Source organism: Phragmites australis, chromosome 5, assembly GCF_958298935.1.
Source record: "Phragmites australis chromosome 5, lpPhrAust1.1, whole genome shotgun sequence".
Taxonomy (NCBI): domain Eukaryota; kingdom Viridiplantae; phylum Streptophyta; class Magnoliopsida; order Poales; family Poaceae; genus Phragmites; species Phragmites australis.
The window spans coordinates 6,177,724-6,249,556 of NC_084925.1; the positions used below are offsets into that span (position 1 = coordinate 6,177,724).

The window sequence follows — 71,833 nt, forward strand, 5'->3', positions numbered from 1 at the left end:
AATTAAGACACTTAAAATATATTCGGCTCCAAAAACTACACAAGATAAACTTATATATATTTCTGTCTAAATGTGCTATAGGTTGATCTAGTGTGTCTACTCTGCACAACGAGCTGAACTTGGTCAAAAGGACTAGATCCATAACACGTGCCCCATGCTACTCGGGTTAGAGCATAAGCTAGTGATGCTTTCAGCTCCGTTCAAAAGAGATTACAACATATCTAGGAAGGTAAATTACAAAAATGTAAATGCGGAAATGTAAACAAGATAGAGAGAGCAAACTCGGAACAAGGGATTTTTATCCTGTAGTATCGATGGTATGAATGCCACTCATAGTCCATGTTGGAGCTCCACGAAGGATATACTCCCGGTCGGCACCCGATCATGGACCTTAAACCACCTAGGACTCAAGTAGGTTGAGCCATCAAGCCACTAAGGTAAGACCTCACCACAAGCCTCTCTTTCGGTCACTTGTCATCATGATCACTTTGGAACTTGAGCCACCAAGTCAAGGGTCTCCGCATCCCTATACACGTGTCTTGTCGTTTCTCCACACTAAGTCGGAGGGTCAACAAGCTTAATTAACTATGACTCAAGTTGCTAGCGATTCACCAAAACTCGAAGGCACCGGCATACCATCCGGTATAAGCTAGGATCATTCCTTGATCCACTCTCTAGGCAGCAATCACCTAGCAACACTCTCTCTAGGCCTATAAGCACTAATCACTCACTAATCATGTGTTTAACTGTCTTGGATTATCACATTAAGCACTATGGTGGTTTAGATGTCTTTTCAAGTTGTCAGAGGATTAACTCCTGCCGCAGGGATCCCGAGAGACCCCTTTTTAGAGATTCGACCGGGGGGATGATCCTGAATAAGTTCGTCAGAGAAATAAATAGAATGAATGCAATGGCCGGTGGTGGGGGTGATGATCTAGTGCAAAAAGAAGTAAATGCACCGGAATTTAGACAGGTTCAGGCCGCACGGGGGCGTAATACCCTACTCCTGTATGGATGTAATAACTGTCCTGAGGAAGTCCCTCAAGGATGTTGCTGGTTACAAGAATATTGGCCTAACTAAGAGCTTGAGGCTCCTTGTTCTTCGGCAGGGACTGTGCCTTGTTCCTTGTGTTGGTTCTTGTGTTCTTTGGTTGGGTCTATGTCTTCGATTCTCACTGCTTCGATGCTTGCTGTCTTCGTCCATGCTTCTGTGTTGCCAGCCCTTTTAAGTATCCGCCGGCCGAGACATGCCCCGAACGGGAAGGAGGGGGCATAAGTTCCAAGACGTCATGACTGGGAAAGGCGTCATCATTTCTTCTGGGTGAAGTGACCGGGGGTGGAAAAAACGCCGCACGCCCGGTCACCTGTCACCATAAACGCCCTGGCAACGGGTGAAGTGGAGAGGGCCCACCGGCAGCCGCAGAGCAACCCGGCGTGCCCGCCCTGTCTTGTTCCTCTGCCACAGCAGGGCGGCAGACGAAACGCCTTGATCCTCGCGATGTTATCCCGAGACAAGCCGGATGATACGGGACGGGACCCGTGCAATTAATAGCCTCACGCCTCCCTGCCAAAACATGGCAGGAATTGATGCTGCGGCGTTGGAGATGTCAGGCCACATACGCTCATTAAATGTGGCCTCGGACCTCTGACTGGTGGACACCTCATCGGCGGGCCCCTCGGGGGCTTTTCTGGGTCGTCGGGGCACCGAGTGCTCGGGGGTACTGTTCACCTCCCCGAGCACTCTCTCCCGAGAATGCCTATCCTTGTCCTCAGGGTACCGGGTGCTCAGGGGTACTGTTCACCTCCCCGAGCACTCTCTCCCGAGCACTCTTGCACGATCCTTCGGGGAACCGAGTGCTCGGGGGCTGCCACGTGTAGCCCCGAGCTCTCTCTCCCGAGCACTCTTACACGGATCCTCGGGGAACCGAGCGCTCGGGAGCTGCCGCACGTAGTCCCGAGCACTCTCTCCCGGAACTTAGCTCTTCTGATTGTCGGGGGACTAGGGTGCTCGGGGGTGACCGGTCACCTCCCTCGACCACTTTCTTCCCGGTACTTAGACTATGTGGATCATCGGGGAACTGGGGTGCTCGAGAACCACTGACTGTGACCCCGAGCACCTTCTCCCGGGACTTGAGCTTTTCTCATCCTTTAGGAGGGACCTCGCGGGATGGCGCCATGTGGCGGATGGCTGGCCGGGCCTCGGGACTCAGGGACCCCCGGTTCCTGATACACCGACACAAGTGTCTCTAAGTTTCTCTGGACTCCATCAACCTCAAATGATCGAGTGGAGGGGTATTTATAGCCTCAAAACCATCAACTATCATTTTCCCAATGGCTCAGAAAAGCTGTTAACACTGGATGATCCAGTGACAACAGTAGTACTAACACTGGATAATCCTATGAGTACAACCTTAGAAACTAGCAGTTGGAACTCCACTGAAAGTCTTTGTGAACACCGGACATTTTGGTGTACCTTCAACTCTATCACCGAACCATCTGGCATGTTGTCTTAAGCCTGATCGAGTCACTTCATGCTTCTCTGTGTAAAATACTCCGGTGTAAGCCTCTGATGTACATAGTATATATCACCAATCTATCCGATGAGTTGTCTTGAGCCAAACGAGCCACTTAAACTCTCTCTACACAAAATGCTCTGGTGTAAGCCTTCGGTGCACACAGCATTGATCACCAGACCATTCGGTGTATGGCTTCTTCTCTTCCTTTCTTTGAAAATGCTCCGGTGTGTACTACACATTGAGCACCGGACCATCCGGTGAGGTGATCCTCGCCCACTGTCAGAAATGCTCCGGTGAGCACACTTCCTAAGTACCAGACCATCCAGTGGGGTCTTCTGCTTTCTTTTTGCACTATTTATTATCCAGTGTGTTGAACTTGCTTAACACTAGACTATCCAGTGATGTCAACTGCATGTGGACACAAAGCTCTAGCGTGTATAAACTTGTCCAACGTCGGACCATCTAGTGAGGTCATTTTCTCTAGGTCTTCTCCATTTCAACCAAACTTTGTCCCGGCTTCAATGGCTTCTTTTTGTATTGCATCCATAAGACCTACTAAAGCATATACTTGACACACATATTAGTGACATTAACCATGTTGTTATTAATCACTAAAATCGCATACATACCCTAAAGTAAATGCTACAATCTCCATAATGGCATGTTTCTCACATCACCGCAGTCGCTCCGCCACGCATGCTTGCAGAGAAAATACGGTGGCAAGAAGGCCACTGCTACAGATCTGACGCGCCTAGGCTCGACATAGCTGTGCCCCTCGCCTCGCCGTCGCCACGCCCCTCGCCTCCACCGTAGCTGCGCCCCACCGCTCGTCCGTCGCTGCGCCGACCACCATCCCGCCTCCGAGCAGTCGCCTCCACACGAGATCATGTCACCTTCCTCACTATAGCGAACCGACGAGCTTATCGCCGAACCGCCTTCATCGCCTCCGGCCACCAAACGACCGTAGCACCCCTTGGGCACGCGCTCCCACTACATAGAGGTGTTGTCGCCCTAATCTCATGACCCCACCACCACCATTACCCACTCTCACGCGCGGGCCTCTGGCTTCTCTAGGCCGCCGCATGGCCTCATCGACGCCATCTCATACTGTCGGTGTATCAGGAATCGAGGGTCCCCGAATAGCGAGGCCAGGCCAGCCATCCGCCACATGGCGCCATCCCGCGAGGTCTCTCTTGTGGGATGAGAAAAGGCCAAGTCCCGGGAGAAGGTGCTCGGGGCCACGGTCGGTGGCCCCCGAGTACCCCAGTACCCCGATGATCCACGGAATCCAAGTACCGGGAAGAAAGTACTCGGGGAGGTGTCCGGTCACCCCCGAGCATCCTAGTCCCCCGAGGATCAGAAGAGCTAAGTTCCGGGAGAGAGTGCTCGGGGCCGCGAGCGGCGGCCCCCGAGCACTCGGTTCCCCGAGGATCCATACAAGAGTGCTCGGGAGAGAGTGCTCGGGGCTGCACGCGGCAGCCCCCGAGCACTCGGTTCCTCAAGGGTCCATGCAATGATGCTCGGGGAGGTGAACAGTACCTCCGAGCACCCGGCACCCCGAGGACAAGGATGGGCATTCTCAGGAGAGAGTGCTCGGGGATGTGAACAGTACCCCCGAGCACTCGGTACCCCAACGACCCAGAAAGACCCCCGAGGGGCCTGCCGATGAGGTGTCAACCAGCCAGAGGTCCGAGGCCGCATGTAATGAGCGTGCGTGGCCTGACACCTCCAACTGCTCCCGCCGCGCTCAGCATCAATTCCTGCCACGTTTTGGCAGAGGGGCGTGGGGTCATTAATTGCACAGGTCCCGTCCCGTGCCATCCGGCTTGTCTCGGGATAACGTCGTGAGGATCAAGGCGTTCCGTCTGCCGCACTGCTATGGTAGGGGAACAAGACAGGGCGAGCACGTCGGGTTGCTCTGCGGCTGCCCGGTGGGCCCTCTCCACGGTGCCCGTTGCCAGGGCATTTATGGTGACGGGCGACCGGGCGTGCGACATATTTTTCACCCCCGGTCACTTCACCCAGAAGAAATGATGACGCCCTTTCCATTTGTGGCATCTCGGAACTCGAGCCCCCTCCTTTTCGTTCGGGGCATGTCGTGGCCGGCGAGTACTTAAAATAGCTGGCAACACAGAAGCAGAAGACGAGGGAGAACGACAACAAGAGACACACCAACAACGACGAGAGACCGAGAGTTGACACGAAGAACACAGCGCAAGGGAGACACTGTGAGCAAGGTTGAGCACAGTTCCAGCCGAAGAACAAGGAGCCTCAAGCTCTTAGTTAGGCCAACATCCTTATAACCAGCAACATCCTTGAGGGACTTCCTCAGGACAGTTATAGCATCCATACAGGAGTAGGGTATTACGCCCCCGTGCGGCCCGAACCTGTCTAAATTCCGGTGCATTTACTTCTTCCTGCACTAGGTCGTCACCCCCACCACCAGCCGTTGCATTCATTCCCATTTATTTCTCCGACGAACTTATTCAGGATCATCCCCCGGCCGAATCTCTAAAAAGGGGTCTCTAGGGATCCCTGCGACAGGAGTTAATCCTCCGACACATACGCCGCACGATCTCCAATTAAGGTGGCGGCTGCGGATCCGGCCTCCCACGGAATTCTCACTGGATCGCCACGCTCCTCGACCTTCACACGTTGCCGTCATAGAGAAAGAGTGGACGGCGACTGTAAGGAGGGCAGTGAGGGCGGCGATCGTAAGGAGGTTGCCGAGGACGAGGCTGGTGGGGAGACCGAGTAGGAGGAGGATCTCACGAGGGACTGAGTGGCGGCGGGTGGCGATGGGTGGTGGGGTTGGGACCAAGAGGGAGGAGAAGAAGAGAGAGGGCGAGGAGACCAAGAGATAGAGAGAGGATCAAAGAACAACTTTATCTCTTGCATTGGACTTTGAAAAAATCAGTTGGGCCCATAGAGTTACGAGAAAAAAGGTCGATTGAATAGAAACTTTGGGTCCGAGCTTACCTTCAGTGGCGGTTTGTGGCTGGAACTGACGCTGATAGTCGGTTTTAGTGCCGGTTCTTAGCGACTCAATCATTTTTCACGCGCAAAAGGTTAAGAACTGGCAATGATACATTTTCAGTGGTGATTCTTGTGCAATCAGTGCTGATGAGCTGCTATTTATGACATGTTCTGTAGTAGTGAACTCAAAATGTTCTTATAATATGTGACTTCGACATGCGTTTCACATATGTGGGTACAGGCCAACCGGGTCCTATGCATGGCACAAGTGTCTTACACCATGCAATTAAGGTTGATGTACAAGATTTCCCACATCCTCCCCCAAGGTACAACAATTTATATACCTCATGGCAAAAATTCTTCCATAATTAAATACTATGCAACAAATAACTTGTTTTATTTTGTTAGGCAAATATTATGTGGATGTGGGCTATCCTAACCGACCGGGATACCTAGCCTCATATATGGGTGAAAGGTATCATTTATCTGAGTGGCATAAATGTTTGGAACCAAACACCCCAAGGAGAAATTCAACCGAGTACACTCATTTGTGTGTAATGTTATTGAACGATCATTTGGAGTATTAAAGATGAAGTGATAAATTCTTTATAAGATGCCAAGATATTTGATGGAGAAGCAAAAAATGATCGTTGCTGCTATTATGGTTCTTCGTAACTTCATATGTGAGCATGGGAGTGAGGACTTGGACTTTGCCAACTGTGATCGAGATCCAAATTATGTTCCTAACATCCCAGAAAAATATAGCAAATATATTATTTCTCAAGTAGTATCTGATGGGTCAACTTCCCAATTAAGTATAATATCTATGGATACATTTCGTGATAAGATGGCCACAGTTATTGCTCTTGCTTGGGATTAGTATTATTTCATGATGATATATGCAATTTTTCAACTATATTTTGCTATAAGATTGTATTATTCGTAATTTGTTTATTGAAACAATTAGCTTTTTCTATGGGGAGGAGGACCTCAGTACTATCTCTACTGTTGTTGTAGCAGTAGGAACAGTGTGCATCGATCTGTGCATATCTCCGTTTCTTTTCCCTCTTCATTTTCACTTCTGTGAGTAGGCACAAATTTGCTAGGACATGTATAGATGTTTTTGCGCCTTAATGCCATTTCACGAATAGTCATCTAAAAGCAACCCACAAAGAATCATCCAAAGTTATTAATTGAAAACAAGCTCACAAACAAAATAGTACAAGTGAAAACATAAAAAGGTAGCATGAACAATTTACCTTAAACCTTCATATTTCCGGATCTAAAGCTAACCTACTAGTTAAACACCTACACTGACAACTTCAACTTTACTTATAAATCTATGAAGTAAATCTAGAATTAGAGCTCTGCTAAATAACTCCTTAGTTTGCCACATTATCTAAGCGCTCAAGCTTCCAGTGCAAGCATTTCTTCTTAGGTGCGTAGATAGTTTCACAAACTTACAAGAATTAATATCTTATTTTTCTTCATGTGAACAGCTCGCTAAACACGTTGCCCTACATATTCATTAAAAAAATATCAGTGACTAAACTTTACAAAGTTTGACTATATGTATCCCAAGAAGTCATTCTTTTGTGACTGGAGGGATTATTTTATAACAGAGAACATGTATCTGACTATCTGAGGATACAACGAAATTTGTACATCGCAGTGCACAAGGAATGCGGACCAAGATCCACGTAACAAGTCATAGATGTTTCAGTCACCCGCATCAGGTGGGTTCTTGGCAGCAGTGAGTAGCATACTTCACTCAATTCTGCATCTTCTTCAGATGTCATTTGGTTTCGTTAACCATTTCTGAATTCTTGGGTTCTCAGTGCTGAAATCCACATCAGACGAAGATCAATGTCCAATGCCAAAACGATCAAGAAGAATTGTCCAGCGTTGTAAAATTAGCAATGTCGAAAGAAATATCTTAACTGATGAGTCATCCTCTGAATATGCAATTGGCATAAGTAGAATCTGTATGTTCTGGTTGCTGAAATGCGCAGCCAAATGCTACTTCTTTTTCCTGCTACTGCTGGCGCCTTTAGAACCTTCAGCAATGCAGGCCTCCACAGAGGCCACTAGGCTTGCCTCCAGCTTATGACCTCTCACTGCCGATCTCACCTTCCTCAAAATATGTTGCTTCATCACCGATCTCTCAGCAGACTGGACATTCTTGCACATGTTCAATCCTTGGATGTATCTCGACACCGCTCCACTGAAAGACCCACCGGCTTTCTCAAGGGCCACAAACTTCTCAATGACTTGAGAGGAGAGCATTCTTTCAATGCAGGGTTTGGTTCCGACCACCACAATGTCCACCAAAAGTTGCATGGCTAGATCCTTTGTCTTCACAGACTTGCGGTCGAGCAAGTTCACCAATTTTTCTATGGTTCCTAGTTGTAGAAATCTTTGTAAGACAAGCGATCCACCCTTTGCGAAGACAATCTTATGGAGGGCATAATATGCTGAATCCTGGAGCTCATCAATGTTGCATTGCATCATATCAATGAGCTCGTGAACAATATTAAGCTCCAGGTACCTACGGACATACGGCTCTCCTCCAGTGCAGGCTAATTTCATCACCAGAAAGGCAGACTGAGACCTCACTTGATTGCTTTCGACTTCTCTGCATTGCAGGAGAAATGCCAACCTATCAAACAGATTGCTTCCCAAAAGGAGATCTTGCACCCTTGAATCATTAGCCTTCTCAGCAAAAGGTAACAAACCTTGGATAGCTTCAATGACATCTTTGTTGTCCCTTTGTAGGATCTTATGAAGAATCACCTCAAAAGATTGTTGAGGCTTTGGAGATGGAGGCACATTTTGGTCAAATAAAACAAATCTCTCCAAGCTGAGCCGAGCATGCCAGGGCAAATGAATCAACACTGCAGGCCCCATGCACCCTTGAAGTGGTGCACCAAGCTCACAGAAAGTTTTGAGCATAACAATTGCATGATGCTGTGAGATCTCGGAACCGCTGCCTAGAAGTACAAGAAGTTTCTTGTCAATTCCTGATTCGATCATGGTCTCAACAGCCTTTAACTTTCCAACTTTTATCAAAGATGCAAGAGCTGTAAACACGAGTTCATGCCACTGCTCATTTTCTGGAGACAAAAGATCTGCAATTCGGTCCATGGGAATTCTTGACAAAATTTCATCAGCAGTTGAGGAATCAACATGCTCAGATATCTTGGCAAGAACAGTAGAAATGTTAACTAGAGTGGAAGAATCTTCACAGACACCAAGAAGACCAATTAACTTATCCATGGAACCTGCTGTTTCAAGAGACTGGGCAAGATTTACATAGTCTAATTGGAAAAAGATAACCGTAATTGCCCTGGTGACTGCAAAAATGAGAGCTGATGACCCAACAGAAATTATCTCTGCTATTTGAGGGCCAAGTATTTTGCTGAACCCAAGTCTGCTTGCCTCAAAGTCAGATATGGATCTGCATGCCATGAGAGCTTGAGTCGTGCTTTCCAATAAAATCTCAATCTCCACGAACTCTAGCAGAGAAAAGAACGATCTCATCTTCTGTTCAGCTGGCCTTTTCACGCACTCTTTTCCAAAAACAAAAAGCCAAGGAGCCACTAATGCAGCATATTCAGAAAATGATTCAGATAAAAGAGTACGAACAGCATCAGTTGTTTTGTTCTCAAGGTAAAGCGAAACCATGTCATGCATGTGATACAACAGTTGGTCCTCCAGTTTGATAATAAGTGAGCCTTCTACTAGTTTTGAAACTACGAGAGAGAACAAACTGTCCTGCACAAGTGCTGACCAAATGGATTCCAGGCAAGCCTCTGGAACAGGTTCTTCCCAAGAGATAGCTGCAAGAACTACGAAAAAACCTCTTGAATTTTCTGGCATTGCTTCTAAGCTAAACTCAAAAGATCCAAATATGGTCAATGTGGTCTCCACGTCTTTCTCATTGACATATGAAACTGGCCCTGGTGCACAAGTGGCATATGTGGAAAGGTTGGATATGGCTTTCTCCCATTTTTCCACTCTGCTCTCCTTCCTGAGAGCCTTGCCCATGACGGCAACTGTAAGGGGATGGTGACCACAACGATCCAGCAAGATGTTTGCAGCAGGCTGTGAAGTATAGAGAAGTTAAGCATCCAAAAACCATAGTGATTTGGATATTGTACTTCGTAGTAATTCTAGTTTATAGAACATATCTTACATTGCAAGTATTAGCATAACCAATTACAAAAGACTGCATGAATACAGATATCTATGTGAATTATACTGTGTGTATTTGTCAAGTTAAACATGTTGTTACTTGAAAAAAAAGACATATTAATAGAATAAGGTCAATTTCAAAATGCAAACATATAAAGTGGAAATTTTTACTACAGGGATGCCTTCGTGAAATCAGAAGATGAACATATGGAAGTTGTATCAAAGCTAAGAGATGTGATAGTGCAGGTGAAACTAATGAAGTAACCAATAAGGAAAATAGTAAAGCATACCGGAAGCTCTCTGACGGTAAGAAGGCTGTGATAGAGAAGAATTTCCTTGCTGATCTCCTTAATGTCATCTTTGGATATTTCAACTTTTTCCGCTTCTGCTATCTCATAGATCGCTTCATCCCTTGTTGTCACAAGATACCGGCAATCGTTATCATATAATTTTGTGAAGCGATCAACAATGTCTTGCTCCCAGACATCATCAAGTAGGATCAACATGTTCCTTCCAACCAACGCTGTATGGAGCAAGCAACATACATCATCAAGATCTTTTCCCATCTCCCCATTGACAGTCATGGAACCGATCTGCACTAAGAACTTGCAGATCTTCCTAACCAGACGCTTATGGTATTCACTCCTGCTCCCATTGCATGCTGCTCTGCTACACCACCGCCCGAAACTAACCTCAATTGCCCCATCTACAAAGTTACCAGGCGGATCAGAAGCTATTTGTCGAGCAAGACAAGACTTCCCAATACCAGATAACCCGACAATCAGGACGACTCGATGACCGACATCCCTCTCCAGCAGCTCCCTGACATAGCTGCACTTCTTTGACACTGGATAGCCATGCTCTGACTTGACTCTCACCAAAGATGGCGTGCTCTTAGCGGTAGACGCTAGGGCATCACCGACGCTCTGGGTCAACTCCTGCAACTCCAGCCACCAGTTGAGGTCGTCCCTGATCAGCTTGACGTACTTCATGAGCGGGTCCCCGACAACAGAGCTCCGCACCACCCTGGCAAACCCTTTCCCCTTCCCCTTCTTGAGGACCAGCCTCGCCTTGGCGATGTTAGCGTGGAGCTGGTCCATGAGCCTGCTCAGGCTCTGGAACTGGCGCTCGAGCTGTGGCCCGTGCATCTTGTGCGCATGCCTCTGCTTCGCCTGCTGCGTCAGTGCCTCGAGGTCGGACACGAAGTCCTCGAGTACTTGGAGCCGCCTCGGCGCTTCGGCGAAGTCCGAGGCCGCCTGCTCGAGAGCCCCGACCGCGGACACCATCGCCGACACAAGTTGCGTCGCCGAGGCAAGAACTTGCACGACGTCCATGGCTCCGCTTCAAGAACTCGGGGAGAATTCCACCTCAGATCACCGCGCAAAGAGCAGCTCCTTTCTTGAGGGAATCCAGGACTCAGCGCTGGCTGCCACAATTCCGCAAACACATGGCGTGCCTCCTCCTGGTCACCACCGCCACAATCAGCGAAATTCCCACTCCACCAAATCAGAGACGAGCAGACAACCAACCGATCACCTCAACACAGAAACACCCATCCAATCCACAAGCACCCATCTGAATCCAAAAATCCCGCTCGTGTGCAATCTTGACAACACACGTGCTCCACCCACAGCAAAGAAGAGCTCCCGGCCTGGACGGGTTTACCAGAGAATGTTTGGTAGTACCTAGGAACCGGATGCTCCACCAGGAAACGTGAGACCGACAAGAGAATCCGCAGCGGTCTGAGGCCTAGCTACTAGCAGCCATGGCAGAGCGGGACGGCATCACCTCACCGGCGATCGATCGCGGAAGCTTCAGCGGAGGACGCGAGGCGCGTCATGGCCACGCCTTCTTTGTGAGCAAAGTCAACAGGGCAAGTGAGAAAAAAAAGGTGGCGTCGGAGCTGTCCGACCCAATTGTTTTTAAAGCAAATTTAATAGTATGCTGTTTAAAAAGATTTTTATGAGATTTTAGTTTTTATAGAACTAGATCCTATAAAATTTGTTTCTATTTTTATGTAAATAATAAGAAAATGCTATCGACTCCAATATGAATCCTCTGAAATATTATAGAGGATCTTGATTGTGTTAACTCCTCTCTTTTTTTAATGTAACGTTGATGGATGGAATCACAACAAACCGAATTGATTTAGGCACCGATCATAGCGTGAACGTGGGATTATCTGTCCGATTCTGACTCGATCAAGTTAGTTAGACTTAGCGTAGATCACAACTACTCTCTTAGTTTTATAATATTTATCTATAGTCTTAACAGTATCTATCTTAAATTATTTATCTATTACAGTAATTAAAGATGTTTTATGATCTATTTTATTAACTGAGTTCTCTTATTTGGTTGTTGATTGCCGATGTCACTATTCATGAGCGACGACCTTATTTGGCTAGCTAGCAGGTGTCCTGCTTTTATAAACTTGATTAGGAGGAAACAAACAATCAAATTTGATGAAATGTTAGGCTCCAAAAATTATCTTTTAAATTTTATCTCTAACAAGTAGCCTTGAAATTTTGGCTCCAGATAAGTTTGCTAGTAAGAAACTTTGGAGGGAAATATACTCTGAGGTTGCGCTCAGCGACATATTAGCCAAAAGTAAGTGTGCATGCATATATTTACTCTGACCCTAGAGCTTCCAAGGATATAAGTGTTGAGGAAATATACTCTGACGTTGCGTTTAGTATTGAGATCGTGCGGTGAGTTACTTACTTTAATTTTTGTATTAATTAGAGGTAGCATGGATATTTTCGTGCATTTTTTCATTCCATTTCAGTGTTTCTTAGCCTGTACGTAACGATAAATATACACAAATATTATGAAACGGATAAAGTAACAACATCGACCGGTAAATCAATCAATCTAGTTTAATCGATGGCATAAACCCGTTTAATTAGCCAAGTCAGCCGCATACTGAAAACTGATCTAAATAATCACGCTCGAACTCTACTGCATGAATCAATGTAAATCTAAACCTCACGCTCGAACTCTAATGCACGAATCAAGGTGGATCCATTTCAAAATGATTTGAGGTGAAACAATTAGAAAAGCTTTCACAAAAACTCCTTGAGCCCCTCGCGCATTTGGATGGTCACGTATTTGGGATCATATTGTTGGGTTGTTGTCTTTGGTGGTTTCTTAAGCCTCAATTCTTTCAGGAGGTTTATGCTGTGGAGTGGTTGTAGCTTATTGTAGGGTTGTGCAGGGCCAGCTCTAGGCCAGGGTAGGGGTGCGACCGGGGGGGGGGGGGGCAGCCCAAATATTCAATGCAGTAGGCAGTAACCAAGGAGGTCACGGCAATACGCGGACGTGGCGTGCCTGCTCGACGCTCGGTGCCTTGCCTCGGTCTCCCGTCTCCCGTAGTCCCATGGGCCGTGTCCTGTCACCCGTGAGGCCAGCCGACCACTACTACCCTAGTGCCCTGCGTTTGCAACTCTGCGTGCCGTCTCCGTGACCGTGTCACCGCGAGTCAGACTCAGGACTCGTCAAGACGTCGACTCAACGCTTGAGGCTCTACCGCACACCGTAGATGGCACACAGCTGAGACCGCATATCACCTTCACCTCACCTCGCACCGTGCGTGCCGCAGCTCACAGACGTGAGACGACAGACCGCAGCCACAATCGGCCAGTCACCCGTCGGCCATCGCCCATTGCCTAGACGCCTGGTGAGATCGCCTTTTGCCTATTTGCCCATTTCGTTTGCTTGGACGGCTGGTTTGGTTGTGCAAGTTGCAACTTGCTGACTTAATTTGTACGGTTACTATTGATTGCTATCTATTTAGTCCGCAAATTAAGTTGTTCCTCAACTCATAGATGATCCATTGCCCATTGGTTAGGCTGTTAGGGTTCTTGTTGCTTATTTTTCTTCCTAATTTCAGGTGTTAGAATATTACCTAAGAAGTATCTGTCGGGTGCTGAGAAAAGGAAAAAAAGAAAATGAGAAGATCAGTTTATTGAATCGCAAAAGGATGTTATACATAAGTTCTTTTCAGTTTCAAGTAATATTGTTCCCAGTGATAATCCTGAAGAGGTAGATGATTGTAGTACAGAAGATGAAGGGCAAGAACCTAATCATAATTTAAATGCAGAAGTTGATGCCAATGAGGATTCTACAGGGGAACAAAATTTACCACATTTATCTGATACTAAAAATTCAAATGTCGATGAACAAAAAGATTCTCTTTTAGCTATCTATGATCCTAGAACATGGGATAATCTTGACAATAGGGGAAGAGATATCTTAATTGAAAAAGGGCATGTGAGAGAATTGAATTTGTAGTTCCCTTCAGATAGCAGTGGTAGAAATTTTTCATATGCTTAATACTCCAAAAAGTTAAGTAATGACGAGGTTGTTGATAGAAGTGGTTGGTTTACTCTAAGCATGTGGACAAACTTTACTGTTTTTGCTGTCGATTGTTCAAATCAAATCAGACCAAAACTTTGCTGGCATATGATGGATTGAGGGACTGGAAACATCTCAATGGGAGACTCAAATAACATGATAACAGTGTTGAGCATATAACAAACATGAATACTTGGAATGAACTTAGGTTGAGGTTAAGCAAAAATTAGACAATTGATGATGATTTGCAACGGGAGATTGCAAAGGAAAAAGAGCGTTGGAGATATGTTTTGGTAAGAATAGTTTATGTTGTCAAGTTTCTTGCTAAACATAATTTGGCCTTTCGAGGATCAAATGAGAAATTTATCAGGATAATAATGGTAATTTTCTGGGCACAATGAAATGATTGCTGAATTTGATTCTGTGATGCAAGAACACATTAGGCGCATTCAAAATAATAAAATTCATCATCATTATCTTGGCCACAATATTCAGAATGAGTTAATTTCTCTTCTTTCTCATGTCGTGAAAAGTTTTATTTTAAGGATCATCAAGGATTTCTCTATTATTTTGGATTGTACCCCAGATGTGAGCTATGAAGAACAAATGACTCTAATTGTGCGGTGTGTCAATATATCAAGTAACATTCTGAGAGTGGAGGAGTTCTTTTTAGAGTTCTTAAAGATGGATGACACATCACGATTGGGGCTTTTTAACAAATTGATGAATGCATTATTTGAATGTCGCTGATGTGAGAGGTCAAGGTTATGACAGTGGTTCTAATATGAAGGGAAAACACTAAGGTGTTTAGAAGCGTTTGCTTGAAATTAATCCAAGAGCATTATATATGCCATGTGCATGTCATAGTCCAAATCTCACTCTTTGTGATATGACGAAATCTTGTAGCAAAGCTATTTTATTCTTCGGTGTTATACAACGGATATATGCATTGTTTTCATGTTCTACTAAAAGGTGAAAGATTTTGCTTGGCAATATTCCAAAACTAATTGTGAAATATTTGTCTAATACTCGTTGGGAGAGTCGAATAAACAGTGTCCAAGCTATCAAGTACCAAACTCCCCAAATAAGGTCAGCTTTGTTGGAACTGAAGACATCTTCTACTGATGACCCAAAAGCAATGAGTGATGTTCAATCTTTGATAACTGCACTTGAGAATTTTGAATTTTTAGTTGGTATGGTTATTTGGTATGATATTTTATTTTCTATAAATATGGTGAGCAAGAAGTTACAGTCTAAAATTATGTGCATGGATGCTACTCTCAAACAAATAGAAGGGGTCATCTCATTTTTTAAGAGGTACAAAAATGAAGGCTTCACTTCTAGTATTGATATTGCAGAAGCCATTACATCTAAATTGGATATAGAGCCAAAATTTTCTACGAAACGTCAACGTAAAAGAAAGAAGCATTTTGATAAAGAAAATGATGAAAACGAAGAAACACAGACAGTTATAGAATACTTCAGAGTTAATTACTTTCTCGTCATGATTGATGTTGCAATTGCTTCATTGACTATTCGATTTGAGCAGTTGAAGGTATTTGAAAATGTGTTTGGTTTCTTATTCAACTCAAAAAATCTGAAGTCCTTGGATGATACTGATCTACGAAAATGTTGCACTACTTTTGTAAAGATTTTTCTCATGATAACTCATCTGATGTTGAGTTAAATAATTTTTTCTCTAAATTAAAAGTGTTGCAAGTAACTTTGCCAGATGGTTTGATGTTAGTACTTGAGATTCTTCAGTTCCTTATAGCTGCAGATTGCTATCCAAATGTCTCTATTGCCTATCGGATCATCTTAACTGTACATGTGACTGTAGCTTCAGCTGAAAGAAGTTTCTCAAAATTAAAATTACTGAAAAACTATTTAAGGTCAACTATGTCATAGAAAAGATTTAATGGTTTAGCTATATGTTGCATTGAGAAGAATGTCTTGGACAACATTGATCTTGATATTATCTTTAATGATTTTACATCAAGAAATGCCTGAAGGAGTTATTTTTTATGAGAGACATTGGGTATTTACCGTCTCCTCTTTTGTGAAACATTGTCAATAGTCATTTGAGTTTGATTCTCGTTCTTATTTGAGGTAATCATGCTAGTTTCATTTTACTGTTCTTTTAGTTTTTCTATTGTAGTACGATATTATTCATCGAGAATTAAGAATATGTTAGAAGTTAACTCTTACTAGTTACTACTTAGTTTATCATATTAGCAATGTTCATTTGTGTCACTTAAAGGATGAATAGTTTATAAATTATACAAGTGAAAAGAATATTTAGCCTTAAAGGCCTATAGTGCCGAGTTCGTCTTAGGGCCCTCGAAACTGTAGAACCAGCCTTGGGGTTGTGTCGTGTAGTCTTTTTTCTCTTTGGAGGTGATGACTTAACTTTTTTTAATATAATAGATTGATCTTTTGTCTATGCATAAAAAAACAATCATAAGAACAAGTGAAAAATTAGCAAACCTTGCTCTATGTTGGGTTGGATTATGAAAATAAAGAAATGAAGCCAATATAGCGGAGTCACGGGGATTTCAGAGCTTGGAAGCCATGGTAAGGGGGAAATGGAAGAGACAAGCAACGAGATAAAAGTTTGGTCTAGCGGCGGCTGCTCCTAGCACACGTTAAACAGTCGTAGAAATCCCTCTTTTTCTTCATTTCCGCAATTGCCTTAGTGTGTTTAACTTTTTTTTCAGAGAGGACATATGGCTGTGAGTGTAAACTGCACGGTTCATATCTGCACAGTTTGGATCGCTAAAGTCTAAAAATAACATGTATGTTTTAATCTTTGCATAATTATGAGTTTAAATTTAACTAAAACTAGTATTATCATGAGTAAATTTCAAAAACTACAACTATTTTAATCTATGTTGCAAAAAAATTATAACTTATATTGTCTATTTCAAAAACCTACAACTATTTTGATAAATGTTGTAAAAAAAACTACAATTTTTTCATAGTATCTATCATCCTTTATGACATGTAATAGGAGGATTAATCACGAGTCCACCTGTTATTAGAGAATGCCAGGTGGGGTCACGATGAAAAAATTATAGTTTTTTATAATATGTGTTAAAATAATTATAAATTTTTAAAAATAGGTACTAAAAATTATAGTTTTATGCAACATAGTTATAAGTTTTTAAAATTTACTCTATTATCATTGAAAACATACATGAATGCCGAATAACTGTTTAATTCGGATTAATCGTCCGTATCCCGATTAATCGCTCGGCGGTACCTGTCCGTCCGACGACAGTATTCGTTTTTCCACGAAACTCTAACCAGACGCCAACGGCTAGAATCCTGCCTCCTTTTTTTTAAAGGAAGAATCCAAGCCTGCTGCTGATTTTTTTTATATATTTTAAATTAAAAAATTGTAAATATATCTTTTTATTTTAAAAAATTGCAGATGTAGAGTACGTTTGGTTGTTTAGCTGAGCTGGGCAAGCTGGCCCATTCCAGCTACGCCGGCCTTGCCTTGCCTTGCCTTGTCATTTGGCTGTTTTGCTTTGGATGGCAAGTCTTAGTGACCAGTGTTTCCTTTTTAGCACAAACAACCTGCAGTTACGTGGAGAACGAGGTCTTCACCAGCAGTTGCGAACGCGCGCTTGTTTTTGCTGTCGACGGCTAGCCAATTCGGCTCTCTCTCAAGAGCAAGGTTTTTCTCACCCAGCAAGGGTAAGCTTGCCTAGGAAAGCTAGGATTTTTTTCATGATTTTAAACGCCAAGCCTTGCTAAGCTAGACTAGAAAATCTTTTGCCCAGGATCCAAACATACCTGTAGACGTCTGTTTTTAACAGAGGACAAGTTTAAAAATAAAAAATATTATGCTTTGATAATCTTAAAATTAAAATACCATTAAAATAATCATGATTTTTTTCAATTTTTTAAAACAGACATATATTTATATTGTTTTAATTTAAAAAAATACACGCTGCGACAGCCAGAACCCAGAGGCTGGGCCGACGCGAGACGACAACTAAAGATGTCCAAATGGGCCTTGACTACTAGGTCGGCTCGAGACACGACACTGTAGGAACAGCCCAGACACGGCACGACTCAAGCTGAGACGAGCCAGCCGGTACGGCACAAGGCCACGGGTCGTGCCTGGGCCGATCGCGCGGCACAGCGTGCCGGCACGGCCCAGCTAGTCACGATCCGATCTGGTACGCATGGGCCCGGCTATTTTCTATTTTTTTATATTTTTTTTAATTTTGTAGCTATTTTTATCTATTTTCTATATTTGTATCATATTTTTATCTATTTTCTATATATATTTTAATTTTATAGCTATTTTTTATTTTATTAGGTCGACTGTGTCGACGGGTTACCCGTGTGTCGTTGGGTCACTCGTGCTTGTCGTGCCCGTCAGTCCGACCGTGCCGCTAGACCGCAATCATGCCCGGCCAGCTCGACACGGCACAGTGACCGACGGACCATGCCGTGAGCCGAGGTGAGACACGCGAACCAACACGGTACCGTCTGTTACCATAGCCAGGCCGTTCGGACCGTATCATATCCGGATAGTGCCAAATCAGATCCGTACCGAGTCAGCCCAAGTGATCCATTTAGACATCTCTGGCGCCCACTTGCCAGCCGCTGATGAGATTTTGAGGGCTGCTGGGCTCTAACTGCCTTTAATGTTTAAAAAGAATAAACAGCTCCAGGTGCTTTTCCATGATTCCCTATAAAAATTGTTTTCCCATGGAGTAAAAGTCTGCAGAAAATACCATAAAGATACAAAATCGAATTTTCATTTCATAGAAAAGAATTTTTTCCCGTGATATATTGAAGAAACCGCATTTTATAACTCATGCGCACGCGTCAGGTTTGCCACACACAACTCTCCATCACACACGTCAGTACTCTTTTTCGCGTGCCTAGCTGCACCCACAGACAATTCTCCACGAAGCCGTGTGCATACATCAGGTCAAAGAACACACGATACGACGGCCTCTCTGGCTCTGCCCTTTTGGTCACTGAGCTGCTCACGCCACTTGGCTATTCCGGTGTACTGATCTGTGGTCACCGCGCTGCCCGCTTGGGTCGTAACGCCATTGACAAGTGAAGGCGAGCATTCTTGTGGAAAGCAGTTTGAAGCAGGGCATGGCTCCCGTTACCTTGTGTATCTGCAGCCACACTGTTTTCGACTGGACATGGATCGTACCTTACAAGATAGGTGCGCTCGTTCCCAGCGATGATCTGGGCAGGCTTCCTGGGCTGGTTTTTTTTTTTTTGGATGAACAGTGTTTCGTTGAAATTACTGTTTACGGTAATATTTTTCCAACCTACATTCTTTATACAACCCATGCACGATGTTTTTAGCGTATTAGTTTCCCTACGTCTATATCATTTTTCCTCGCTTTAGCTTATCCTTGTCGGCACTTCGCAGATTAGATTGGGTTTCATCAGGGACACAAGATCAGAGTATGATTTGGGTATTGGCTTCACAGGGTTTTTAAGATCTTTCGGTTTCGTACGAAAATAACTCTTTGTAAGGACCTGCCTGGTAAATGGATTGCACATGGAGCAGTTCATTTGCTGCAAGAATCAGGAAAAGTTTTCATGTTCCAAATAAGGCCTTAATACATGACTAGTAGTTACAGTTACAGGATTACAACTGTTACATGACCATATGTTACATATTTGTTCTTTCGTTGCTGGTTCAGACACTACAATTAAAAAAGGATCGCAATTCATTTCCTTTTGGTTAAACTACTTCAGTAGCATACAAGACTAGCTACAGATGACAGGTGCAGACTGTCGTCGTTTTCACAACTGAAATTTTAAATGCTGAAGGTGAAACAATTAGTGTGAAGTTGCCATAGAAGCGGAGCTGAACATCACTCAGCTCAGCTGCTCCTCTTCAGTAGCTTAGCATTGGATGAGCTAGGAGTATCTTGGTCAACATGGGATTGTTCTCGACAAGTTTGAGGGCTTTCCTTTGTTAGGATTGCCATCAAGGCGACTCGACGCATAAGCTTCTCCCATCCTGTCTCTACACTATTTGCTTGCAGTCTCATGATCAACGACTGGAAAACCAAAAGGATGTTAAGTGTGCAGTAAATATCTCTAACCATAGTGGTCGAAATGCCTTTTTTGTACCTCAAGATTGGATCCTTTTTACCTGGTTTTGGGTAGTCTTTGCCAATAATACACTTGGCTTTCTTCTGGATGCTAAGTGGAACAGTCCAAGGCTCGCAAATGTACTCCTTTGGCATGTCTAAATTAATAGAATGTAGCATTGTGCAAAAGAAAAATGGTTACTCCTCTTTCTCAAGAAAAAAATGCTTACTTCTGACTTCAGAAGAGAGTTCATATTGGTGCTGAAATGCTGTTACAGAAGTAAGTACCTTTCAGCACTGGGATAAAATGCCTGATGTAGTTCCCGTTAGGATCATACTTCTTCCTGAATGTGATAGGGGAGTAAATTCGGTGGTACTCTTTTAAAAGATGCCTAAGAAAGGTAAGCAAACTATTAGCCTGAAGAAATATGTCAATAATAAGTGCTATCTGAAGGATATGCATTATCGGTAACCTGATAGAAGAAGGATGAGCAAGAGAGCCACAGCCAATTGCCGTTGTTAATGGCCCAGTCAGAATCTATCAGTAGCCTTTCAAAGACGTCACGGCGACACGGCCTTTCTCCCAGTGGATAAACTTTAATAAATGAAAGAAGTGGATGAGTTCATTAAAAAACAAAGTAAGGTAGATTGGAATTCGACTTTAGAAATTACTTCATATGCATATGTCAATGTCGTCAATTCTTTCGAAAATTGCCAATGTCCTTACTAGATATGGTTATGCTACTAAAATTCTTATTAGGATCAACCAGCACAACATTGACCCAATAAATAGCTCATTAAAACATTCGAATAGCCATATTTTCTCACTGAACAGATTCATCTTGCAAACGGCCAACTCTTATGGCCTCTTCCTCCCTTCTTTACTGAAGTTCCAAAGTTGCCCGGGAGACCATAAAATACAACTACAAACACTCATATTCTGCTAAGAAGGTTTCAGTGAAACTAGGCATACAATTCCCAGCTGGGTTTCGTATTCAAAACTAGCTAATTTACAGAGATTACAGACCATTTCAGATCACCACGCGTCAAGAAACAACAAACAAGCAACTGAATGGCGTGCAAGGTGATGCATCCAACCCCACTTCCTCAGCTGGCAGCCAACCACGTGAAAAGAACATTATCAGATATACTGGTAGTAGTAGGTGATGCAATAAAGTAACAGAAAATCAGAACTAGAAAAAGGAAGCGAGGTGCAGTTTTCTTGTAGATGTTTGTTTGGCAAAACCTGAATCATGATAGCATCAATCCATGGATATCCTGTCCGGCCATCTCTCCATGCAACAAACAGTTCCTCGTTCTCTATCCATGGAATCTAAACTAAAAGGAATTTGAATTATGATTATGATGAGGTTAAACTGCATCACCGTAAAGGATATGGTTTGATCAAATCAAGCGCACCTGCTTACATATTTTGTTTCCTTTCATCTGATCAAAATTAGGAGTTCCAAAAGACACTTTGTAGAAGAAGTCCCGCCACAGCAAGTGTTACAAGAGCATGAGTCATGCACTCAAATCCACTTGAAAAAAAAAACAAGAAGAAGAAGAAGAATTCGTGCACTCAATTATCTGGTTTTTTACTTCAGATCCAACCAATGCAATAATTACAAATCACCTAGCCTGTCAAGGAAACAGGTGGTTTTGTATGATTTTCTGACGCTCCTGTAAAGACCCTGGATGCAGTGGTAAAAATATCTGGACGACAGGCAGCCAAACTGCAACTTGACAATCCGTTTCAACACCGCAATCTATAATAACTCGGGAAGGACCACTATAGCTGCACTGGGTTAGTGACAAAAATCACCTTCAGATACGGTGACAAGACAGTTGTTGCAGGTTTCTGGAAGGCAGAGGGGTCACCCTTAGGTTTCTCAAATTTGGCAACCCATTCCTGCAAACCAAAAGAAAATGAATCAAGTCCATCACAGTAAGATCACTTGTAGAAACAGCTAAAAATTAACAAAATTGATGGACGAAATGAGTTAGAATACGCTATTCAATAAGCACCAAACCATCTGTTGGTGTGATTCTTTCATTCTCCTCAGAGCTTCTGTCTCACAACCTCGGAACGGTGAAATCTCCTCCTACAAATTGACATCCCACGATTAAGGGAATTCGGTCGATTATCAACAACATACTAATTCTTCGAACCAGGTGTGCCACAAAACTTGGCTGATCTCCCCATACCAAGCTCCTCGACCGTGGGCACGGGCAACAGATCGTTCTCCCCTGTACCTCCGACCGGTGGGAGCTCGGAGTACTCGTCCATAGCAGGCTCAGGCGGCTCCCCGGCAATGGAGATGAACAATTGGTACGTCAAAGGCGGCCGACCACCTTTCTGCAAATTGTCGAAACATAAATCAGGTAAGCAGTGCGCTCCAAACATTTGGTCGTGACTTCACTGGTACTACTGACTACCTGGAAAACACAGATACGTGGTGCAACAGGCGTATCCGTATCCGACACCGTATCCGATACGGATACGGAGCGGATACGGCCCCGATACGTATCCTTGGAGTATCGGAAATTAAATAAATCAATCAATTTTGGATACCTGGGCGATACGTAGTCGATACGCGAGTGATATGGCCCGGCCCAAGATGATTCCATGACCTAATCGGCTAATCCACACTCCACAGCCGCCTCTCGAACTCTCTCTCGTCCATAGAAGCACCGCGCCGGCGACAGCATCCAGCACACTCCACCAGAAGCAACACGCCGCCGCTTTGCCGCGACCGGCGACTACCTGCCGGCAGAGAACTCAAGAACGGCGACGTCGGCGAGGATCTGCAGCGGACGCCGGACGGCAACTGCGAGGCTGCGAGCGCCGAGCGGGCAAGGACCGGCAAGGCGGCGACCTCCTGCTCCGGCAGCGACGACACGATCGGCGAAGATCTGCAGCGACCGGCGAGGATCTGCTCCTGCAGCGACGACACGGTCGACGGCACGGAACAGCCGAGCAGCCGAGCAGCGCACCGAGGAGCCAAGCAGTGAGCAACTGAGCACTGAGCACCCGATTCACTTATCTTAGCATTTATCTTCCCCTTTTGACTGTTTAGACCAGTATACGTATAGATATGCTACTCAAATATCTTTAAATTCAGACCAGCATAGTATAGATTAGCACATTATACTCAATTGTTCTGATGTTCTCTTTAAATTCAGACCAGTATAGTATAGATTAGCACATTATACTCAATTATTCACTTTAAATTCAGATGGCAACTTCTAGTAGTGGTGGTGGTGCAACCTCAAGTGCTCCTGCCCGATCCATCACTGACCTCAAGGCTCCACTGTGGGATCATGTCACAATTTTAGAGAAACCAGCTGCAGGTGGAGGCAATGCTAGATGGAGATGCAATTATTGTTCAATTAAAAAATTTTGTAGCTACACTAGAGTGGAAGCTCACTTGCTGAAAAAGTCCAACAAGGGAATCAGTATGTGTCCGAAGGTGACAATAGATGAGCTTAGCCAAATGAGAAGAGAAGTTGCAGCTACTAAAGAACAATTAGAAAGATCAAAACAAAGAACTGTGTCCTTGCCTACTTCTTCATCCAATAGCAATAAGAAAAAGCGGAGTGGACCTCCTTCTGCACTAGAGAAAGCTTGGAAAATGGACCAGCGCAAGCACATGGATGCTTTAATTGCAAGAGCATTTTATTCAGGAGGTATGCAATTGTAATGCAATACATATTCATTGTTCAACTACAGCTGCAATTTTTCAAGACCATTGCTTGTGCTAATTCTATTTTTTTAGGGATCTGTTTTAATTTTGCAAGAAATCCATACATTCAAGAAGCATTTACCTATGCTTGCAGTAATGACTTGAAGGGTTATAAAATGCCGAGGTACAACAAGTTAAGGACTACCCTTCTCAAGCAAGAAATGGCTCACATTGACACATTATTGGAAAGTACAAAGAGCACATGGAGTGAGAAGGGAGTGACAATTTGTGCTGATGGCTGGTCAGATCCGCAGAGGCGTCCACTCATTAACTATGTTGCAATTTCTGGACACTCATTAACAATGTTCTTGAAGGCTGATAATTGTGAAGGCGATGTGAAGACAAAAGAATACATTGCTGCCAAGCTGAGGTCTGTTATTGAAGAAGTTGGTCGACATAATGTGGTACAAGTCATCACCGACAATGCTGCAAATTGCAAAGGTGCGGGTCTGCTTGTGCAAGCTGAATATAATACCATATTTTGGACACCATGTGTTGTACACACACTCAATCTTGCTTTGAAGAATATTTGTGAGCCTAAACAGCCGAAAAATGATGAAGAGGCTTTTGCTTGGAGCACACTTGAATTTATAACAAATGTTAAAACTGAAGCTCAAATGATCAAGAATTTCATCATGAACCATGGCATGCGACTTTCAATATTTAATGAGTTTAGCCATTTGAAGTTACTTGCTATTGCTGAAACAAGATTTGCCTCAGTTGTGTGTATGTTACAACGGTTTATGGAGGTAAAGAGGCCTCTTCAAAGCATGGTAATTAGTGAGCAATGGGATCACTACAGAGATGATGCTCAAATTGCTGCTCATGTCAAAGAGAAAATACTTAGTGATGTGTGGTGGGGCAATGTGGAGTTCATTCTCAAATTTACTCAACCTATCTATGATATGATACGTGTTGCAGACACCGACACACCATGTCTTCATCTGATTTATGAGATGTGGGATTCAATGATTGAGAAAGTGAAGAAAGAGATATATCTATGGGAAGGGAATGAACAAAATGAGGAATCTAATTTGTTCTCGGTTATTCATAAGATATTGATTGATAGATGGACAAAAGGCAATAATCCACTCCATTGTTTGACTCATTCACTTAATCCAAGGTTATCTACCTATCATTACACTTTTTTTGGTGTCTTGTACTCTTGCTTATGTTCATATATTTTTTCAAGTGACCAAGATATACAACTTTTAACCTTTTGCTTGATGCTAACATTGTAGATATTATAGCAAAAATTGGCTCGATGGAGGTGTTGGCCATGTACCCCCACACAAGGATATTGAGGTATCAAAAATGAGGATGGATTGCTTCAAGAAGTTCTTTCCCATACAAGAAGAATTAACAAAAGTGAAAGAAGAATACGTAAGATTCTCAACTTGTTCCGAGGAATTCAATGATCATGATTCAATTCGTGATAGATGGCTTTGTGATCCAATGACTTGGTGGTCAAATCATGGACAATATATTCCTCTATTACAGAGTTTGGCCATTAGATTGATTAGCCAACCAGCCTCATCTTCTTGCTGTGAGAGGAATTGGAGTACTTATAGCTTCATCCATAGTGTTAAAAGAAATGCCTTAACTCCAGAGCGTGCTGAAGATTTGGTCCATGTGCAAATTGTGGAAACATAAATCAGGTAAGCAGTGCGCTCCAAACATTTGGTCGTGACTTCACTGGTACTACTGACTACGAGTTTTCGAGCACCTTGTTTATGATTTCTGCTGGGTTGAAGAGGGTGTGGCTGACCGACGTGAACACCTCAATCCTGGACGTCATCACAAAATCCTACAAGAACCAAAATCTTTGACAGGTAAAATCACCCAAGAAAAATACTGGAGAGAAGTGATCAGCTGTCTCACCCTAACTTTCTTGTCGCGGGTCAGCGCGTACGGCTCGGCGTCGAACTCAAAGCACAGCTTGCCGATGTTCCACTGCGATGCAAGCGAACAGAAGGGTAATCCATAGATTTCGTTAGTGTGTATCCAATGGTCGGAGAAAAAACTCGTAGGATTTGCGTCGAGGGCGGTGGAGATGGATGGAGGGGGAGGCGGGACCCGAGCTGGCCGAGGAGGCTCACGAGGAGGAAATGGACGCGTGCGACCCCGGCGCGCGCGGAGCCCAGGGACGCCACGACGGGATCGGGGCGGATGTAGCGCTGGTCGAGCACGAACACCGGGTACAGCCGCGCGGAGGAAGCGCCGCCCCCGTAACGGCGGGCCATGTCCAGCGCCGGGTTGTCGTGGACGCGCAGCCCCATCCGAAACCACACCATCGCCGCTGTCGCGGCGGTTGCGGCCTCCATCGCCTGGGAGGAGTGGGGGTTGGGAGCAACGCTCAGAATTGGGAAATTTTGATGGTAGTGGAGTGGAGAAAGAGGATACGAGCCGTTGATGGGTGATTGGACGGTGGAGGTTTGAACGAGGGAGCTAACCGTAGCGAGTGATCACGTCAGTTTCTTCTTGGCCGTTCCTGACTTCCTGTCGTGCCACACGGGATCCCGTGGGGGTGCTGGTATGTGAAGGACAGGAGGGGGTCGTCGCACATCAACTAGCGAGACACCAAGACCAGAATTAGAGTACGGATGGTGCTCACCTATATCGGTATATTCATTTTTGCCCACCTACAGTATACCTTCGAACGCATGCGGACTAAGAATGGGCAAACCCGTCGCCCGGGCATACCCATTTACACATGCTCGTGCTTGAACAGTACCAAACATTGTGCACTGTGAATCTATGGACCTCTGGCTCTAAACAAGTACTGAAAGCTCTATCCAGCACAGGGCCACGGTGCACAACGTAACAAGCAAACGTTGTAACAAAAATGCTCTCTAAGGCCCATTGTCAAAAGAAGAAACACTAGCACCGGACGAATACAAAAGGAATTTAGCGTATATGTTCATAATATCCGAGAATAAAATATAATTATGCATCCAGTAAACTTGACAACCACCAAATTCCGCATGCATAGCTATAGCTGCACAGGAACCGTGCTACATGTTCACAAAAGCATATGCTAACCTCAGATTATGACGGTCTAAAGATAACATACCACAACCGCAACCATCCAGAACGTATGTAGCATTTCTACAGCGACAAACCACCAGAGGCTCCTCAAGTGTCAAAACAGCTTCTCTACCAGTAGCAATAGAAACATAAACAGATCGATCAACAGCCAATGCCCAAAGGTACCCCCTACTTCCCAGCAGAATCGGGGGAGGCATCTCCGTAGGAAACAAGACCCTTCTTGCCATCAGGACTAGCAGACAGGGACCGAGACTTCTCATTACTTGCGCGCTTTGGGGATGGGGAATCTGGTGGGGAGCGATCATGCACGGGCGGTGGAGACCTTGATCTCGATACAGACATGCGGCTTCTGGAGATTGACCGTGCACGATCACCATGTGACCTTGGTTTCCCAGCAGGGGGCGAACGACTCCGTACAGGGCTTCTGCTGTATCCACCTCCCCTTCCTCGGTCTCTAAAGACTGGGCTGCGTGAGGCACTTGGGCTCCTCCTCCTGTACCTACTAGGCCTCAAGTGGCGAAATAAAAGAAATCATGACATGGAACCAACCAGTAGACTAGGCTAAGCATACAACTCAAAAACATATTGAAATAGAACTCATTCAATGATGTGCGTAAAAAAACTCCCTCCAGTAATGTGAAGTTGGTATTCTAATATTTGTAAGCCATGGCACATTTATAACATTGAAACCTTGACAAACTAATTTCTATTCTACTATATTTATAAGAAATGGCACGATTATAACATTGAAACTACTTTTCAAGACAAGTCTACTCATACCATTTTCAAATCTCAATACAGAAAAGGAGATATTGATGGCTAATTCAGATGCTTTGATTGCAAAGTAACACTAAAAGTCAATTATTTGTGATTGGAGGGACTAATACAGCAAATTAGATATCCACATAAAATGATCAGTTGCTCAGAACTAATTCAATAATGTGCATCACAAATAATAACAAAAATCAGATATCCACATGAAAATGACCAGTTGTTCATCATCAAATATAACAGCAGTTAATTTACCTTGGTGATGGCCTGCCCCTGGGTGGGCTTCTATACCGTCTAGGTGGTGATCTATGACGTGAACCTCGGTAACCCATGTATCTTCAGAAGAAAAACTATAATTAAATACTCTAAAATAAAATAAAATCACAGTTCGAACTTTTAAATGAACTACCTGTCACGGTCACTCCTTCCACCATAGCGATATGAGCGATCAGCAGAAGGTGAGCGGTATTGTCTTGCAAATGAGTACCGCTGAGTAAAACCCCGGCCTCGTCTTATGCGTTTTGGAGACCCATCAGGAGAGCCACTCCTGGATGGGCTCCTGCCATTGTTGGGCGGTGGAGATATTGCCCTGCGAGGTGGTGGGCTGGGACTTCTGCTGATGTTCCTGCGAGGTCGACCACCTCTTACAGGGCTTCTGCTCAAACTTCTTCTAGGTATCCTCACAGGGCTCCTGCTGAGACTTCTAAGTATATTCCTTCGAGGACTTCTGACTGGACTTCTCCTTGAAGGCCTAGGTGGGCTCCTTGAAAATCTAGCTGGGCTTCGGCTAACACTTCGCAATGGAGATCTTGGAGAGGTACGGCTGATGCTTCTCTTCTCCACTGGTGAGCTTGGGCTGACACTTTTTCGCACATGGGTTCTCTCCGGGCTCCTGCTTGGACTTCTTCGTTGCAAGGACCTAGCTGAGCTCCTGCTAATGCTTCTTGTGCGAGCTTTAACAGGACTCCTGCTCATGCGGGTAACCAGGTTTCTGCTTGCGCTTCTAGGTGGGCTCTTGCTGGGGCTCCTCTGTCTGTCTGGACTCCGGCTTTCACTTCTTTTGGGAGCACAAACAGGACTTCTACTGTGACTATAGCGAACAGGGCTCCTGCTTACTGTCCTCTTCGGGTTGGAAATTGACCTGTTGATCGGGCTTCTCCTTGGACTGATACTCGTACTCTTGCTCATTGAGTGGTTAGCACTCATGCTCTGGCTCCTGCTTATCAATGTCAGATGAAACGCCGCTTGCAGAAGCAGTAAGCACAAAGAATGATTGATGTGTGAAAAAGTATAGGAAACCTAGATTTGCTTCGATTGCCAGTTAGAGAAGGCATGATATCCGTGTTCCTTTCAGTTTTTGATTCAGTAACACCATTGGTACGGACCTCCCCATTTTGCAGCGGAGAGTCATCTTCTTGTGCCGGACACCTTGGTATTCCACTCTTTTGTTGAGTTGAAGTGGCATCCTTCAATGCAGTTAATACTCCCAGATTTTCCGCTGGAAAGAAGATTATACAGGGTGATCAGTAGTTGAACTATATGCCACCTAAACCAAGCAAGGACAATAAAATCGCACAAGATTCACGGATGCAGCTATTATTGGCTGATTTTTCAACAGTAGAGTGAATTAGATGAAGCAATTGGTTATTAACATGGATGATACCTCATGCCGACAGATTATTGAATATTTGTCGGCTACAATTGTTAACACACAACCATGATCTAACACTTAATAAATAAACACTGAGCCGTCCAATCAGGCATCCAAATAAATCATAGAGAACACACCATCCTATAGTGAAAGCAAGTTTATGCCCTGTGTGCCAAAACTTGCACCACTCTATAATTCGTAATCTCCTTCAAGGTTCCTACCCTATCAGTTTCTTGAATATAATGGAGAAGTACATAACCAAGATATAGTATCATGTTACCCCTACACACAGTTCAACATTGGTAAGGTATGCCATCCAACTATTCCGTTAACCTAAAGGATGAACTGAGGTGGTACATGATACGAGCTTTAAGGGCAATTTACTAAGATGATGTAAGGTTTCAAAGTTCATGGAACTAATTGAGAAATTAGAAGAAAGTTCAGGAACCTATACTTCAATTTACGCTTAGTGAAATACAGAAGCAACATCAACATGCATACGTGTAGTGCATATAGAAGCAAAAAGGGGAAAAAATACCAGAAACATGAGATGATGCCTTAGACTTCCTCCCACGATGGTGTCGCTTGCTTCTACCATCCTCAGAGCTGCTATCGCTCACACTTTCAGTTTCACTATCACTTTCTACCATCCTGCTAATAAAAGAACATATGTTACATGTCTAAGGTCTGAAACATTTAATTTGACAATGCGCACGGACCTTTTTGATTTCTGCTTTGATTTCCTGTCACGCTTCCTACGCCTTTTCTCACGCCTATGTTCACGCTTTCTTCTTGCCCGCTTGCGTTTATTTCTTTTCGAGCGTCTCTTTCTGCGCCTTCGTCTGTCATCACTTGAGCTGCTGAGATCAGATGAGTCACTGGAGTAAGTATCAGAATCGCTCTCGGAATCTGATGGCTCAGTCTCTGACTCAGATGAGCTATCTGATTCAGAATACGAATATCTCCTCTTCTTCCTTCTCTTCTTTGAAGATTTTTTATGGTGTCCCTTGTGTTGTCCTTCATTACTTTCCTCATCAGAAGATATATCCTTCGACAACCTTGATTTAGCAGGTCTCTTTTTATCTGTGCGACCAAAATCACATTAAAAAGATGTTACATAAGTAAAGATATAAACACCCTCCCTAACCTCTTTGCAGAAAGGCTTTAAAATTCTAAAATGGCTAGACAGTTGCTGCCAAAATTCCCACAAAATTTATAAGCATTACCATGTTCAGTTGTCACAGATCCATGGTCTTTCCCATCAACAAGCTCCCCGCAGTCTACTATTCTTACTGGAACAACAGGAGTAGAATCAGTCCCATGCACATCAACTTGCTCAATTCTCTTCAACACATCATTTCCAAGAATAAGCTTGCCAAAAACAGTGTGCTTCCTGCAACATAGTTAAATACCATATTATCACCAAAGCTCTTCAGTACAGAGTCAAAAAACCATTGAAGTCGTAAATGAATTTGTACTATAAAATGTGCTATCTCAGGCAGAGGCCTCTCTACAATAAATAACATGCCTAGTTAACAGGTTATATCACAATCCTGCCTTATTTGAAACATGTAAAAAGGAAAACACCATAACCGAAATTTAAGCTTCACTCTTAGACCATACGGTACATGCATCAGTCTGACAGGTTCACATGTAGTCTAAGATGTTACTTTTTCAAAACAAAAAAAAAAGAATTATCAAATATTCACATCGTACAAATTGGGTTTCCATAGAGCAAAATTCCACACACTGCCACAACATCTAATAAATAGCCAACTTTCAGACAGATAACAAAGCAGCAATAAGCTTCAAGACAAGAGCTTTACTTGTGAAGCAACAGACCCCACCCCCCAAAAAAAACTGCGGATGTCAAATAATGAAAAGGTTAAACAGTACTGTAAAACCGAATGGATCACGTGCACAGTACAGAACTATATCAATTTCCTACATCTCTGCAAGCAGTGTTGCTACAATTTGAGTTAGGCAACAATTGAGATCCACAGACCTACAAGCCAACAAGTAAAAGAAGTATAACAAAGAACTCTTCTGTAGTTCCAAATTTCCAATGCTTGACAGAACAGAGAGAATTAAGTGAATGTTAAATACTAGAAACATCGGATCACTGACTATTGCAGCTTCGAGCTTTAGTTTTGGATGATATCATTTAGATGAATAAGTTTAGTTCAGTACCGAAACAAGGACAGCAGTCTAACAGGCAACTGTCCAGTGCTTAGATTAAGGAGAAGTATTCCAACATTGAAAAAAAAAAGTGAGTAAATGGATGGGTAGAGGGTCAATTCATATGGTCCAAATATGTGTTTGTACAATACTGAAATACATTGCCATTCAAATGAAACTCATCAGAGCAAACCTGTCAAGATGAGAATTAGGCTTGAAAGTAATACAGAACTGGAAGCCATTAGTTCTGGATCCAGTATCTGCCGTTGTCAAGATACCACGATCATCATGGCGTCGGACAGAATTTTCATCTGAAATGCAAATAAAAGATTGTCATTACAGACATATTGATTACCAGCACAGTTGAATAAGATCTACTCTATTTTCAGTGCAAAGCAAGCAAAAACATTACTGTGGTGACTTGTACTATACTTTCGAATTTGGATGTATTCTTATTAAAATGTATAAAAATTAAATAGTTCCTCTGGTAAAAAATACTTGACATTTTGGAGATGGCACGGTCTCCGATGAGTATCTCTGACCACTATTTTCTATTAGAATATATTTATAAAATCCAATAAATTTATGTGATTAAGAAAGTATTTTACAAGGTATTACACGTATGATTTTAATGCTTTCAAATTAAATATTTTAAAAGTTATTGCTAGTCAAGTTGGAGATGGCACGGTCTCCGATGAGTACCTTTGACCACTATTTTCTATTAGAATATATTTATAAAATCCAATAAATTTATGTGATTAAGAAAGTATTTTACAAGGTATTACACGTATGATTTTAATGCTTTCAAATTAAATATTTTAAAGTTATTGATAGTCAAAGTTTCACAAGTTTGACTGGATCTTGTCCAAAACGTCAAGTATTTGTGCCCGGAGGGAGTAAACAATATTTGACTGGTAACTGGTAAGAAACATTCTGAATCAATACATACGATGTTCTAAGATCATATGTATTTCAAAATTTCCAACATATAATGGGTTTCGCTTTCACACCGAGTTAAATGGTAATACCTGCAAATTTTCCACCATATATACTTTCTTCTCCAGACCCTGTAACACAATTAAATTACAGCATCACATCCACAAACAAGAATATAAACAGAGGACGACATACTACTATGTGACTGTGCAGGGTGTTTCTTATCAAACAAGCTGCCACATAAGAAATAAACTATTTCAAAAGCCTGAACATAGTCTACCATGAATAATATGTAGACATTAATAGGCAAAATTACATCAACCTATAAATGTAGGGAAAAAATTACATCTGGTTTCTTGGAGCAAATCATTGGCTCATTGCACAGAAAAGGAAACTAGCACTAAGCATATTTCAAAATTTGAACACCCAGCACAAAGGCAATGATACATGGACAAGACATGCAAAAAAGATGGCAAGTCCGTGTTCAAATATCTGAAGCGCCAAAATCAAGAATTAAAATCCTATGATTTAACATGGACTGTTGTAGTATTCTTGAGGATAACAGTATGGGATGCTTAAAATCAAATGCTAGCAAGCAGCGGCACTTGTATCATCAAACCAAGATGTAGTACATTGGGATAAGATGGATAAACAACAGCAAGGCCCAATAAAATTAGCATCAGCAGGCTGTAACCTCACAACTTACAGGACGAGTTACATGCATGCAAGCACTCAATTTAAGTACTGATACATAACACATCATTTTATTTCAGTAGAACACAAGAAAACAAGAAAGATCATAGTATGGTGGGCAATTGCCACCTTTTATGGTAAGAAAATGCAATGGACAATTGTAAAAGATAGAACAAAATTGTGCAAACTCACCATTTCCTTTTGAGAAGTCACCACCCTGAAAAAACAAAACAACAATTAGCAGCTAAGATGAAGAAAGCAATTCAGTGATTTTCCCACGTGTTATTAGACTTGCAAATGCAGATAATACAGCATACAACCTTAAATACTATATGATAAGAAAAGCAGTCGATATCATCTGTCTTGCATCCTACATCATGGAGAAGGAAACAAGAAGCTGACTAAAAACAAAAGGAGATAAATCTAACCAAATTCTAACCTCATGTAACTAACAGACTATGAAGCAAAATACATAAATACAAAATTACAGAAAGGGAGAAGAATAACTAACTTGTGCCATTAACCCTTTGATGACACGGTGGAAGGTTGATCCCCTGTAACATAATGGCTTCTTAGCATTTTGCCCAATTCCCATCTCACCTAGAGCATACAACATCAGTTAGCAAGACCAACAATGATAGGAATCAGGGAAAAAAGAACATTAAGCTCAAAATTGAATATAGTATGTAAGCTCAACTGTAAAACTTGTGTGCTGTGGCACAAAAAAAAAGTGCCTGCAGATTTCCACAAAGAATATTAGAATATTATCCACTAGATCAGCACAGTAGAATTTTTTATTCCCAAATTAAGCGTTCAATGGTTTTAGAACATAACATCTGGACTAGAAGTCTAGAACTGAAGCTACAATAGCATGCAAGTATATTCGTGTTGACTGATGTATAGAACGCAAGTTCAGAATCTTCATCTCACATCCCAATTTTATTTTATAACCCAAATACAAGATACTATCAGGCATTGTCTGCTGACACATAGTTGCCAAAGAAGATATGGAAACATTAACCCCTATCAAGGTGTATTACGCGTCCTGTTTTACTTGGAATGTGTAAGAGACTCACTTGTAGCAACAACATTACCTTGCTCAAGATTTTAAGATGAAGCTTAACAATTTAAAGGAAAAATATATTACATTTGTTTCATTACAAAGTTCTATTGAAAACTACAGTTGGGTACTATAAAACTTACAGTTATGAGTTGAACATGCTAACTTACTTTGAAAAGGAAACGAACGAAATTCATTTATAGCCAAGTTAGGAATCGATGAACGTCCAAATATGTACTGTTAATCATCACTGCAGTATTAGATTAGGTTCTCAGATTACGGAAATACTCAGGCATAGTCACAGAATGCCATATTGGATGTGGTTGAACACAGATAAGACCATTCAGATTCAAATAATATTCCAAAAAGCTTTCTAAAGGAAAGAACAAAAGGTCCATTATGACTGCTAACAAAAGAGACCAGCATAGCACCACAACTTCAGATACTTTCTTTATGATGTTAATTAGAATAAACAGTAATGAGTAGTAGAGAATACAAAAAAATATGCTATTCATCCATGTCCAAAAAAATAGCTATTCAGAAAACATTTGTCCTTCTAAACAGGCAACACATTACTTAGCCAACTGAAATTGTTGCAGAAAAATTAGACAAAGCAACAAAAGGTGTGACGTTAAAGAGCATATTTCACAAAGCATCCCAAGTATTTAAAAAAAGTACACTTTCAACAACTTGTTTCAAGGAACTACACTTGTAGTTGCCTTAAGTTTCAAAAAAAATCCTGCGATCTTTAGCACCATAACGTTACTGACCACAGGCCCACTCGCAGTGAGACATTGCTTACTGTGACCGTTTAGATGATGAATTAGCAGGTCTGACTCACCCTGGTAAGACACTAATCTAGAGCAACAAGCTCAATTGGCGCATAAACCTAGTAATTTGGTGAAAAGATCACATTTCCTAATACCAAAGATGGCGTAATATGCATGCAAGGCTCCTAGCTCCATGTCATCCAAACGGTCATATTAAGGATTATCTCATTTCCGAGTGGGCCTGGCTACTCAGTAACATTCAAGTGCTAAAAAGTGTACTATTTGGAAAATGTAAGCAACAAAAAGTTCTTAATGGTGTACCTTTTTTATATTTTGGGAAGAATAAGTATTGTTTTCTGAAATTTACAATATTTTAGGTCATTTTGTATTACATAACTTTAAAGCGATGTTACTTGAAGATTTGATACTGCAAACTGGGTGATAACAAAAGCTAAATTAGTTTGATGGATGCATTCCTGTGAGGCCACAACCGCTACAAAATCTAGAGCAACATGTCCAATTGCCACACAAACCTAGCAATTTGGTGATAAGATTACATGTCCTAATACCCAAGATGACATAATATGCACGTGTGGCTCTTAGTACCGTGTCATCCAAAAGGTCATAGTAAGTATGTTATCCTATAGTAGTTGACACAAATGATCATTCAAAGGTAACACTAACTGACAGATGGATTTATATTTATTTATCTAAAAAGAAGTGAAATGAAGAATACCTGTGCATAATGCTCTGAAGTTCTCAGCTGTCAGAGGAGCAACATCAGCAAACAACTGCAAGGAAAGCCAATTCCAACAGTTATACAGATCAAGCAAAGTAAGACCATCTTTAGCCTTGATAAGAAAGGACACAACTACAGCTCCTGATCTCAGTAACCAAGGCGCAGTAGCACTTGCACTCCCGCTTGAAGGAACTAGAGAAACAGTAATAAGAAAAGAAGTACCTCGAAAATCATTCTTCCATCTGGTTCATCACCAATGGATACATCCATGAAGACAATTGGGTTTCTCTTTCTTGCCATATTCTCAAATGGCTGCAATCCCTGAGCCAACACTCCACAGTCAACACTGAATAAAATGGAAAGAAATAAATAAATTCAGCAATTTTGTAAAAAGAAAAGGTGAGTAAATATGGCATCGTTGCACACAACAAAATTTTATTTTACATATAGGACCCCAGTAAATAGCTGTCAGTGAGCATCCTTTTAAAAAATACTGGCATCGCAGTAGCATAGGTTTCCCTCTTCAAATGATATAACTTTAAATTTGCATGCATAGACATAATTCAACAGCTACTTTCTCTACAACTTGCACAACACATAAATGCAATTCCGTTTCTTGTCTTCTGACAGAAACTCACCAACCCTAATCACCAACTATCTTACACACGTTCCACTAACAAAACCAACTTCCACCGTTAAAACCCACTTCGACAAACAAGCTGCCAGGATTCGATATAACAAGAACACCCAAAACCATCATCCATCTGTCAACACTATAGCTATTCTAGCTTTGCACGTCTGTTCCACCGCAGTCATATCACTCAGCGCCAGCCAACACTAACATGCGTAATCATGCAGAGCACATCCAAGTGCCGCGCCAGGGATCTAAGCGCCACCTAGCCTACGAACAGAGCTCGTAACACGCTCCGAACACTCCTCACAACCAGATAAGGATCCATGCACCGCACCACAAGCCCTGAACCCCCCCCCCCCGCACCAAACCCCCAAACCCTAGAACCCCCCATTCCCATCCAAACCCCAGACGCCAAACGCGCACGAAACGCCTGGCCACACGGATCGAAACGCGTAAACCGGGGCCCGCGGCGCGCGATCCGGCGACGACGAGACAGAGCGCAGAGAGAGCACGAACCGCGGGGGGAGATTCAGGGGCGGCTCCACGGCGACGGGATCCGCTCCGATCGTGCCGCGAGGCGCCGCGGCCCCGGGGTTTTGCTCAGAGTCGGAGCGCAGCAGACCAGCTCCGCGTCAGACCAGCTCCACGCGGCCGCACAAGCGGAGGCCGGGTGAGGATAGGAGGCTGAACGAGGGCGGCGGCGGCCAGGTAATAACCTACCCCTGCGCTACGCGGGAGTAAGTACGGTTTTGCCCCTGCGGCGATGGGTTGGTTCGAGATCTCTCGTCGGGGGGTCGGGTGATTTTTTTTTTTTTTTTCACCAACGTTGTTAGCGGGGCCGTGAGGTGGGCCCCACGAGGGGCCTCCCACCGCGCAAGCACCCTAGGCTTGCTACCAGCCCAGTATCCTCTCAGAAAAAAAAAACACTACCAGCCCACTACTGTGAACATCAGTTTTCGCCCTTTTTCTTTTTGGACATGGCTAATTCGAGCGTGCATACGCGTAGTTTAGCATGCACGCCGTATTTAGTAAAAATTATCTAAACATATATATTTAATTTTTTTTATAGATAATTAACATTTAGTGTTTAGAGCTCTTTTTTTACCTCATGATCATTATGTGATAAAAACCAAGCATAATCTTGATGAAAATACATCTATTCTTCTCTTTACACCTCTACTATATAAGTAAATTTATTAAAATATATAAGTAAAATCATATGATAAAATGTAAAAATAGCACCGTATGAAGATAAATACTGAAGATGAGGCAAGCAAGTACAGCACATTTGCTGCCGGCTGTAGGGTTGGAACGAGGGCTGGCATGAATGTCGCCTGAGTCGGGAAACAAAAAACTCGAGCCTGTACGCCGTACTACCAAAAAGAAAACTTCATCGCTGGCCTACCACATCGGCTTTTTACCTTCACACACGGCCCACAGTTGATCGTCCTGACCACGGGCGTTTCATTTCCAGGTAGAAAAACCGTGTATCAAATACAATGTTTTTAATATTCTAATATAGACAAGCATACAAATGAAAATAGCCAAGAACTACAACCGTGCAAATGGATTAGAGATTAGATATATGGTTTAGAAAATATAAGTATTTATATTTGATTAAATTCTACTTTTCGTGTGTTCACACTTGTCCTATTCTTTGTATGAAACAGATCACGTTGTAGTCAACAAAATGAGATTCATTTTGGTTCTATTTTGGTGTAATTCTTGGACAGACATAAATTATCTATATCAGAATTGAAAAACTGCTAGACTAATTCAATTAAAATACTTAAGTGATTTTCTAAAATTGTCTATATTAGAATATTAAAAAACATTCACTTATGTAACTCAGTTATTCACCCGTTTTAATGCAGATCCGTTCATACTCTTTTTACAACATCCACATCAGTACTTCACTTTATCAATCATCAGTCGGATAAGTAAGTTTTTGTAAAATAATAAACAAGTTTTTTAAAAATCGTAAGCAAATTATAATGCACTCAGAAGAACTTTTTTTATATGAAGCTGATATTGAAAAAAATCACTTTATCAACCATTAGTCACATAAGCAAGTTTTTTAAAGTCATGAGCAAGTTTTTGAAAAGTTGTAAGTAAATTATAATACACTCAGAAGCACTTTTTTATATAAAGTTGATATTGAAAAAATATCATCAAAATATATTTAACTAGGGTCTAGTTTTGAAGCTTTTATCGTATGAAACATAATGGTGCAATCAGATTTTAATTTAAATGTTCGGTTTGGAAACTATGATTTTTTAAAGGTTTGAAATAGAATTGTATATGAATGACATCAGTAATTTTATTATTATTTTTATACATACAATAGCACACCAATCGATACTATTCGGTGCTGAATAAATAACCGATCCAAACATGTATGTCGCACGACAAGAACATACACATTCAGAATTTAGTTTTAGGTTTCTTGTTTAGGGCCATCTCCCTTTTCTGTTTCGATTTCTCCACTGTGATGTGAGCACTGAACAGTTAACCTTCTAGTATGCAAAACAGCAGAAGTGGTCTTATTTCCTGCATATAAATTGACATTAGCAAATTACGAATTCTTCTGTGGTTGGTTTTTGCTTACACACAATTAGGAAAACATAACCACATAATCAAATTTTCTTGTACCGAAAATTACACTATCCATTCATTTTTTATTGATGTTTCTGGGTTTTGCAGTATCCTAAATGTGAAATTATTCACTACTTTTTATAATTTTATCTGCATGTAATAATAAGCCTATACGTTTATTACATTATTACTATAGACAAATCTAGTAATATAAATCTTTTATATAATCAAGCATGAATAGCTTTAAACATAATTAAATTTGATGATACAGGTTATAGGTCGTCAAACAAAAAACATAATTATCATGTTTTATATAATCAAACATGATTATCTTTAAACATATGTTGGACAACGCAACACGAGGTACAAGAAACGACAGTTAGACCTCCAACACACTTAAGCAATCTCTGATTTTTTTTGCCCCAAAGCTTAGCCTTTTGCCAATGTCGAATGCACTTTTGTTGCCACTAAAAAGACTTGGCTTGTCCATTTGTTGTAAACATTTGTTACTGGCACCTCCAAATCTCTTACATTCTAATTCAGCACGAATTCTTAGCCTCTAATTGGTCAGCCATCCAACAGCTTCGATGCCGTCAGATCAAGCCTCAGCAAAAAATCATCCATCGGATCTTCCATTTGCAACGTTTGGATCCACATCCTTCGAGAAGTATCAAATTGCAATCTCTTATATTCTAATTCGGCACGAATTCTCAGCCTCTGATTGGTCCATCATCCAACATCTTCAACGCCGTTGGATCAAGCCTCAGAGAAAAATCAACTGTCAGATCTTCCACTTGCAATGTTTGCATCCACATCCTTCGAGAAGCATCAAATCGCAATGTCTTGCAATCTAATTCTCCCACAACCGATCTCTCTCGATCCCCCTCGACATGGCTCTTGCCTCGCCCTCGTTGGTCTCCACCACCACTGTTGCTGCCTCCCCCCTCCCTCCCTTCTCTCTCGACCATAACACCTGCGGCAGCCAAATAGCCATTGCCCCCGCCTTCCGTGCCTCGACACCACAGCGCTCCTCCACCTGCCCCCGTGACATAGCCCACCTCCTTATCAGCGCTGCCACGCTCCGCCTCCACCATGGCAGCGCTGCCACAGCACCCCTCGCGTCGTGTTCTCCTGGCACGCGTTGCGTGGTGGACAGCTCCGCCTCCCTGTAGCCTTCTGCTGCCAGAGGCCCACCACTCCCGGGCCTCAAGCCCGCGCAGCCCGATGATGAAATTCCCGCTGCATGCTACAGTCCACGGTCACGGTGCATGCCAGAATGGTCGCGATCCCATGGCGACAAGGGTGAGGGGCGGCAGGAGGTCCTGTTAGAGGTGTACGTGTGCTCCATGCCCATGGTCGGCACGAGGCCAAGCCCTTCATCACACGCGGCAACTACCCACTCTACTATGGCTTCGTCTTGGAGGTCGTCCGCATCTTCTTTTGCCAGTTGACGTCTCTGTTTTTGGGCAAGCATGGCTTTTCCACAGCAGCTGATGTGGCAATAGGCTTTGATGATCTTGGCCTCTCTCGCTTCTTACTGTGCTGCCACAATTAGTGCCTGCTTCTAAGGTGTTTTCATGAAATGCATTAAAGCCAAGTGGTCGCAGATGGATGTGCACTACGGCCCTCTCTCATTTCCCTTATTAAGCGTGTGTGTGCGTGCATGCACTAGCTACTGCTATACTCTGATTTTTCATATAGCTTTTGTGCATCAGTGTAAGGTGTACTTTGCATAAATGGTTGATTGTGACGTACAACATCTACTTTTGTAGCTCAGTGTAGTTTTTGAAAGGTGTCATTCACATTTGATTTTTAACGGCTATATTATAATTGCAAATTTTGTGCTCCCTTGTCTAATATGTGGCGTTTTTATTTGCAAGCCGGTGATTGGCACAACCTTGCACGCTTGCACTGCTAGAAGATTTTTCTTCTTCGTCACTTACTAAGATTTGTCGTATTTGATCAAGATCGAACACACCAACATTTTAATGAGCATGCTCTAATTATTATTTTGTACTTGTATTAGTTTGACAACAATTTCTCAATGTTAGGTGTATTTTTATCTAGCTAGCCTAGGTAGCAGCATCTAATAAACAAGTTGGTTTACTTTGCCTTGTATACCAAAAATTTTATAGTTCCTCCTAAATTGCTATATAAATGTTAACTTTTCTTTTGATGTATACATGCCCAGAATTCATTTGCTTTTCGGCTGTAGAGTTTATATTATTCCATCCATTGTGATTTTCAATGGCTTACACAACTAAAACTATGATAATGGAATTATTTGCAAACGTTTACCGTAGCTAAAAAATGTAAATGGATATTTAGGTATTGCTAATTTGAATTGTTTCATAAATTTGTGTCATGAAATCATTAGACTGTGATGTTTACTTCTATGATCTATTTACTTATAATTATTGTTGACTGCGAGTTCCTTATCTAAATACCTACATGTTAGTTGCAAGTTACAATGTTATCATGGGGTTTAGAGACCACTACATGTTGGTTGCAAGTTACAATGCTACCGTGGGGCTTAGAGACCAGTTTTATGTGTTGCAGCATCTTAAATCAGTTTTCTCAACAAACCTCACTCCTGAGGACAATTTGCTTATAGATCCATATCATGAGCTATTATATCTCTGAAGTGCTGAGAGAGATCACTAAACAAGTTTGTTGTTTACGCAACGAGTTTTCTCAAGCAAGATTTTAGTCAATTGCTCACTATTTAGGCTTCACTATTTAGGCACCTTACCTAAACTTCATTTCCTCCTGCTCACTATTTAGAAACCTTCCCTAACCTTCATTTCCTCCTACTGTAAGGTATATAATGTTTGTCTGCTGGTTGCTATGTTATAAAATTGGCTTTAGCAGTCTTCCCCTTCTGCTACGTATGTATTAACTATGTTAAGCCAATTGTTTATTCATATGATGTATGGTAAATTCCTGACCTTCACTAAATTTCTTTTCGTTTCCAGGCAGTCTTTCCATGACAGAACAAGTTGTAACACATTTTGGGGTTTGCTTTATGGCAGGAAATGAAGTAGCTGTGTTAACAGCTTTGCTTGCCTTAGGCGATGATTCACAATGCTTGTACAGAGGTTTATTGTTGCATTGCACCAATCCCTAAAACTAAGTATGAATGTAATCAGTACTTCCAAAAAATATACTCAATCGAGAGCAAAAACATATACGCCAATTAACAATGAGGCAGTCAAGAAGATCATAATAAACATAGGCAATAAGATGATATTTAGCCAAGTAAATAATAAGTTAAACATATAGAGATAATATCATACAATCATGGTGCAATCTTTGCAAACAAAAAGACTGCATATTGTAGATCATAATGTGAAGTTCCATAGCAGACCTTTACAGGCAGTTGTTGCATACCTTTAAGTACCAGATTTGACCTCTTATACAAGCTAAAGATGATAGGGACACGGATTTTTCACTTGTAAATTGAACATTGTACGGTATGACCTCTTCTCTAGTTACAATATTGACAGTGCTAGGTTCATCATCTTTCTCTTTGAGCAGCAGTAATGAGATAGACATCTTTATCCCATCATGAGCACGCAATAATTGGATTTGAGCAATTGACAAAAATCTTGTTTGAGAAAACTCTTTGGGTAAACAATAAACTTGTTTAGTGATCTCTCTCAGCACTTAAGAGATATGATAGCTCATGATATGGATCTATAAGAAAATTGTCCTCAGGAGTGAGGTTTGTTGAGAAAACTGATTTAAGATGCCGCAACACATAAAATTGGTGGCCTCTCTAAGCCCCATGGTAGCATTGTAACTTGCAAACAACCCGCAGGTATTTAGATAAGGAATCCGCAGGCAACAATAATTATGAGTAAATATATCACAAAAGTAAACATCACAGCCTAATAATTTCATGACGCAAATTTATGAAACAATTCAAATTAGCAATACCTAAATATCCATTTACATTTTTTTTTAGCTACGGTAAAAGTATGCACATAATTTCATTATCATAGTTTTAGTTGTGTAAGCCATTGAAAACCACAGTGGATGGAATAATGTAAACTCTACAGCCGAAAAGCAAATGAATTCTGGGCATGTATACATCAAAAGAAAAGTTAACATTTATATAGCAATTTAGGAGGAACTATAAAATTTCTGGTATACAAGGCAAAGTAAACCAACTTGTTTATTAGATGCTACTACCTAGGCTAGCTAGATAAAAATACACCTAACATCAAGAAATTGTTGTCAAACCAATACAAGTACAAAATAATAATTGGAGCATGCTCATTAAAATGTTGGTGTGTTCGATCTTAATCAAATAAGACAAATCTTAGTAAGTGATGAAGAAGAAAAATCTTCTGGCAGTGCAAGCGTGCAAGGTTGTGCCAATCACCGGCCTGCAAATAAAAACACCACATATTAGACAAGGGAGTGCAAAATTTGCAATTATAATATAGCCGTTAGAAATCAAATGTGAATGACACCTATTCCAAAACTGCACTGAGCTGCAAAAGTAAATGTTGCACCTCGCAATCAACCATTTATGCAAAGTACACCCTACACCGATGCACAAAAGCTATATGCAAAATCAGAGTATAGCAGTAGCTAGTGCATGCATGCACACACACACGCTTCATAAGGGCAATGAGAGAGGGCCATAGTGCACATCCATCTGCGACCACTTGGCTTCAATGCATTTCATGAAAACACCTTAGAAGCAGGCACTAATTGGTGGCAGCACAGTAAGAAGCAAGAGAGGCCAAGATCACCAAAGCCGATTGCCACAACAGCTATTTTGGAAAAGTCGTGCTTGCCCAGAAACAGAGACGTCAACTGGCAAAAGAAGATGCGAACGACCTCCAACACAAAGCCATAGCAGAGTGGGTAGTTTCCACGCGCGACGTAGGCCGTGGACTCGTGCCGACCATGGGCATGGAGCACACGTGCACCTCTAACGGGACCTCCTGCCACCCCTCACTGTTGTCACCATGAGGGCTGCAATCGTTCTGGCATGCGTCGCGATCACGCACCGTAGCATGTCGATGAGAGTGTCATCGCCGGACTGCCTGGGCTTGAGGCCCGGGAGTGGCGGGCCTCTGGCAGCAGAAGGTGACTGGAAGACAGAGCTGGCCACCGTGCAACACGTGCTGGGAGAACACAATGGGAGGGGCGCGATGGCGACACTATCGTGGTGGAGGCAAAGGGTGGTAGCGCCGATAAGGAGATGGGCTATGGCACGAGGGCAGGCGGAGGAGCTCTACGGCGAGGCACTGGAAGGTGAGGAGCAATGTCGATTTGGCGGCCGTGGGAGTCGTGCTCGAGGGAGAAGGAAGGGAAGGGGAGGTAGTAGTGATGGTGGTGGAGACCAAAGAGGGCGAGGCGAGATGGCGATTGGTCTGTCATCCAATAGCTTTGACACCGTCGGGTCAATCCTCAGAGAAAAATCATCCGTTGGATCTTCCACTTGCAATGTTTGCATCCACATCCTTCGAGAAGAATCAAATTGCAATGTCTTGCAATCTGATCCTCCCTTGACCGATCTCTCTCAAACCCCCACGACATGGGTCTCGCCTCGCCCTCGTTGATCTCCACCACCACCGCTGCTGCTTCCCCCCTCCCTTCCTCCTCTCTCAAGCACAACACTCATGGCCGCCAAATTGCCATTTCTCCCCACCTTCTGATGCCTCGACGCCACAACATTCCTTCTCCTACGCTCGCGCCACAGCCCACCTCCTTATCGGTGTTTTCACTCTCCGCCTCCACCATGGGACCACTGTCACTATGTCCCTCCCGTCGAGTTCTCCTAGCACACGTTGTATTGCGGCCAGCTTCGCCTCCCTATCGCCGTCTGCTGCCAGAGGCCCACCACTCTCGAGCCTCAAGCCCAGGCAACCCAGCGATGAAACTCCCGTCGGCATGCTACGGTGCAGGGTCACGACCCCCATGGCGACAATGGTGAGGGGAGACAGGAGGTCCCGTTAGAGGTGCACGTGTGCTCCATGCCCATGGTCAGCACGAGGCCACGGTTTTCATCTCACACTGAAACTACCCACTCTACGATGGCTTTATCTCAGAGGTCATCCGCATCTTCTTTTGCTAGTTGACACCTCCATTTTCTGGCAAGTGCGGCTTTTCCACGGCGGCTGCTATGGCAATCGGCTTTGGTGACCTTGGCCTCTCTCGCTTCTTGCTGTGCTGCCACCAGTTAGTGCCTACTTCTAAGGTGTTTTGATGAAATGCATTGAAGCCAAGTGGCCGCATATGGATGTGCGCTACGGCCCTCTCTCACTGCCTTCATCAAGCGTGTGTGCGCGTGCATGCACTAGCTACTGCTATGCTCTGATTTTGCATATAGCTTTTGTGCATCATTGTAGGGTGTACTTTGCATAAATGGTTGATTGTGAGGTACAACATCTACTTTTGCAGCTCAGTGCAGTTTTGGAATAGGTGTCATTCACATTTGATTTTTAACGGCTATATTATAATTACAAATTTTGCACTCCCTTATCTAATATGTGACTTTTTTTATTTGCAGGCCGGTGATTGGCACCACCTTGCATGCTTGCACTGCCAGAAGATTTTTCTTCTTCATCACTTACCAAGTTTTGTCTCCTTTGATAAAGATCGAACAAACCAACATTTTAGTGAGCATGCTCCAATTATTATTTTGTACTTGTATTGGTTTGACAGCAATTTCTTGACTTTAGGTGTATTTGTATCTAAGCTGCCCTAGATAGCAGTATCTAATAAACAAGTTGGTTTACTTTGCCTTGTATACCAGAAATTTTATAGTTCCTCCCAAATTGGTATATAAAATGTTAACTTTTCTTTTCATGTATACCGTCTTAGAATTCATTTGCTCTTCTTAGACAATGCTATAGAATATACATTATTCCATCCACCGTGGTTTTCAATGGCTTGCACAACTAAAACTATGATAATGGAATTATTTGCATACTTTTACCATACCTAACAAATATAAATGGATATTTATGTATTGCTAATTTGAATTGTTTCATAAATTTGCGTCATGAAATTATTAGACTCTAATGTTTACTTTGTGATCTATTTATTTATAATTATTGTTGACCGTGAGTTCCTTATCTAAATACCTACAGGTTGGTTGCAATTTACAATGCTACCAATGGGCTTATAGATGCTGCCACTTTTATGTGTTGTAGCATCTTAAATCAATTTTTTCAACAAACCTCACTCCTGGGACAATTTGTTTATAGATCCATATCATGAGCTGTCATATCTCTTTAGAACTGAGAGAGATCACTAAACAACTTTGCTATTTAAGCAATGAGTTTTCTCAAGCAAGATTTTTCTCAAACAAGTTTGCTGAGAGAGATCACTAAGCAAGTACAACACCCTAATTTTCAAAATTTTGAAAATAGTAATAATTTACCATTTCTTTAGAATTATGGTGTTGTTCTTCTTCTCAAAATCCTAGGTGGAAAACTTATTTTCTAAATTAAATAATTAATTTAGGTTGTGTTAAAGTGTGTTGCATTTATGCTGGAGTAGATGCCCTAGAAGTTTATTGTGTAAAAAAGAATTTTTGAAATCTTGAGTACGCCGTTTGAATTTTGGAAATAATTAAGAAAATGCTTTTATAAAAAGAAAACCCATTTTCTTTACTTTGGACCGAATTTCCTTTTCCCCTCTCTTATTCTTCCTTTTTGCTTTTGTCCCATTTCCTTTCCTTACCCGAGCCGGCCTCAACTTTCTCTCCCGCCTGGGCTATTTCCTGGCCCATTCCCGCCTCTCATCTGGGCCGGCCGAAGGCCAGGCCCAGTAGCCGCCGCCCGCTCCTTTGTTGGCACCGCTGCCGCCGGCCTCCCTCTCCCTCTGGCGCGTGGGCCCCGCATTGTCTTCCTCCTCTGACCCGTGTTGGAACTTGCACGCCCGACTCGGAATCGAACGTTGCCACCTCTCTCGAGCCGTATCCCAACAACCCCTGAGCCTATCTGAATTCCACGCACAAACCCCCACCTATATAAGTCTGCCCCCCTCGCTTGTTCCGTTCTGCCAAACCCTAGATCGGTTTTGCCACCGCCACAATTATTGCTCTCGGTCGAGCTCACCGCCGATCGAATTAGCTGCCCTTTGTCCCATCTAACCGCAGTTTCAGCACCACGTGCTCACGCAGAGTCAATCGCGTCGCCTCTCGCAGACTCCTAACCACCGGAGCTCCTCCCTGACGCGCACCCGAGCGTCACCGGTGTCTACCCTACAGCCGACCATCATCATGTGCCCTGCCGCTGGAGGTATGTCTTCAAATAGGTTCGACGTCCACTCCTCTTTCTCCTCCGTCGCTCGATGTCGCTCCCCGAGCCGTCATGCGCCGACGAGTCCTCCGCCATAATCCCCTTCCACTGCGGTGCCAAAGCCCCTCTGCTGTCGGCAGGACCCCAGAGCACCGCTCCCCTCTCCTCCACCGTTAGATCCATGACTGGTGGCCCAGATTAGATCTATTTATACCCCTTCGCCCGAGCCAATTCCGTGATGACACGTGGCTTCTTTAATCCTGTCAGCACCAACGCCACCTCAGGATGCCATGTCAGCGAGCCACCTCAGCAAAATCGCCTATATGTCTTGCCACACCACCATAGCTTCACCCAGTCAATTTTCTGAATCATTTTAATTCGGGCAAAGTGGCACCTTTTCACTTTAGCCCCTAAACTTTTCTGTATTTACCTAAAAGCCCATATCTTTTTTAGTATAGTCCCTAAACTTTCTCATAATTACAATTAGGTCCCTCTATTTTTTACAAAAAGGTCCCTAAACTTTCTGTTTAATTCAAATCAAGTCCTTTTTACATATTTAACCCTAAACTTGTTTTTAGCGCAACTTTCTCGTTTTAGCTTTGTTTTAGACGATTTTCACGCTCTCGTGTTCGTAGAAGCGTGTACTATCTTTTAGTACCTTTTTCATAGACATTATCTATTATTTAGTGTACTATTCTTAGTTAGTTCGGTTGTGTGCTTTTCGGTGTGTTTCAAGAGCAGACGAGGAGCAGTTTGAGAATCTTCAGGACCAAGTATTTGAAGAGTCTGAGCAGCAAGTTGGAAGAGGCAAGTGTCCTTGAATATTCTGATCATAGTTTTTCAAATGCGTTCTTTATTTCAAACATGCATGCTGTTAATCCTGAATCCTATTTACTTATAGTACCTTGTTCCATATATTCCTTGTCGCTTAGTTGTCAGTAGTAGTTTTGTTGGGTGCTTATGCTTAGCTTTGCATAAGGGTATGGATGGGTAGTCAGTTAAACATGACTAATGAACTATGCAACTATGAATTGGAAAATTCTGTTAATAGTATAACAACATGGAACCTTAGGCTTTGAGCAAAGAGGTGTTGATGATGATCATAATTATGTTGTTGGATTAGTGTTTGCTCAAGTGACCTAAGTAAAGACCGGTTCGTAAAGCGACAACCTAAGAAGTATCGTACCAACCACGAGACCTGGTATGTGACAGTCTTGACCTATTAATTAGTGAATTCCAGTTTTGTGCGTGCCAAATAGAAGAGTGGATGTGTGGGGACGGCTAAGGCCAGAACCATTTGGTTAGTGGTATGAGATGTGTAGTGGAAGGGAAGGGTGAAAACTTGCTGAAAACTATAAGGCGCAAAAGGGGACTTCTAGATGACGTGAATACCACTTTGACGACGGTGAAACCTAGCAGGCGTGCATATACTGGATGAAACTTTGTAACGGCTTTGTAGTGACTTTCTGGGCGATACACCACTGACGTGTGTTAAGTGTTTCGCGAACACGGCAACAAGAAAAATCATGAGTTGTGGGGAAAGCTGGACAATCTCTGCAGAGTGTAAAATCTGATAAATTGGCCGTGCTCACGGTCATGAGACACTTGGATCCTCACATGATTAGTTAGTTTGGTTTGGATGGTTTGGAAACTTGAAGTGGTTTTTAGTGGTTGGAAAACATGTGGAGATATTTCTAGAGGATGGAAGTTTAGTGGTGATTCACCTAATTAAATAGGATGCTTTTATAACTCTTCATCAACATAGTTAGCATTTATGCAAATTTAATCTGTTATAGCATGTTCTTTTATTTAAGCTTGCATGATATTTATTTCTCACACTAGCGGAGTATGATATGTACTTACACTTGCTATTTATATCTAGGATGTTCATCAAATGATGCTTAGACAATAAAGGAGAACCAGACTACTACGTTGATTAAGATGAAGATTGCTAGGCTGTTAGATCCCCAGTCAATTGCCTGTGAAAGATGGGAGCTTCACTGTGTTTAGTTTATGTGCTTTAGTTAAATACTTTAAGGTATGTCTATTTTGTTTAAGTTAAACGTTGTAATAATGGTATTGTGTGTGATACACTGATGAAGTCGTTGCATATTAAATTTGATCCTGACATACATGTGGTTTACATTTGGTTTTATTTATTTATAAAACCGGGTGTAATAACAAGTGAGGAAATAAAGGTGAGGTAACTTATTATACCTTACAGCAGGGGGAAACGAAGGTGAGATAAGGTGTCTAAATAGTGAGCAGTTGGATATTTGGGACTTTTGATTTTTATTTGCTCATTTGGCACGAGCCTTCTTTAATACCCTTCATTTTCTCCATGTTATAGCTTGTCCTGTTTCATAGCTGCTCTTTAGTTTGCATGTGCACAGGTGCCCTGCTGCCATGTTGCTGCTGTTTGGCTGTGCTGATGCACAGGAAGCAAGGGGAGAAGGAAGCAGAGGAAGGGAAAAGAAAAGAAGAAGAAGAAGCAAATGAAGAGGAAAAAGGAGAAATCAACCTCAATTGTTTCATCTCTTTATTGGGATAGGTCTCATGCTCAACTTATCAGAATGATGATTTCATCTACTAATGAATGAATTTGCGACAGTTAATGTGACATCTATATCAATACCATGTTGAATACTTATGAATAATGGTCTTTATATTGATACTAAAATTGATAAAGTTAGATATACGACTTTTTTTTTTATAAAAACTACATATATGTTGAACTTTTGTTACCACCTTTGGACACACATGCAATCAAGAGAACTTACAAACACTGCTATCTCCATTCTGCTCAATTAACAACTGGCATACTGTTCAAATAGTTGTTCTCTGATTACAAAAGGAAGGAATAAGTGCTTATCATTGCAAAAATTTAAAGTTACTTCTTTCACAACTCAAAAAGGCATTTAAACAATGATAAAATATTCTTGACGTATAAGTGCGAAACATATACTGATTTGTTACATTAATATTCTTTTAGTATTAATATAAGTTTGTCCCATTTCAAATGTATATTACAGATTGGAAACGAGACCGATCTTCATCACTATATCCTCAATCGTGTTGTTGTTTCGCATCTACCAAAAACTAATGAATGTACAATATGTATTTTTGCATGAAACCTTTTAGGTCTACTAAACAATTGTTTTATGTGTAGTATATATCTACTATATCCAAACTAGGACCAATCTTCTATCCTATATATTTTTTATCCTCTCAGTACTCTTAGTTTGAGCTTTATAGCATGAGGAATATATACCGTTACACATCTTAGATTATAATTTATTTGCAATGCGAGTTGAGACCACTTCGAGTTCGCGACCTGGTCATAGTAGAACAACGAAACGGGGCCATCCAACCAAGAAAGCAAAATAAGCGTGGCAACGCCGCATATACTTTCTAATTTCATCTAACTAAAGCATGGCACCTCTACACATTCCAACCATTTGGTTGTTGGGAAGAAAGCCTGGAAGAAGGGAGGACTGCCTAAATAAAATGAGGAAATTCGAATGAGGAGAAGATTTAAGGTCTCGCTAACTTGCTTCAGAGGCAGACTCTTGACGATCCTTATCAGACACGAAAAAACATCCACTTCTTGAGCAACCATTGAACATGGAGGCACGCTGTTTTATAGCTCTCTACTATGCAACTGTCGTCTAGCACTAAATAGCCATGCTTGCAAAATAATCACCCGCATAAAAAGACAAGAAGGACATGGTTGTTCAGTTGCCACTCCATCAAGTCCCTATAAGATGAAGGAAGGCCTAGAGGATAGAACTGTTGAAAGAGAATGAGAAAATCTGAAGGAGATGATCTAAAGTATCACTAGCAGGTCTTTAGATGGGACAAAGCAACTAGTCAGAAAAATGATTAGATTGAAGAGAACGGAATGTAGAAGAGGTTGCACACTGGACCAAGGTGACGATGACGATTAGAGAGTATGGAAAGAGCAGCCAAATCGAGAAAAATGAGAAATCATGACTAGAAGAGAGCCCACCCCTTGCCACCGCCAGGTGAGAGCAACATGGATTAGAGCATAATGAAGGAAGAGCAACAAGTTCTAGATCCAAGGAAAGAAAAAGGTCGAGCTTGGGTGAAAAGGAGGAGATTGTCATGCTCAATTGCGAATTTTGCCACCAATGCTAAACGGCCGATGAGGGCTAGGAGGCAGAACAAGGGGAAATGCAAATGTACACGAGCAAATAGAGTGGGGAAGAAAGGAATATGACAGCTAGACGGAGGCTGAAGGTGGGGTTTTTGCTCGGTGTTCATCGCTTGTTTCCTCCCCATGGTGAGACAAAAGGAGATGCTAAGTCTTTTCATAGGATTCTTTTACAAACATATCTTAGAGGAATCGATGGATTACACTAATCTCCACTTCTCTTTTTACAACTTAAAAAATTTCTAATGAGTCACATGTTCATTCTAAATTTATGAGTCTCGCGTCCACCTAAATCCTACATGCACCCTCTGAATCCCACGCCCACGCCCACCCCCTCACCTTTCTCTTTTTTTTCCTGCTGTGCCCAACAAACATCACCGCGCGCCTCCTGCCTTCGCCCATTGCCACCGCCGCCACACCACCGTGCCCTCCTGCCCTCACCCACGCGCAGTCGCTTCGGCCCGAACGCGATCGACTAGGGCTGAACAAGACGGGATCCTCCATTGACGACCTCACTCCTGTTGTGATCTCCAGTGCCTGAAGCACTCATGGGCATGAGCCTCCCTCTTAATATAGCAACCTCACCTAAAGTGATTGGTAACGCCGTTGCTTCGGCTAGGAACGTGGCCACGAGTGGCCGCACAAAACGGGATCCTTCACCGGCAGCCTCACTTTGGTTCGCACACTGTTCCTGAATCCCGCACCCAGTCCTGAATCCGCCTGTCCTCTCTATGTCCTTCTTGGCTCCTGTGCGCTATCTCGCGTGGACTACTTGATCAGATCTATTCAATGAACTAGCTCCAACAAACTACTCTCGTATCTATCCCTCCCGTCAAAATCTCCCTGCTTAGTAATTAGTAATCATCAATGCAAAGTTATATTAACTAAGAGAATGGTTTAATTTAATACATTTTTCATGGACAACATTACCTGCTCATTGGAATCAACCAATTGCAAATGATCTACTGCTTGATCGGATGAAGTTGAAATCTTGAGTGTTCTCGTGATTGAAGAAGTACTGTGTATGCTAAAATTTTGCTAAGTGCTTGAATGAATCCTAAAATTTTGCTACATAAGGTACTTTTTGAATAGTAGAGATATGATGCCACAAAGGATTAAGTTCTTATTATGCTTTGTGTCTTACGTTTCTGTTGGGCAAAGTCAAATGAGATCTAATTTCTGCTTAACTATGTCAGATACATGTAGACAATTCTATTTATTTACTTTTGCAAGTTGGCTTTTCGTATTTGGGGCTTTTGGTAATTTAATTGTTCCTTGATTGAATTATTATCCTTTTCTAGTTAACAAGCCAATACTGATTTTTTCTTCACTTAAATCTGGGTATCCAAAATAAAGAAAAGAATATTGTTCAAGGGTTAGTACTATGACTGATTTGTTACATAGTAACCATAATTTTTTAGAAGATAAATTACCCTAAGATGTTACTTTAGGGGGGATTATGCGTGTCCAAGATGTTAACTTCTATGTTGCATGTGACATCTTCATTTTAAAGATGCTCTCTGTTTTAGATATGCTTCATGCCATCCACAGTTGATAATCATGCTCTTGTTTATATATAAAGCAATCTCACATTTGAGTCTTAATCAAAAATATTTTAATGCTTCACATGTTCCTTTGACGTATTTTACATAGAATATGAGTTTCCGTTGGTGACACATACAAAATTTATGTCAAGGTTGCAATTTGAACGGCAATGGTGTGTAGTTACACTCAGTTTAGTTGCTCAAGAATTATTGTTGATTTCACAAATTTAGAGGCAATACATTACTTGCACTCAAGTTATGTCGAACGCATTATAATTTCTTGCATGTTAGTACAATGTTACATGACGTATGTGGCGCTCAAGTAAGCCTAATCTAGGCTTGAAAATGTTAAGTAGGACGTTGAGTTTAACTTGCTAACTCTCATACACATTTTATTTGACCTTGCGATGGCTTGTCAAACTCCTGTATATCAACCATAAGATGGACATAACAATGAAAAAAAAGTATTAAATTATATAGTAGGCAGTAGAACCATAAATATATTGTTACTTGTCTAACGTCTTAAACAACAACAACAAACAACAACAACAACAACAACAACAACAACAATAATAATACAATTGATATCCATTCTCCGATAACATCAATCAATATCATTAAAACTCTGCCATGTCCTAGAAAATTTTACTTCTTCTGTACAAATGAAGGAAAATCAATCAAGCTTGACCCCTCCAAGTTCCAACCTATTTCACCGAGGCACAAGGCAACGACCAGCCCAGACACGCAGTCTGGACTCCAAACTCCAAACCAACATGTAGCCTCAAGCCGCACTAAGATCGAGCCATGTCTGCCTTGGCACTGGGCGCCGCCGGCACCTGGATACTGTGCTGCTCATCCTCAAGGCCCTAGCCCTCGACCTCCAGGGCCACCGCCTCCCGGCCCTACTCACCCTCGCGTCGCTACTCACTCAATCACTTGAATCGTGCGAGCGAGGGGGCGCGTTCGCGCTCCACCCCCCCCCCCCCCCACCGTCTCGACCACGCCACCGCTGATCTTGCGGAGGCCGTCCGGCTCAGTCCTGAGAACGCCCGCGCCCACGCGCTGCTAGGCGAGTGCTACGAGAGGAAGGGCCTTGCCGCTGAGGCCTAGGACGCCTTCAAGACTGCCGCATCCATCGACCCAAAGCTCGCCATTGCGCTTGATGACCTCCGTCAGATAGACAGGGACAACGAAGGCAATGAAAGTGACTGATGTAAGCAAACTTATAACCTTATTCTTGTTTCGAGCTGCTGCCTGCAAGATATTGTAGATCACATAAGATGCTGTAATTTTTCTTTTGCAATATTTCTTGTAATCAATTTGTAAGGGAACTACACTCTTTTCCTCACAAGGGGACCCCTTCGTTAGGGGGTGAGGTTTTCAACGAGGCATGAACCCATGTAAACATATTGATATAGTAGTACCTCAGAAAATATTACTTGTTTCGAGTACTAATAGTTTATCATCAAAGTGCGCCAACCTAGGGGTGGATTGGCGCACCAATTGACGACGCGAAGGCGGTGTGAAGTGTAAACAAAAAGACGTACACTTTCGACCTTAAAAAAATGGGAGTACAAAAACCATCCGGGGGCTAAGAGTGCTTGCCCCCGCACCGAAGGAAAAACAATCATTCGGAAGAAAAACCGAAGTGTCGCTTGACCTACGAAAAAGTAGCATACTTCGAGCAAAAGTTGGGGGCTAAGAGTGTCTGCCCCCGCACCGAAGGAAAAAACAATCCTTCTGGAGAAAAACTGAAGTGTCGCTTTGACCTACGAAAAGGCAGCACACTTCGAGCAAAAATCAGGGGCTAAGAGTGCCTACCCCGCACCGAAGGCAAAAATAATCCTTCGGAAGAAAAACTAAAGTGTCATTTTGACCTACGAAAAGGCAGCACACTTCGAGCAAAAGTCAGGGGCTAAGAGTGCCTGCCCTTGCACCGAAGGAAAAACAATCATTCGGAAGAAAAACCGAAGTGTCGCTTGACCTACGAAAAAGCAGCACACTTCGAGCAAAAGTCGGGGGCTAAGAGTGCCTGCCCTTGCACCGAAGGAAAAACAATCCTTCGGAAGAAAAACCAAAGCGTCGTTTGACCTACGAAAAGGCAGCGCACTTCGGGCAGAAATCGGGGGCTAAGAGCGCCTGCCCCCGCACCGAAGGAAAAGCAAACCTTTGGAAGATAAGTCGAAGAGTTGTCCAACCTAACAAAAGGCGAAACAAACGACTAACGCAAAATCGTTCAATCAACGGTATAAATCACTACAAGCCAAAGTTACTTGCGACTAAAAATCGGAGGGGGTGGGGACGGCGTTTAAAAAACTACTGTGCAATGGCAGGTACCTACGGCAAAAATCGGGGGGACGGTGTTGCTAGGTACGTCGTGCCTGAAGCCCCCACCCCTCCATAATATTTGGAAATGTCTCAAATCGCAAACGCCGTTTCGGGCGCGATGACGTCGAAGTGCAATAAAAGAAAACAAGTGATAATGTAAATACAAAATTTATTCCGCAGAGCGATCAATATCGGGATCAATAAAATCCTTAAACCAATGGCTGAAAGTAAATTGAAAAACAACGCCTTCGCTGGCGTGAAAACGTGTCGTTGGGGCCAGTGGGGCCCCAACATGAGTCAAATATGATGGACATGCTCCAAGATTATCTTCGCCGCCGTCGTGTTCTATTACTTGCGAAGAAGGGCCACAGTGATAGCAAAGTTGCGGTCGGCGCAGAAGGGGCTCTTCATCTTGAGGTTCAACCTTCGGCTCAAGGAGCACAGATGGACCTTTGACGTCTCCTCTCACCATACAACGCAGGTCGCATTCAACTCAGCAATTAGGAAGCGCTGAAGGGCTAAGGGATTTCCAAAACACTTTGGTCCTAGCATTCATAGTATCATACGATCTACACTTCACATGTCAATACCGCTCCAGCTCAATATCGGCATGACGACGGTGAAAAGATTCTCATCAAGACCAAGACACATAAAAATTATCCCTCATCATGGTCAGGGGGACAGCCTCTTCGGCTACCTGCGCAATGTCCGAAGGAAGGACCTGCGCAGGGAGCGCAACAAGACAAAAACACTTCAAAGCAAATGTAAGATATATTACGCCACCAATGTGCATTACATGCCAAAATCACAAAAGCAAAACCAAAAAATGAAACGACGCTTCGCGCTGCTTTCCAGTATCTTCGGCCGTCGCGGTTGTCGCTTTGGACGAGGGATCATCCCTCGCCTTGGCCTGGAAAAAGAGATTTGATTACAAAGAATTTATTTATGAGCTTCGACCAGATAACATAATATGGAAAGCAGCATACCCGTTGCCGGTTTATCTCCGCTTCTCGAAGAGCGAGCTCGCGACCGTGCTTGCACCAGTAGTTGGTGGTAAATGATCGAGCGGTGCTCTTCGACGCCTTCGTAACGGCCGAAGTCGACAAGTCCATCGGATACTGGAAGGAGGGCTTCTGAAGAGTAGTATGATGGTCACAGCTCGTCATCTCAATAGACTGCATGAGACTTCGGGCAGCAACCATCGCGCATAAGTCACCATAAAGTTGAGCAGCAGGCAGAAGGCTTTCGCTGGTTTCGTTGATCCAACCTATGAGTTCCCCTAGCCCGACAAGATCTATTGTTGGGGGAGTCACCGAGGCACCAATACCTTCGAAGGTATGGTTGATGGCTTTGCATGCGGCAACTGCCTTCAGCTCGAGCTCTCCAATCACATTAAGAGCATCCTCAGAAAAAAAAAGCCTTCGCCTCGCTCAATTCGGATTGCAGGCACTGCGCCCTTGTTTTCTCCGACGCACAAAGTGTATGCAGGTCGCACACTTGCGCCTCGAAAGACTGCAAGTTTTGGTGCAGACAGTTCACTCCGTCTTTGGCAATTTGCTTCTCTGAGCGAAGGGTACTGAGCTCTTTTTCAAGCTGTTCCAAGCGCAATTCAACATCCCTCGCTCGATGCGATAACTCGCGTTTTTGGCCTTCAGCTTTTTCTGCCCGCTTTTGCAACATATCAATATGTGCGTGTGCACTCCGAGCCCAGGCTACAGATTTCTTAGCTTGCTTGCGCTAAGCTGGCGATAGAAGCAAAGCCTGGAATGTCGCGCACAAGACAGTAAAATACTAAGTACAATAATATCAGAAAATAACAATATACCTTCGCAATGACCATGTTGGAGGCGTCGAGCAGCTCGTTAACAGGCTTCTGATCGAGAGGGATTTTAAGCTCGGGGAGGACGAAGGTGCTAAAAATCTTCTTCGCGTCGTCAACCTCTCTGACACTTGGTTCCAAAGAGGTAGGCTTGAACATCTCAGGCGCGATGGCCTTCGCGTCAAGCAGGCCGCTGAGGCCCATAAATCCTTTTTCGCCGCGGTGAGGCGTACTTGGTGTTGATGTCTCGGTCCCAGAGGACGAGCTCGAAGGTGAAGAGGGCGAAGAGTATGCCACCACTTCAACGTTATCGGTACCATCGGCTTCGGGCTCCCGAGTGGTGGCCTCAAGTACCGTTCCCGCCTCTGTCAACTCTTCGTCATCGCTCAGGATCAGTGTTGGAAGATCAACGCGGGAGCAGAACAATGACTTCAAAACCTGGCCCTCTTGGGTGCCTTCGGGAGTTTCCCGCCGGGGCATATCACGTGACGCAGCGGAACCCTCCGAAGATGTTTCTGCACAGGCAACTTCGGGTGCAGCTTCGCGTGGCCTCTTTCATCGGGCGAGGGTCTTCTTTGTCCGACCTCCCTTCGGCGATTGCTCAGGGTGTTTCCTTTTCATTGAAGAGCTACCGGCAGCCTCTTTGCCCGCATTCGCTGCTGGAGAACCTTCCCTGCCACCCTGCAGCACGGTGGCGACCTTCAGCCATTCAAGATAGGATAGGCCTCGATATTCAAAGATTCTATTCAGTCTTCGAATGAGGCCTTGTTCGGCACACAGCTATGCTTCGTCTGGTGTAAACTTGCCGACTAGCATTACAGCTCTGGCCTCTACTTCGGCCATCGACAAATCTGGAAAAATATCAAAACTGTTACGCAAGGACGAAGACATAAAATATATATGAATGACTACGGATACGCGAGTACCTGCGAAGTCATGTACAACAGGGTGGGGCCGGCAAAGCCCCTCGGACCCTTTTTCCCTCGGAATAGCCCAATCCCGGCTGAGGGGCCAAACCCCGGTAGCTATGAACTCCTCCATTGGTTTGTGGAGTTGGAGGCGTTTGACACAGCTCCACGCTGATCCACAGTGAAATTTAGAGTTAAAACTATACCAAACAAATCTATAAAGCACGAGTTAATTCGTACAATTCACTTTCCCGGCCACTGTATCTCATAAAAAACCACGCCGCCATCCCCACCGGGCGTCGCCCAAGTCAACCAAACGCCCGATTCCTGCAGCAGCATACCCACCGTGGATCCAAACTCCCCCACCACGCTCTACTCCCCCCCCCCCTCTCCCGGATCCAAACTCCCAATGAACGCCGCCGTACGAAGTTGAAATCCTAGGCGGCCGCATCGGCCCGGGAGTGGTGGTCGCTGTTGAATGCGTGAGGTTGTATTGTCTCGTCGCTACCGCCGTCGGACATCGGTCCTTCTCTGTCCCTCCTCCCAATCTGCATCGCCGATGTCGCACCCTCCGCTCCCCGTGGCCCTGCAGTGGTGCCCACCGACGTCCACCCTGGATCCAGCTACTCGACGACGGCATCCTCAAGGCAAAGGCCCAAATGCGCACGGCGCTCCTAACTCGTTCTCCATCGGTCATCGGATGCCTCAGGCCTCGCAGGAACCCCAACTGAGCTCTTCCCTGCAAGTACCGTTGTCTTCATCCTTGGCTTGCCATGAGCCGCCGCTGCATCCAGGTTGTGCGGCACACTGATCCAATCCATGCTTGGGACGAGAGGATCTCGATAGATAAGCTCACGAGTCGTGCTTGCCCCGCTCGGATGAGCTCTGCGCTGCAGGCCTCTAGATCCACGATGGCGCCTTCCTGCACTGCAACGGGTCGACCGCCACGACCACGATTATGAGCAAAATCATTTCGATTATGAAAAAAAAATATTTCTGAGGTTATTTCCTTTTGTTATGGAACATGAATCATAATATTTTTACAGCTAAGAACATACTCGAAGAGTTTTTTTACCTCTACAATTAATTTTAACTTCTCCGAAAGAGTAGAGTAGTATGTGCAAAGCAAGCTTACTATAAATATTTAACATTCATATTAAACAATGTTATATTAGTCGATACACTGTTATAATCATCACCTTTTTATTAGTTGCTTCACATTGCGTGAAAAACAATAAATATTATGGGACTTGCTAGCTAACTGTTGACAATTTTTAATATCTCAAAACTATCAAATTCTTGACTCTTCGATTTGCATTGGAAGTCACAGATAAACCTCAGGTCATATAAAATAAACCCTAACTCCATCCCACTCACCATCCCGCCGCTGCCATTCTCTTCACCTCGCTGCCACCCGCACGGGCCACCGCCCTCTGCCTCGCCGACACCTTCTCAGGCTTCGGCGTGGCCTGCTAGCCTCCCTCCTCCCTCCTTGCGTCGCTCTCTTCCGACGGAGCCCATGCCGTGCTCTTTTTTTCAAGCTCCCCCACCTCCGTCGCCACCCTAGCTCCTGTGACGCGTTGCCTCCGCAGCCACCCATAACCGTCGTCGCTGCTAACCTGTTCAATGACGACACCCCCACACTATCACAGGCCAACCGACCATCTCCCACCATCGCGACGGATGACGCCCCTGTCGCCTTGCCGTCCTCCACCACCACCGGACCAATGGGCCTCCCTAGGCCTCCCTCTATAACCGGTAGCCCTAAAATCCCGAACCTTAACCCTAAAAATCTCCAATCCTAACCTGAAAGGAGCTCACTAAAGAAGAATATCTCGCCGAAGATGACGAAGCTCACCGAAAAAGAAGGATGTACATGAATCTCCAATAGAATCCCATAGTACGAAATTTGATATATTTTATCCTCAAGCATCTGTCTATAGACATTTAATAATCTTAGATGTAAGAATAGTTGCAACGCACGTGCGTACTCGTTATTTTTAACTGTAACTATAAAGCCTCTGGCTGAACCAAGACGAATTTAAGGTCATCTTCAACAGATATTTAAAAAATCATTTTCTATAACACTATTACATTATCTTTTATTTTTTTTTATCTTTAATAACTACCTTATTTCATACCTTCTATTACTTTTCTCTTCTTTTTGTCATACAGTCATACTCTATAAATAGTGTTGATGATCGCTACAGTAATCTGTAAATTTGAAGTATGTTCCTTTTCGATCATATCTATGTAGCAGTTGATATGATATCTGTTAGAAATGGATACAGAAGCAAGGATCGGTAGAAGAACAACACGATACCAAACACAGTGATACACAGGGGATGCCGATCCTATTGGAGATAGCCACGGTGGATAACCACCGGGTTCCTGGACGGCAGATATCATCGATACACTCGTGCCGAATCACGTGTACCACGTATCCATGTGGGCCCAAGAAATCGACGCACCTGTAAGTGAGTCACAAATCACATCGCCGGCTGGACACTTGGACTCCACGGAAGCCACGGCACGTCCCGCGGCTTCCCGCTGCCGCGGACACGTGGGCCCAGCGGGCGCTGCCCATTGACCCGCCTCGACGTCGGTGACACGCGTGACCCTCCTCTCCTACAGATCAGGAGAACAAATACGAACGCACGCAAAAAGAAAGGAAAAAAAACCTCTCCATTTGTTCTCGCGGCGACGAGGAGGAGGAACAGGTAGGTTTCTCCAATCCCCTCTCGTTTGGTTTGGTTTCGTTTGGTTAATTTCTTCCTCCTCCAATCCTGACGAGATTGCTCTGCCCCCGTCGCGCCGTCGTCTCCCAGTCGCTAGGAGTCGGGGAGAATCCGTGATCAGGTAGGCGTCCTGCTCCTCCTCGATCTCATCGTAAGATCATGGTTGGATTTGTTGGTTTCGTGATTTCGATTCCCTCCTGTTGATGGCATCGAGCCGATCGGGTTTTGCCGTTTGGTTGCTTGTTAATTTTCGTTATCAAGGATGGTTGGATCGATAGAATGTAGGGGATGCAGGCAACGCTCCGATCGCGGATTCGCCTTGGTTGATCTGATGGTCTCTGGTTCGTCCGCGTTCGCGGCTGTTTGGCCGCCACGTTCGCGCGCGGTAGGGTTTTGGGGCTGGGGTTGAGGGCGCCAATCATCGAGATTCGTGCAGCCGCTGATCGGTCGGCAGCTATGCCGTGGCATCTGAGCGAGGTGGGGATCTGGGGCTTTTGCCGCCGCGAGCCGTGGGGCGGGACCGCGGGGTGGTGCTTGGTTTGCCGCGACCTTTGTCTCTGTGCGGAATGCGAGTTCTCTGTTTTTCGGGGACTAAAGGGTTCTTGTAGTGCCGTTTAGTCGTGATGGGAAGTGTGAGTGTCCATTCTTGAGGAATCGCCATTCTTGTGTGACAGAGCTATTTCCTTGATGGCTTGTCTGCATATGGTTTCGTGACTTTCGTCTGAAATTCTCTAGGCTTTGGGCAGTCCGGTAGTTTGGCTGGTTTGATATTGGACTGTTGTCTGTTTGCATGTTTTGCCCCTTAGATATGAATATATGATGAAATTTTGTACGAGATGGAACCATGTATACCAGTTGTGTTTGTGCAATCATGCTGCGCACCATTCTGGTATTATGTATTCAATGAAAACTACATACTGCATTTGCTTTGATGTTCCTGACGGATCAAGAGTAGTGGATATCTTTACATGTACCTCAGTAATGGAATGCAATGCACCGCATCACTGCATCCGCATCGAGTGTATACAAGAAAGCTGGTGAGCCAAACTGACTGACTGGCTTTTGCCTTGTCGAGGAACGATTATGTCATCAAGAAACTATAGGAGTGCAAGTGTGCTGCATCAACACACCACACATGCTATGGAATCTAATGTACTCATGGCTTGTGCATACAATCTATAGCAATATAATTAAAGTTCATGCACCCCTTATTATATTGCTCTTTGTCTTAGGTAGTGCTCTCATTGTGGCCCACCCTTGTGCCGACTCATTGCTTTGTGGGACAGGCAGGCAGGCAGCTCAAAAGGGAACAAAATAACCAATACATGTACATTGTTTGAACTCGCATGTCACTGAGGCAGTACATGTACAACCAGAACGAAATGCTCTGCGAAACTGTACCATCGTCTTTGGAATCCTAGAAACCAAGATATAGCATGCAAGTGCACCTAATGATTCAGTTTCTAGGAACGAGAGCGTACTTAAACCAATGCTTGCAAAAGTGGGGTTTAAGTTGGGACATTTCATGCCTTGGGACAGCAGAGGATGATTATGACCGATTAGTATGTGGGCTTCAATCTAGGTAGGGGCTGCATGGAATGAAATGTTTATGAGTAATATATATCCTGTTTAACTGATACATATATTAAGAAAATCTATATCCGGCACAAATTGTCATTGTACAACGCTGATATTACATTTAAGTTGTAAAATCTGTCTATGTACACATGGGATTTGATATCTTAACTGTGAAGTTTATATAAATATGAGGCTTAGTAAGAAAATTACAGCTGAAAGATATATGTGCTATCATTGTAAACATAACAGGTTTATGTCGTATATTTAACTGTTGGAATACATTGTTTTTCTGAAGATCATTTAGCATCGGCATCTGCTTCAGCATATCTATCGAAATTTAGATCCAATCCTGCTACAAATACAGATATCAATGTTCAGTTTCTGCTGTATAGTTTATTAGTTCATGCCCAAACCTATCCATCAAAATCTAGGTGTTTTGAAGCTTGGTCCTTTGTTGGTCCCACCAGTCAAAAAACACTAGGTAGTACCTAGGGTTGTTGCTGAAGATTATTTGTGTTCTATTACAAGTCTTCATTCTTGTTTGAGTACGCTTGTTAACACAAAAGCTAAAAGCCTGATCTGTTTCTTCTTGGTTGTGCAAAAGCAGAGAATCAAAGCATGTTAGGGGCTATCAAGTGATCACTTCCTTTGGGGTTTGGTCATGGTCATGCATGGAAGCACTTCCCTAGGAGAGAATCCAAACTAGCTTTTGGCCCCTCAGTTTTTTACACGACTCCATGATTTGTATCTGCTTCTCCTTTCACTTCACCCAAGAGAATGGAATGTAAGAGAAGGCATATCATCCTATGATTTTGAAACCTATATCTTCCCTTCTAGCATCAACTACCACCACTGCTAGTAAATAGCACAGTAACATAAGTGAAAGGAAATAGATGGAGTAGATAAAAAGCAAAAGTAAATCCACTGATGTAAAGCCTCAAGGATGAGCATAAGGGGCAAGGGAAACAACACAGGAGATGCAAAACGCAACTGAAAATTAAAGGGAGGTTAAAAGAGATCTAAAGAGGGTGGTCAACGCCACCTTGAAGACTACTACCCTCTTGATTTTGCCTTATCTTTATAGAAACTCATGCATTCTCACCAGCTATGCGTCGGCTCCTCACCCGTTGCTTTCTGCCAGGAATCATTTTCATCTTGTTTTGTGCATGGAGAGTTCATTATGAGATGATGCTATCTTTCTCTGTATTAAAAAATTCCCTCTGTTATAACCAAAAAGATAAAGCCTAGTGCTCAACACTTAAGCTCAGCAATCCAATTGGCTCTGTCTTGATTTCAAGTGTTCCTTTTTCTTTCTCTTATCTTCTGTCACTTTCATCCATTTAGTTTTATAGTGTAGCAACATAACTATCTTCCACTATGCTTTTGCATATAGATTAGACAACAATGCACACCTGTATTGTGGATAGAGTAGAGACCGCATTACAGCATTAGCATACATGGACAAAGGTGTGTATCAGTAGCCCCCTTGTTGATAAGTGAGGAAACACTAGGGGCCCAAAGAGGTAGATGAATTCCTGAAAGGTTCTGAGGATGTCCCCAAATTTTATTTTTAGCTCAGGTTATTGACTGAGCAAAAGTGGGGTAACAACTATTCGTTTCTCAAGCTCTTATTTCGTTAAGCACGTTTTTCTTTCATTATATGAACTGCATTAATGACTTTACCATAGAAAAAATCAAGACAGCCAATTTTTCCACTCTTAATTTTTCCGTTTTGCAAGGAAAATAGGAAAATACTATGTTCATGGTTTCACTAGTGTGGGTTTGCTTTGTCATATTTACACTGTTGGTAAGCTTTTGAATGCTTTATGCTCCTTTCTCTCCTTACATTTAGAATATTCATTTGGTGATATAATGTCACCATATTCATGCTTGTTCCTTCTTATCCGAAATTTCAGCTAGTCCATTTCTGATCCATGAAAAATGAAAGGGCACCTCATTGAAGCTTGGTTGATATCTACTTTTCTCATTATTGATAATGGGACTTGTTTCTATCATCTTAGTGATAAAATATGGTTCAGAAAATTAATTAGGTTTGGCCAGTTGATTATGCTTACACGCAACAGACCTCTAAATTATCACAACAACAACAGCAACAACAAAGCCTTTGTCCTAAGCAAGTTGGGGTAGACTAGAGATGAATCTCACAAGATCCAACTAAAAAGATGATAAGAAAATAACAGTACTAATAAAGGTACTAATAATAGTAAAAAAATAAAAAAGTAATAACGATACAAGGAGACTAATGCATAAGTTATGGTTTTGGCATGGGGATTGCTAATTTCCATGCGTTTCTATTCATTGATAGTTTTTTGGGTATATTCCATTCCTTCGAGTCCCTCTTTACAGACTTCTCCCATGTTAGGTTTAGTCGATCACTGTCTCTCTTTACATTATAAGCGCGCCTTAGTATCCCGCTATGCACAAGTGACTCTGGAGGCCTTTGTTGGATATGTTCAAAATCAACCGATGTTGGACAAGCTTTTCTTCAATCAAAGGATAAAGTGTTCCAGTTTAAGAAGACTTGCTTGTTTAAAGTTATACTAAAGAAATGAAATGATTGAGCTATCATCTTTGTGTAGATTGCTCGACAGAAATGGATATAGCCTTGAGTTGATGTGATGGTTGGTTGGAATGGATTCCATGGTCTTTTCTCAATTATTGATGGTAAAAGATAGCAAAGGTAGCGTCGAATATCAGGAACAGGAATAGCCTTTTCTTAGTTGTAGGAATCAATAGTTATGTAGCAATAAATAAGCATAAATTCAGAATGATAGGCATCATTCTCAATATCTCATATATTTGCTTATTTGCATATATACTCATTTTCCCTCGGAATCTAGTAAGTTCTTATTTTAGGTTTTGCTTCTTTTTCCATATGTTTGCTATAATGTTTGAGTCGGTCCGGTAAATGCCCTATTCCGTCACACGTGTGTGGATAGCAGTGGTGTGTGGCCAGCACAATTGCTCACTTAGTGTGATAAGCTGCATTGTTGGCATAATTGATTAGATTTTCCACCCTTTTAGTGCAGATATGTTTGTGTTTTTGGAATCAGGTAAAGAAATGGGTGATGTGTTGGCCCTTCGAAAATAGGAATGGCAGAGAACTCTGTCGTTCAGCAATTAACAATAGCTGAACTCTGAGCCCCATGTATTACTAAAATCTCTATTTGTTCTTGATGTGAAACTACAAGATAGTGGTTGATCTGCTTCCCTCTTGTGTGTTTAGAACAAAGACATTATGATGTGCCCTAGTTCTTGTCTCAGTTACCCTCATAGAGTGAAACATTTGAACCACATGCATTCGAATCAAAACCTCGAGCATTGCAGGCAATTCTGTGTTTTGTATGTTGTCCTAAGCACAATAACACATAACCTAATTTGTAAGTCTTCTCTTCATCTAGAAACCGTAAGATGCCAATTGCACTATCAGTTCACAACTCAAGTCATGTTAGATATCCAAAAAAGAGGATCTGTCTGGCTAAATTAGCACTGAAGTTAGGTGTGTTTTTTTGACCTGAATGCACAAAATCCTTTTCATGTGGAAGTTTGTGAAATACAAAAAAGAGGATCTGTCTGTTGCTAAATTAGCACTGAAGTTAGGTGTTTTTTTACCTGAATGCACAAAATCCTTTTCATGTGGAAGTTTGTGAAATATCAGTTTCAGCAGTTTTATGGAACTGTTGTGCTGTCTGGAAAATAGCATCTGCCTCAAGCTGTACTTTAAGAAGAAAAGGAGTTGGATCATACTTAGCTCAGATTATTTAATGTCATTAGAAAATTTGATTCCTTATATAAATTCTCCTCTATAAATTTCACGAGCTGTCTACAGCGGTATTTTTTCTGACATTATTCTAGACACTCTGATTATCAACTCGAAGTGTGCCCTGAAAATAGAGGAGAATACTTTTACGAACCATTAACGTTTCTTTCTTTGAATGCTATGCTAAAATAATTTTCTCCTGGAATTCCATATTAGTATTGCAACCTTTTGATTTTGGATGCACTTCTGCTAAAATTATTCTAATCACCGCAACAGAAACTAGTGCATGTCAAATTTCCTAAGCACAAGAACGCACAGAAGTGCACATCCCTCCATCCCATGTCTCAAAAGATGTTGCCAACGCAGGCAGAGATGCAGGGCAAAAGGAAGCATTCAAACTCCCCATAATTCTTTTCCCTTTAATGGCTTTCTCTTCTTTTCTTTTCTTTTCTTTAACTCCCCTCTTCTTTCTAGTTTTACGTGATTCCCTTGTTCTTCGCGGGCCAAAGTGCACCAAGAATCAAAGGCACAAAGATTGTTCACCCTCGGTTTCAGCATCCCCTCCAAACTTCACTATAAATACCCCTGCACATACGCACCTTACTGCATCACCGTCTCACTTCACAACACTTCTCATCTTAGTGCCCAGCAACACAACAGCCGAGCTTTGTTTAGGTAATTTTTAGCTTTCTGTTAGTGTGTAACTTCATATATATCTTGGTTGGATTCTGTTTCTTTACTTCGGCAAAGAGAACAGTTTGACTGTTTAAGCGTGTTTTTGTTCTTGCTCATAGTTTGATCATATTACCTTTAATCTGGCTAGATGTGCCCATTTGGCATTGTTTTGATTATATATGTTCTGCAGGCAAGATGAACAGGAAGCCAGGAGACTGGGACTGCAGGGCGTGCCAGCACCTCAACTTCAGCCGGCGAGACCTATGCCAACGCTGCGGTGAGCCGCGTGGTGCTGCTGATCGTGGCAGTGCTGGAGGTGACTATGCCAACTTCGGTGGCCGTGGTAGCTCCTCCTTGGGTGGCGGCGGCTTTGGTGTTAGCTCTGATGTCCGCCCTGGTGACTGGTACTGCTCCTGCGGTGCACACAACTTCGCCAGCCGCTCCAACTGCTTCAAATGCTCTGCCTTCAAGGAGGAAGCTGCTGTCAACAGTGGCGCTGGCACTTTTGATGGTGACATGTCACGCTCAAGGGGCTACGGCTTCGGCGGTGCTGCCCGTACCAACCGCCCTGGTTGGAAGTCTGGAGATTGGATTTGTACCAGGTGCGTGCTACACAATGCTGTCTTTCCACCCTGCTAAAAAAAAAACTTAACACTATGCTTTCTCATTTTTGGATTCGTATAGTCAACCGATATGATATAGTCAGTCCTTATTCATGGGTATGGATACATACATGGTTTAGTGGTAGTCTTAGCCTTTTTGTATGCTTGCACCTTCTATATGTGCCATTCTTCCATGATTTGGGGTTTCCTTTAGAAAAAGAAGGTTGGGTATTACCGGAGCAGGAGACAAAAGAATCAACTTGCTATGCTGTCTGTCTCCATATATGTTGATGTGTCTGTGCTTTTATAGATGAGTAACTCTCTATGTTGAGCCAAAAAGGTAACCGTATGACTCATTTGATGCATACAGCACAAGATATGCATATCTTGCTTGGTCATTTTCAGCGTCATGTTCAACTGTAGCAGCCTGCTCCAAGCATTTCCAATGTTAGCGTGGCGTAGTTGACGCGTAATTCATCACAATAGGCATATGATTTACAGTTTCATGCCTTCTGAATTTTGCTTCCTGTTAACCCTTGTGTGTCTCTGAATGTTGACAGGTCTGGATGCAACGAGCACAACTTCGCTAGCAGGATGGAATGTTTCAGGTGCAACGCACCACGGGACTCCGGTAGCGCCACCGCCATGACCTACGAAAATTACTTGTAAATTATCAAATCATTCCTTCTTTCGCGTGTTAATTTCACGGTCTGAATTAACGTGGCGTGTGCTTGTCATGCAGGCACTGAGGTGTAGGAGCCGATAGACCCCATGAGGTTTGCAGCGACGACGAGCGGAAGAAGCAGCAAGAAGAGTTCCCACATAAGAAATGAAGTAGTAGACTGCAAAACACATCCGCGATGCTACTTATTACTAGTTTTGTTCCTTTCCCGTTTTTAGATTTGGTCCTCATTCCCACTTGGGACAGTACCCCCGATCTATGTTTGCTGTTTTATTTCCCTTCCTTTCGGCATGCATGTTTCCGCTACGAGTCATGTGATGTAACCCCAAAACGCTTGCTTCACAAGTATTATTAACTAGTAATGTTGCTTCATAATATCTCCGGTTGTCTGTCTTGTCCATCAGTATGGTTTGGTTTTGTGCGAGAATTGATGTGTCGTGTGCTTTTCAGTTAAACGGCTTCACATATCCTCGGTATGTTTCTTGCCGAACCGTATTGGTTCAGAGCAGTGTAACAAGCCTTGAAACTCGAAGGCAGAGGACAAAACTGGAAGACTGTTGAGAAGCGTTAACCATTTTTTTCTTGGAAACAGCACAAAACGCAGCAACCGGATATACTTGGTGTGATAACATGCAGCTGAATAGTACGGTTGTGCTCAACCATCGTGTGCGGGACGACCACTATACTGTCGCACGTGCGACACACTGAGTCGTGCGGCGAACCAAAACCTCCCCCAGCTCCAGCTCCAGCACCATCTCTCGCAAAACCGCGCGCCAGCACGTGCACAGCTCACACGACCTGGATGCTGCTGGGCCGCTGGAGTACCAGGTGGTAAAATCAGGCAGCACGGTGAAACCTGGAAACACACAGAAGCCGTCGAATTCCATACCAGTCTCTCCAGTGCATTGGATGCCCTTCAACTTTTCCTTTTATAAGATAAACCCTTGAACTCTTTTTGAGACCATGCCTTGTCTTTAACTCTTTGCAAGCATGCATGTGCCGCCCGAGTGGTTTGGATACTGGATAGAGAAAAGATCCCATCCCAATCGAAAGCGCTCCACAACGTCGTCGGCAAAGCGCACGCGGCAGCCAGCTCGTCGCCGTGGACGGCATTGGCGAGTCGGCTTGCTCTCCGCGCGGCGAGATTCCTTCTGGCTTCGATCGCCTCGCCCGGCCTCCTTTCCTTTGAGCTTTATACATGGCCTCTGCCTCCTCTGCTTTGGCTATAAGCTTTAAGCCTCTGTGCCCGTGGCTTCTTTCTTCCTTTGTTTGCCTGGCTGCCTTTCATCGTGGTACTGGTACCCTGGGGCAGGGCAGCCGAACCGAACCAAACCATAGGCGGCCAGGGGTAGCTAAAGCGGGAGCACTAGTTCACCGCTGCCGCGCTGCCATTGGAGGCGCTCGTGTCTCGTGTCTCTTTTGCGATTCTTCCGTGGTTCCTCCTCGCCTGCGAGCACAATGCACGGATTTTCAAGATGATGGGAGGAGGAGAGGACAGGATAGGGCATAGGGGCTTTTGGAGGACGACCAGAGCACAGCTTTGGCTGGAGGAATCCAGCGCCATGCGTGCTTGCTTGCATGCATCTTCCTGCGAAATTTGTTGCAAAAGGAAGAAATGCGTGCTAAAAGTTTAAAACTGATTGACTAAAGAAGGTGAAACAAATTAGGCTTCGTGTTAGAGCCGTCGGTTAGATTTAGATCATGTTTGGTAAAGCTCTAGGTTTTTGGCTCCGCTCCACCATAGATTTTAGCTCTGTTCCACCATAGATCAAGAGTTGTTAGAGGTTTTTAGATGAACTGTCAATAATACCCTTGGTGCTAGGTGTTGTCACTAAGTATACTGTTACATACATGAAAGTATCATTTGTGAATGTTTATTCGTAATTATTTTCATTGATACTATTACAAATATTCAAAGAAGTCAATGGATGACATTACAAACATACACAGTGATTGAATAACTCAATTCATTATAGATACAACTGAGTGCAGGGAGGCTGCAGCAGCCCTTGTCTACAAACACACACGCTAACATCTTCTTGCAAGTTGCAACACACACGCACAGCATCCTGTTACCCAGGAGTTGCACCAAGCTTGGATCAAGCTGTGAAAGCAAGCATATACTCCAGTTTTCTACAGCTGCAATGAAGCAAATTTTCACAATCCATGTTTTATGCATAAAGAGGTTTAGAAAGGGCAACAAACGTGTAACATCTCAAATTTGGAATAAATAAAAATTTATTTTTATACAAAGGAAATCAAAATGGATGGAATAAATAAAGTCAATATATATACACATAAATATGAACAGAAAAGGTTTCTAATTTTTTATTGCAAATGTTTGATTTATGTTTGTTTGAATTGTTTGAATACATTACTTGATTCATAGTGTATATCAGAAATTTATGGAGCTGGAGTCGTAGGTATACCGAGGGTGTTTGGATGAGCTATTTTATTTTTATTTTAGTCTAAAAATAGAAACTTAAACTACTTTATCTTAGCCTATAAACACACGATCTGACATGGAGTTGAGAGCTGGAGCTCTTTCAAACATGGTGTAAATACTATACATGACCCACATGTCATCATCACAGCCGATGATATTTTCTAATATAAGCACTTTTGCGATAGTATTCACCTAATTTTGCCCATATATACATGCATCTATATGTATACAAAGATCTGTTGGATCCCGCCTTCACACGCGTGTCCGCACGCGTCTTCCCTTGTCGTCTTCCTCGATGATGGCACTAAACGCCGTTGCTCTTCTCCGATGCACGCGCGGACCTGCATTTCCAAGCCGCACCGCCCCTTCACCTTGAGCCACAACTTGCACAACAACACGCCGCCGGCCTGCTCGCTGGCACCACGTCCCGGGCTTGCACACCCGTCGACCACCCGTACCCACCCGCATGCGGGGAAAGACGAATGACGACAACAGCTAGGGTTAAAACCCTAGTGTGCTACCAGGTTGGGCCAAATAGACCAGGTTCACGGAGCTAATCGGGCTCAAAGTTCCATTAACGATAAGGGCTGGCCTTTTTTTTTTAAAAAAAAGCCAAAAATTAAGAAATTCAAAAAATAGAAAACGGGTTGGACCAATAAGGAAAATTGGGTCGATAATTAGAAAAGAGAAATCTGCCCAACACTATTTTTTTAATAATATGATTTTATTGGAAAATTGCAAAAATAATACCCAAAATCATAAAATTGCAAGAATAAGTGCCTGTCGACAACTTACGTAGTAGTGGGCTCAGGAGCCTATCGGTAAGCATGTGCGACCAAAAAGGCATGTCGGCACTCCACGTGCTGATAGGCCCCCGGGTAGACACCGATATGGCGGTCGGGCTAGTGATAGCTGACAGTGTAGGGATCGATGACGTCTTAAGAGGGGAGGGGATGAATTAGGATACTTGAAACTAATCGACTTTAAAAACTTCACAAGATAAACCTATATTAATTTCTATCTAAATATGTTTTAGGTTTATCTAGTGTCTTTACTCTACCGTTCAAAAAAGATTGTAACATACCTAGAAAGGTAAATTGCAAGTATGTACATGCGGAAACGTAAACAAGATATAGAGAGAAAACTCGGTACAAAAGATTTTTATCTCGTGGTATCTATGGCATAAACGCCACCGCCAGTCCATGTTAGAGCTCCACCAAAGATATGCTCCCGGTTACCAAGACTCTTCCGGTTACCGCTCTCGAGCCACTAAGCCACAAAGGCAAGGCTCACACAAAACCTCTCTTTCGGTCACTTATCACCGTCTTCACTTTGGAGCTTGAGC

The 71,833-nt window shown here is 43.0% G+C and overlaps 3 protein-coding genes and 1 pseudogene across 13 annotated transcripts; 1 reads left to right on the forward strand and 3 right to left on the reverse strand.

Moving 5' to 3' along the window:
• Positions 1 to 6,992: 6,992 nt before the first annotated feature.
• Positions 6,993 to 11,574, reverse strand: LOC133918594 (uncharacterized). The gene is made up of 2 exons (XM_062362534.1): positions 9,977 to 11,574; positions 6,993 to 9,596 (listed from the first exon to the last, which is right to left on the reverse strand). Exons 1-2 carry the CDS (start codon positions 11,018 to 11,020, stop codon positions 7,512 to 7,514), a joined length of 3,129 nt encoding a protein of 1,042 aa, XP_062218518.1. The 5' UTR covers positions 11,021 to 11,574; the 3' UTR covers positions 6,993 to 7,511.
• A 7,980-nt stretch (positions 11,575 to 19,554) lies between these two features.
• On the reverse strand, positions 19,555 to 26,536 carry LOC133917778 ((6-4)DNA photolyase-like; annotated as a pseudogene).
• A 228-nt stretch (positions 26,537 to 26,764) lies between these two features.
• On the reverse strand, positions 26,765 to 37,055 carry LOC133918595 (peptidyl-prolyl cis-trans isomerase CYP95-like). Of its 8 annotated transcripts, none has more exons than XM_062362536.1 (14): positions 36,868 to 37,055; positions 35,940 to 36,038; positions 35,715 to 35,769; positions 33,660 to 33,748; positions 33,341 to 33,365; positions 32,548 to 32,586; positions 31,713 to 31,830; positions 30,568 to 30,734; positions 30,061 to 30,424; positions 29,880 to 29,992; positions 28,990 to 29,188; positions 28,100 to 28,906; positions 27,946 to 28,026; positions 26,765 to 27,427 (listed from the first exon to the last, which is right to left on the reverse strand). In XM_062362536.1, the coding sequence occupies exons 2-14, from the start codon at positions 36,015 to 36,017 to the stop codon at positions 27,088 to 27,090; spliced, it is 2,475 nt and encodes an 824-aa protein (XP_062218520.1). In that variant the 5' UTR covers positions 36,018 to 36,038; positions 36,868 to 37,055; the 3' UTR covers positions 26,765 to 27,087. The 8 variants fall into 8 exon arrangements, with proteins under 8 accessions (XP_062218520.1, XP_062218522.1, XP_062218521.1 ...); XM_062362538.1 differs by having other exon boundaries at positions 26,765 to 27,418; positions 35,940 to 36,063; XM_062362537.1 differs by having other exon boundaries at positions 26,765 to 27,421; positions 35,940 to 36,063.
• Positions 37,056 to 60,586: 23,531 nt separating this feature from the next.
• On the forward strand, positions 60,587 to 68,419 carry LOC133918597 (uncharacterized). 4 transcript variants are annotated; one of them, XM_062362546.1, is made up of 5 exons: positions 60,587 to 60,706; positions 60,815 to 60,845; positions 66,949 to 67,360; positions 67,921 to 68,025; positions 68,103 to 68,419. In XM_062362546.1, exons 3-5 carry the CDS (start codon positions 66,954 to 66,956, stop codon positions 68,107 to 68,109), a joined length of 519 nt encoding a protein of 172 aa, XP_062218530.1. In that variant the 5' UTR covers positions 60,587 to 60,706; positions 60,815 to 60,845; positions 66,949 to 66,953; the 3' UTR covers positions 68,110 to 68,419. The 4 variants fall into 4 exon arrangements, with proteins under 4 accessions (XP_062218530.1, XP_062218531.1, XP_062218527.1 ...); XM_062362547.1 differs by lacking the exon at positions 60,587 to 60,706 and having other exon boundaries at positions 60,721 to 60,845; XM_062362543.1 differs by lacking the exons at positions 60,587 to 60,706; positions 60,815 to 60,845 and adding an exon at positions 66,253 to 66,758.
• The last annotated feature ends 3,414 nt before the right edge of the window (positions 68,420 to 71,833 follow it).

What these genes read in the sequence shown, in the direction of transcription:
- LOC133918594 (XM_062362534.1), bottom strand. Translation starts at nt 11,020, where the DNA reads ATGGACGTCGTGCAAGTTCTTGCCTCGGCGACGCAACTTGTGTCGGCG. An exon ending in TTACCGTCAGAGAGCTTCCG is followed by an intron (nt 9,597 to 9,976) that starts GTATGCTTTACT and finishes TATACTTCACAG; the next exon opens with CCTGCTGCAAACATCTTGCT.
- LOC133918595 (XM_062362536.1), bottom strand. Translation starts at nt 36,017, where the DNA reads ATGGCAAGAAAGAGAAACCCAATTGTCTTCATGGATGTATCCATTGGT. An exon ending in TGACTTCTCAAAAGGAAATG is followed by an intron (nt 32,587 to 33,340) that starts GTGAGTTTGCAC and finishes ATTGTGTTACAG; the next exon opens with GGTCTGGAGAAGAAAGTATA. An exon ending in GGCATCATCTCATGTTTCTG is followed by an intron (nt 29,189 to 29,879) that starts GTATTTTTTCCC and finishes TCTTCTTTCCAG; the next exon opens with CGGAAAATCTGGGAGTATTA.
- LOC133918597 (XM_062362543.1), top strand. Translation starts at nt 66,506, where the DNA reads ATGGCTTTCTCTTCTTTTCTTTTCTTTTCTTTAACTCCCCTCTTCTTT. An exon ending in AACAGCCGAGCTTTGTTTAG is followed by an intron (nt 66,759 to 66,948) that starts GTAATTTTTAGC and finishes TATGTTCTGCAG; the next exon opens with GCAAGATGAACAGGAAGCCA. An exon ending in GGAGATTGGATTTGTACCAG is followed by an intron (nt 67,361 to 67,920) that starts GTGCGTGCTACA and finishes GAATGTTGACAG; the next exon opens with GTCTGGATGCAACGAGCACA.